Below are 72,089 nucleotides of genomic sequence, written 5' to 3' on the forward strand. Positions count from 1 at the left end.
CCTTGAAGTTCGTTACAAATTGGTCTGGGGGATCCATTGGGATATGGATTCTTCCTTTTGGTATTAAATATGGTTCTGATCTGGTGAAATGTGGAGGGGAGTTTCGGCAAAGGTTTGTCGGATCCTCAGGAAGTTCAAGTGAACATTGGAACCCTGTGGTTATGGTGCTCCCGAGCCAGTGGGGTAACGGCTGGGAGTAATTGTTGGTACATTTTATGTTCACTTTATGCTTGGTAATCTCCAGATCTTATGAGCTTCAAGGACTCCTCCCAGCTAGCTAAGGTTATTTATGCTTTGTTGGGTTATTGTATGTTTGTATTAATAAAGGTGTGTATTAAAAAAAAAAAAAAGCACTTATTTGTTTCTTTTTTAGTGGGTCCTTGAAGCTAATTATAATTTGGTCAGTAGGGGTAACCATCTCAGGTATGGACCCTCTGTTTAGGGGGGGGTGTTCATCATAGTATCACCCCTTGTGTGGAGGAGTAAACATCTCGGGTGTGGCCCCTGGATGGAGGGGTGTACATCATAGTATGACCCCGTGGAATGGAGATGTAACCATCTTTGGTATGGCCCCCTGGTGTGGAGGAGTGACCATCATGGTATGGCCCCCTGGTCTCCAGAAGCATTTATATCTTACAAGACCCTGTTAGGGTAAAGTCCCTGTGGTCATGGCAATCATATTCTACATGCATACAAATTGGGTTATATGCCTGGGGTGTTGGACGAGGTCCTGAATAGTACCTTGACAGGTCATATGCCTGGGGTGTTGGACTATGTTCTGAATAGGACCTGGACAGGTTATATGCCTGGGGTATTGGACTGACGTCCTGAATAGCACCTGGACAGGTCATATGCCTGGGATGTTGGACTGATGTCCTGAATAGCACCTGGACAGGTTATATGCCTGGGGTGTTGGACTGACGTCCTGAATAGCACCTGGACAGGTCATATGCCTGGTGTGTTGGACGAGGTCCTGAATAGTACCTGTGACTTGAGAATGCTGAGGCACTGATTTTGACTGTTTATATTGACCAACTCCTATTTCTTTCAAGGTTGTTGTCTGGAGAATGCAGTAATCTGGAGCATCAAACTGAAGAGCAATGTACCTAATATGGATGCCCTGGAGTCAGTGGGAGTGACTAAGAGAAAAGTAATAAAATGCATCCCGATGCCCTTTAGCCAGTGGGAGCGGCTAGGGGTGAAGACATCAAGTGCATTGACACGAAGGGCAATGTGCCTATTCCCAATGCCTTTGTCCCAGTTGGAGAAGGTTAATGGTATATGTTATCAAGTGCCTGTAAAGCAATTAACAATGGCGTGGCAAGGTTATTAATAATGTCTTTCTAGACTTTTCTGCAATAGGCTTATTTCATTTACCATGTCCAAATATTGCAGAAATTATTTAAATTATTTAATGATCGGTTATAATGTCGATTTTATATTGTGTATGGCTTTTAATTACTCCTTGTTTATAGTATCTTTCTCTTTATATACACTCATCACTTTTTGGGTAGTAATAGTAAGTGGGTTTAAGAATTGGTTACTGCACAGCCCAGCTACTGTATGTAATGGTGGTTTCTTGAACTGAAATCTGTGAATTAGTGAGTTATTAGAGCTGGCTACAATACATGCAGTATAATAGTTTTTGAGGCATCACAGATGTCATTATACAGGTAGTCAGACTGTGGCTACCCCTTTGTTATGGTTTAGTTTCTGCATTCCCTATTATAGGATCCACATTGCAGGGTGTTTAGCGGCTGTTATTTTGCTGTAGTTACCATATTATCGATCATAATTTGGTAGTGTTGCATTGTTAAAATTAATCTGTTGCAGTCCTGGAATTTTGTTCCTTATATGCACAGTCTTTCCATAGCATGCAGATCTGGTTGATGACTTTATTAGGCATGGGTGATGGGGGTCGAGTCCATTCAAGGTGTCAAATGGCCTCGCTGGTGGCGGTTTAGGAGTCAGGTGGAAGTTGCAGACAAGTTAAGGTGGACTCATTTTAACTAATAGAGGATGTAAAACCTCATGGTGGTGAGCAGGCTCGGCTTTGGTGGCCAGCCTCAAGGACGTTGTAATGGTAACATCAATCAGGGGCGGGCACAGTGGTTAAGCACAGGGTGAGGATAATAGGGTCATTGGTGCCCTGAAAGTTTACTGGCTCTGCTTGAATGGCAAGCCAGTGCGTGCCGCCCCTTTATGGCTGTCTGTCCTGGTGCTGTATGTCAGACAGCTGGGGATATCGCAGTACTTGTGAATCCCAATGTACTAGCACTCCACCTGACTCCTACTGTGATTATTTAATCCTGTGATTTGAATAAAAGCTGTGGCCATTTTGACAACCAAAATAATGTGTTTTGTGTATTTATTTTAGTACCTAGGTTTACAGTAGTTATGGTGGTTTTAAGGAGTGGGGTCCATCCCATATCCAAAAGTCAAGAAACCACCGGAGACTAGACGGAGGTGGACATGACTTGGGGATGGGTGGACTGAGAACTCCTGCAGCCTTTGTTTGTATTGCAGTGTAGATTTTAAACAGGAGTGATGTTGCTTTAAGAGGAAGGAGTTTAGATGTTTGTGCCTGGTGTATTACTGTGAGGAGGGTGGGGCTTATATAGGGGAGGCAACTCTGGCCCTCCCTCTTTCTCTCACACGATGGACAGGAGGAAACATTACCCGCCCTCCCGCCCTGTTTATAATCTCTGTCCTTACACTTTTTAATTATTGCTTGTATAATGATAAATGCTTTATTGTATTTTTGAATTTGTCATTGTATATCTTGTACCAGGTTCAATTGTATATTGGCTATAAAGAGTTATTATTTGTGGCAACCTTCTAAGCCCAAGGGAAGGGCAATCCTTCAGCCATGGTTCCCTGGAGGTTTCCTCCACAGGGGGTTTTTCCTCTCCTGAGCGCTGTAGGATGACTCTTTGTGAGTCGGGGGTTTGCCAAGTTTAGTCCCATTAATGCTTTTGCAGGGACACCTAATTTTTAAGTTTGCAAAAATGATTTAATTATAAAAAAAAAAAAAAAAAAAAAAGGTGTCAAATGAGACTTGGAATTTATAACCCGTCACGGCTTTGCGGTTCAGGAGTCAGGTGGAAGTTGCAGACAAGTTAAGGTGGACTCATTTTAACTAATAGAGGATGTAAAACCTCATGGTGGTGAGCAGGCTCGGCTTTGGTGGCCAGCCTCAAGGACGTTGTAATGGTAACATCAATCAGGGGCGGGCACAGTGGTTAAGCACAGGGTGAGTATAATAGGGTCATTGGTGCCCTGAAAGTTTACTGGCTCTGCTTGAATGGCAAGCCAGTGCGTGCCGCCCCTTTATGGCTGTCTGTCCTGGTGCTGTATGTCAGACAGCTGGGGATATCGCAGTACTTGTGAATCCCAATGTACTAGCACTCCACCTGACTCCTACTGTGATTATTTAATCCTGTGATTTGAATAAAAGCTGTGGCCATTTTGACAACCAAAATAATGTGTTTTGTGTATTTATTTTAGTACCTAGGTTTACAGTAGTTATGGTGGTTTTAAGAAGGAGTGGGGTCCATCCCATATCCAAAAGTCAAGAATTTTATGACATGCATCACCCAAAGTCTAGTTATTGTCTCTGGGGACATATGTCAGTGGCAGCTTGGACCATGATGGCATGACTCGCAGAAATGTCAGAGGTCTGGTTAAACTGAAATTCCAAAGCAGGGTGAAGAAGACAGAAGATGCTTCTGATGTTTCTGGTGAATGAGAACACCGCAGGATATATTGGCAGATCTGCAACTCGTTACTTCTCCTGGGGTCTTACAATGATATTTGGTAGATGAAATGTCATAGAATGGTCTACTGGACACCTCACTTCTCCCTCAGCTGAGATAAGAGAAGGACGGATGCGATTACACCTCAGTATTGTCCCTAATCTCTTCTCTGGGTCATATTATTCCACAAGAACCTCCTAGAGTAACAATATGGCCATCATCTTACCGAACACACTTCAAGCATTCTATACATAAATATGATATATCCATAATTGAGGGAGATATTGCATTCCTGTGGGTTTACAGCTACCAAAACTTGCGATTTTACTCCCAGATGCGAATATATTCCCTTATTGTGGATATATATAATATATCCAAGATATAATCATCAATATTAACAGAAATAAACACTTGAAATACATCACCCTGTTTGCAATGACTCTATATAATATATGAGTTTCACTTTTTGTATTGAAGAACTGAAACAAATTAACTTTTTGATGATATTCTAATTTAGTGAGAAGCACCTGTATAACTTTCTAATAATGACACAAGCTTCACTATATGATGTCTTGTTTTTTTACGTTGGTAAGGCCATGTTCACACATACTGTAAATACTGTGGGGGAGTTTCTGCATGTTTTCTATAGATGTCAGTATCAAACTACACAATAACAATCTCTGATTATTGCATTCATGTTTCAGTTTTTCATGCACCGTGTCCTTATTTAATGCTTTTTTTGTACCAATTTGAAGCAGCGTAAAAGCAACTGCATTTTTTTTCCATGCGGCTGTTTCAGACTTCTCATAAAAGTATAGAGGAAAAAAAATACAAATTCCACAGAATTGAAAAGTTTTCATGAAATCACATCACCTTTGCTTGGAATTCAGCCTCTGGCACCCAGGGCAATAATTCATTTTGGTCCCCCCCTCCATCAAAAGCACATATGTGATTTGCACATTTAGTCATGTGCCAACGAGCTGCACTTCCTAATTCTTTCAATGTTCAGTGAAAAACTGAGAAAAGCAGGAAGAGAAGCTCGTTGTCACGTGATCGTAAGTATAAAAATCACATATGAGTGAAGTATCCATGTGATGGCTGATGGAACCAGCAGAGCGGAATCCTGACAGTGAGTATATTACACACTGTTAGGATTGGCTACAGTACTTCATTTTATAATTAAAGGGCTTGTCCAGATTTGTGATGAAAGTCTGCAGTCACTCTATGAGATATGTATCTGAATTCTCACAGCGCATGCACTGTACACTTATCGAACAAGAAAAGTGTATGCACAAAGATTGGGATCACCACAACAATTCTAAGAATATATGAATAATCTTTATCTAGGAACAGTACATACAAAAAAAAAAATCTAAAAACACTTAAAAACCCATAGCATAGATTAGGGTGACGGGTCCACATCAATAACAGGTGAATACCAACAGAAAAATGTACATCACAAAACAGCCATATTACAATACAGTATAAATTAGCATAAATAGATCACATATGCCAGTCACTAACCAATAGGTACAATCCAATAACTATATATACCAATATCATTGGCAGGTGCGTGAGAGCCCCTATGTCCTATATTCCTACCAGTAGGTAATAGCGGGGGAGGGAAGGAAAAAATGAGTATCCATATAGTGGAGGTATACCCTCCACTATTTGTTCCACCGGTTCTTACTCCTCGGCAAAAAGTGCCTCTTACCTATCCTAACAGAGTGAGTGTACCCTGCGGTTAGAGAATGACAGGCTTATCCGATCAATAGGCTGTGTGAATGCAAAGACCCACGCGTATCGACGCTAAGAGCGTCTTCCTCAAGGTCAATATTGCAATAAAGATTATTCATATATTCTTAGAATTGTTGTGGTGATCCCAATCTTTGTGCATACACTTTTCTTGTTCGATATACTATTTTGGGTATGCAAATGGTGATCCCCTTTTCTTGACTACAAGTTGGATGGTGCCCGCTCAATCAAATGTTGTTGTTGTGCACTGTACACTTAGGATTCTCCCTTGCCCGTGGCAAGAGCAGACAGTCATGTGAGCCATTTGTATACTTGTGGTCACATTCCGACTTTCATCTTGTTCAGACACTTTTCACAGCCACAGGTCACCTCTGCAGATTTCCAACTTCTCTGGGTTTGTGAAACACATCCTCATATGATACCCTTAAAATAGCAGCGTCATTTTATTGCTCCTGAATAAAAATATCTGCCCTATGCTGTGCCCCTGAATAAATAATTGCCTTTTACTATATTTTCCTGCACTAAATATGATGCTCATTTTGTTCCTCTTATGGTATGTGCTTCCACAATGCCCTTTCCATACTGGGGCATTCCCCCTCTTCACACTGCCCTCTCACACTGGGTCTCCCCTATATGTCCCAGTCTCTGTATTGTGCCCCCTCATCATATTGCTCCTCCTTGGCTTAGTCCTCTCCTGGCTATGCACTTACACTGCCCCTCCATTCCACCCCCTTCCCCACCCACTACTCACTACCTCACACTATTCCCCTCAATAGTCTCCTTACATATTTCCCCTCCCTCCTCATACTGTCTCCTCTCACATCCTCCATGCTAACCATACTGTCTTCTCATATATGTACCCCCTGGCTCCCCATACTGGCTTCTCATATATTCCCCCAACTCCTCATACTGTGTCTGATCCTCCTCCCATTACCCTTGCTACTCATACTTTATCCGCATCTATTCCCCCACTCACCATATTGTGTCTGCACCCATTCCCTCCCTTGTTCCCAATTCTGTCTGCATCCATCCCCCTCATACTGTTTCCTCATATATTCCCCTCTCGCTCCTCATACTGTGCCCACACCCATCCCCCCCACTCACCACACTATGTCTTCACCCATCTTCCCATACTGTGTCTGCACCCATCCGTCCATCTCCCTGTTAAATGTCATATTGTGTCTTCAAATTTCTTCCGCCTCCCATAGTGTGTCTGCACCTGTCCTTTCCTTGCTCCCCAAACTGTGTCCTCAAATCTTCAAGCGCCCCTGTTATAATAAATCTTCGGTGTCTTCAGCTCTACTGAAGCACTAACCACCAATGTTCTCCGCGCCTCTGCATTGGGTGATGTCAGCGGCGGAATCACATGACTGACCCAGCGATCAGAGTTTCAATTGAACTCGCATCTGAAAGATGCAAGTACAATTTATCACTTCGAGTCAGCCCGCTGCACCTTCTCTGAGCCGGTTGCCTGTTTGACAGTCGGCTCAGAGAACGGCAGACTCCTTATCCGGGTGGCAGCAAAATGCGTCAGGCGGCCTGATGGCATTCCCCTGCCAGCTGTGCCCAGGGCAGATGCCCCCGACCAGGGCCGGACTGGGACCAAAAAGCAGCCCTGGCACAAATAAAAATTCACCACCCCACATACGAGTGTCATAGAATCAAATCGTAAAGCACTGACAGGTTGTGCCGACTTTTTTGCTTTATTTTTACACCAATCAAATGTGTTAAACCACTTTATATATGTAACCTGCAGTGGCTATAGGGGGAATATACATCAGTTCAACACAGATGGCCTGCAGACTATTATCACACTGCAGAATATGCTAAAAAATACAGCACTGATCACACACATGTAACACACACATACTACAGATACTTCACACACAAGTAACACACACTACAGATACCTCACACACATGTAACACACACATACTACAGATACTTCACACACAAGTAACACACACTACAGATACCTCACACACATGTAACACACACATACTGCAGATACTTCACACACAAGTAACACACACTACAGATACCTCACACACATGTAACACACACATACTACAGATACTTCACACACAAGTAACACACACTACCGATACTTCACACACATGTAACACACACATACTGCAGATACTTCACACACATGTAACACACAAACTACAGATACCACCCACCCACACTACAGATACCACCCACCCACACACACACTACAGATACCACCCACCCACACTACAGATACCACCCACACACTACAGATACCACCCACCCACACACACTACAGATACCACCCACCCACACTACAGATACCACCCACACACTACAGATACCACCCACCCACACACACTACAGATACCACCCACACACTACAGATACCACCCACCCACACACACACTACAGATACCACCCACCCACACTACAGATACCACCCACCCACACACTCTGTGCAGCAGGAGAGGCCACTATACATGTGCAGCTCCTACTGCTCACAGCAAGCACTTTCCCAGCACCTCCCCCGCTCTCTCCTTCTCTGTTGGGGCTGTGGACCAGAGCAGGAGATGTGACCATGGGGAATTGAGCTGCTTCTCTATCTGTCCCTGGGAGCACACACAGGTAGATATTCCTGACCTTGCAGCTTGATTGCAGGCTCTCTCCCTCAGAGGCGCCCAGTGCAGGAGGACAGGAGCACTGGCCAATCAGCTCTTCTATCAAGCTGATGCTCATTGGCCCGTGTTCTTCTCCAGCACGGCACGCCCCTTTTTTGAATGGCTGAACCCGGAGCAGAAAAAAAAAAAAAAATCAGTGTATAGAAAAATGCTTGCACCCCCACCCAACCAGTGGCACCGTGAGCAGGCGGCTACCTATCCTCCGTCACAAAATACACAGAAACTTACTGCTGCAGTCTCCCTATGTTCTGTCACTGCCATCAGGGACATCTTCAGTGGGTGTAAATACTTTCATGCCCTATCCCCGCACTAGACAGGAAGAAGTGGGCGGTCTGATCATAAGCTGCAGTAGGAGGCATGGCCGGAGCAGCACAGCGTGGCCCCCATCCTGTTCTGTTACCTCACTGCAGCGCTAGTGATCAGGTCTCAGGACATCAGACCGCCCACTTCCTCCTTTCTAGTGCGGCGCGATCAAGTGAGCAAGGCAAGCAAATGCCGCCTGACCTGCTGGCTGTTGAAGTGAACTTTGCAACTCCCACTGACAACGCGGTGGGGGCGATATGTCTAGCGGCCCATTACAAGGACCGGCCCTTCTGGCATTTGCCAGAAATGCCCGATGGCCAGTCCGGCCCTGCCCCCGACCCACCCCCAGATACGCCTCTGAGTTCAGTGCAGCAAAATTTCTGGGTAAAAAAACTGCAGCATTTACACTATGGGAGAATACAGCCTAACTATCAGAACAAAATGGATGTGATTTCCTAAAAACTCCATCTCACTGTGCACCTAAACACGCTGCTGCGGATTTTGTGTATTGTTTGTATATAAGCTTCTATGTGTAACCAGCAAAAAATGTATGCACAAATGTTCCATTTCATTTTTAAGTACAGACACGAAGCTTTTCTGTAGTATTAAAAAAGCATTAAAAACTCTGCTTCACGAGGGGCGTGGCCTAGCAGGAGATGTGAGAGGACGCTTGCCGGACCTCTCCCGCTGCCCGAACGGAGATTTAGATAAACTAGAGGCGCCGCCGAACGCCAAATACCGGTGGAGGAGCTCCTGAGTAACTGGGGAGTGGGGAGAATCAGCCGTAAAGTGCAGGAGCTGAAAGATGACGCGCAAGAGGCAGAAAGAAGTCGGGGTGGCGGGCTGCACGCGCTCCCAAGATGGCGCCGACAGCGCAGTGGAAGAGGCGGCAAAGGCAAGCGCTGCCTATCAGAAGCGGCTGGAGATAATAGCAAAGCTGGAGCAATTTGCCAGGACAGAGGACGCAGGACGGATGATGCAGGGATCCGGGGGAGAGGTGACAGGAGAAGCGGTGGACTCAGTGGAGCAGGTGGGTGAGCAGGCTGGGGCACAGATAGAGGTGATGGAGAGTGAATCCCTCATGGCACCCACTATAGTATCAGCCATAAGTAATGCTCCATTGGATAAAATGGCTGGGCTGGCCCCGGATTATGCGGCACAACTGGGAACTGTGTGTACTGATGAGGCTGCGGAGCCGACCCTGAGGGATATTTTTTCTGCTATACTGTCTTGCAAGACTGCATTAACAACCCTAACTGTTCAGGTGGATGGCCTGAAGGGTGAGGTTTCCTCGTTCTGCTCAGCTATGCATAAAATGGAGGGGAGAGTTGAACTGTTGGAGGAACGTGTAGGGGGTGCGGAAGACCAGATTGCCGAAATGGTTAAAAGGGAGAAAAAATATGTCCAACGCATTTCGGAGTTGGAGCTTAAAACTGACGATCTGGAAAACCGCTTACGTAGAAATAACTTGAGAATTATTGGTGTGCCTGAAAAGGCAGAAGGAAACAACCCCACTGATTTCATTGAGACTTGGCTGAAAACTAAGGTTGGAGGAGATAGTCTCACTAAACTATTCGCGGTGGAAAGAGCGCACCGGGTGCCGTCCAGACCTCTGCCCCCTGGATCCGCTCCAAGGACCTTTCTGGCCAAAATCCTGAATTACAAGGACCGAGATATTCTTTTAAGAAAGGCCAGGAATATGGAGGAATTAACCATCGATGGCAATCGAGTATCTATCTACCCTGATTATTCCACAATTGTGCAGAGGCTCAGGATGAAGTTTGGAGAGGCTAAAAGACGTCTGCGTGAACTGGGCCTGGCTTATTCTATGCTGTATCCGGCTAAACTACGTGTGGTGGCCATGGACAAGGTCCACTTTTTTCAAAGCCCTGAGGAAGTGTCACATTGGTTGGTCCTGAACGCGAAACGTATTGGAGCTGAAAAGAACCGCTGAGGAAGACCATGAGTGGTTCTCTGACTAAAGTGTTAATTTAGCAGAATTAACTGAGTTAATGGTTCATTGTGATAGAATATTGGAGAAATTTGTTATGAAGATCTTATGCGCTATGGTTGTGTTCGGCGGCGCAACTGTTTTTACATTATGTTTCTAATGGGCGGGGGGGAGGAACGACTGAAGGATAGCGGGGAATTTATTGGGGGTTAATGTCAGCTTTTGAGTCACTGTTAGGAGTGCGATAGTACTTTCCCCTTTCTCATACAGAGAGGGAGTAGGAGTTTTGCGGGGAAGGAAGTTATTGAGGGAAGGAGAGGTAAGGTTTGGGTTATTTTGCAATAATGAGGGATTGGGGGGAGGTTTGGGGTGGGCGGGTTCAGTTCAGGGGGGGAAAGGAGATCAAAGGATGGGAGAAGAGCATTTTCATTGTTTGGCAATATGATGGGAGGTAAAGTTAAAATTTTGAGCTGGAACATTAGGGGTCTATCGAACAATACAAAGCGTATGGCGATTTTGCAATATATTTTGAAACAGAGGCCCTCGCTGGTATGCCTTCAGGAAACCCATTTAGTTAAAGAAAAAGTGGATATACTGCATAAAAGATGGGTGAGGAAGGTGTATCATGCGACATTTTCGGCCTACGCTAGAGTGGTGTCAATTCTTGTGCACACGAGCGTACCGTTTGAAGAGGTAGAGGTGGTGATAGATAGTGATGGACAGTATGTATTCCTGGTGTGTAAAATATTTGCTAGATTGTTATGTGTCGTGTCGGTATATATTCCTCCACCGTACTCGGGGAAAAAATTGCAGGAAATCTACTATATAAAGCTGAATGTGTGTATGTGTGTGTGTGTGTATGTGTGTGTGTGTGTATGTGTGTGTGTGTATGTCCGGGATTGGCATCTGCACCGTCGCAGCTACAGCCACAAAATTTTGCACAGTCACACGTCTGGACCCCGAGAGCGTCATAGGCTATGTTGTGAGGCGACATTTTAACCCCGCGCGTTCCAATTCACCAAACAATTTTGCCCCTATCTACATAATGGGGAAAAAAGTGAAAGGAAAAGTGTTGGAAGCGTCGCAGCTACAGCAACAAAATTTTGCACAGTCACACGTCTGGACCCTGAGAGCGTCATAGGCTACGTTGTGAGGTGAAATTTTAACCCCGCGCGTTCCAATTCACCAAACTATTTTTCCCCTATCTACATAATGGGGAAAAGTGAAAGGAAAAGTGTTGGAGGCAAATTGACAGCTGCCAGATGTGAACAAGGGGGACTTAAAGAATGAGAGCGATGGCGCCAAAGAGTATATACCGTACAGTTGCTAAGGTGAGACCCCGACATGGGATACTCCCCACACATGGGGATATGAACACACACACAAAATGCGCCACACACTACCACGTGCTTGAACACATATACCACCCTCAGCACACATTTCACCACACATACACCAACCTTGCCACATAAAAGTCGAAACACAAAAGTCGCCGCTCAAAACTCGCCACGCGCAAAACTCGCCACATGCAAAAACTAGGCTCACGCAAAACTCGCCACAAGTGCAAAACTCACCTCATGGAAAACTCGCCACACGCAAAACTTGCACACGCGGAAAAATTGCCACATGCACAAAATTTGCAACACATGCAAAAGTTGCCTCACACAAAACTTGCACATACTCAAAAGGCACCAGACATAAAACTCACCATGCACAAAACTCGCCATGCGCAAAACTTGCTGCACACAACTTGCTACACTAACCTGTCACATGCAACTCGACACACAAAAAGTTGCTACACGCATGTTGCCACACAAAACTCATCTCACAAAAGTCGCTACATGCATGTCGCCACACACAACTCAACACACACAACTTGACAAACGAAACTCGCCCTAAAACACACACAAGTCTGGTATTAGCCTTCAAAAATAAAAATCTGATTAATAAGCAGACAAACTACAAGAGCAACAAATGTACCATATAGGAAATACGGCAGCTGTCAGTCACATGACCTGTCTATTATGTGTATGTGTGAGCTAATATATACTGCCAGGGGGGAGGGCTTCCTGTTGGCTGGGTATCAGGCTGCCAATTTATCTTACAAATACTGAGGTAAAAATACTGAGCAAATAACGTGTGAACGAGGTCTAATACAGGAGATCACACAGGTATATACTATATACAGGGGAGATGACACACAGATATATACTATATACAGGAGAGATGACACACAGGTATATACTATATAGAGGAGGAGATGACATACAGGTACATACTATATACAGGAGGAGATGACATACAGGTATATACTATATACAGGAGGAGATGACACACAGGTATATACTACAGTGGGGCAAAAAAGTATTTAGTCAGTCAGCAATAGTGCAAGTTCCACCACTTAAAAAGATGAGAGGTGTCTGTAATTTGCATCATAGGTAGACCTCAACTATGGGAGACAAACTGAGAAAAAAAAATCCAGAAAATCACATTGTCTGTTTTTTTAACAATTTATTTGCATATTATGGTGGAAAATAAGTATTTGGTCAGAAACAAACAATCAAGATTTCTGGCTCTCACAGACCTGTAACTTCTTCTTTAAGAGTCTCCTCTTTCCTCCACTCATTACCTGTAGTAATGGCACCTGTTTAAACTTGTTATCAGTATAAAAAGACACCTGTGCACACCCTCAAACAGTCTGACTCCAAACTCCACTATGGTGAAGACCAAAGAGCTGTCAAAGGACACCAGAAACAAAATTGTAGCCCTGCACCAGGCTGGGAAGACTGAATCTGCAATAGCCAACCAGCTTGGAGTGAAGAAATCAACAGTGGGAGCAATAATTAGAAAATGGAAGACATACAAGACCACTGATAATCTCCCTCGATCTGGGCTCCACGCAAAATCCCACCCCGTGGGGTCAGAATGATCACAAGAACGGTGAGCAAAACTCCCAGAACCACGTGGGGGACCTAGTGAATGAACTGCAGAGAGCTGGGACCAATGTAACAAGGCCTACCATAAGTAACACACTACGCCACCATGGACTCAGATCCTGCAGTGCCAGACGTGTCCCACTGCTTAAGCCAGTACAAGTCTGGGCCCGTCTGAAGTTTGCTAGAGAGCATTTGGATGATCCAGAGGAGTTTTGGGAGAATGTCCTATGGTCTGATGAAACCAAACTGGAACTGTTTGGTAGAAACACAACTTGTCGTGTTTGGAGGAAAAAGAATACTGTGTTGCATCCATCAAACACCATACCTACTGTAAAGCATGGTGGTGGAAACATCATGCTTTGGGGCTGTTTCTCTGCAAAGGGGCCAGGACGACTGATCCGGGTACATGAAAGAATGAATGGGGCCATGTATCGTGAGATTTTGAGTGCAAACCTCCTTCCATCAGCAAGGGCATTGAAGATGAAACGTGGCTGGGTCTTTCAACATGACAATGATCCAAAGCACACCGCCAGGGCAACGAAGGAGTGGCTTCGTAAGAAGCATTTCAAGGTCCTGGAGTGGCCTAGCCAGTCTCCAGATCTCAACCCTATAGAAAACCTTTGGAGGGAGTTGAAAGTCCGTGTTGCCAAGCGAAAAGCCAAAAACATCACTGCTCTAGAGGAGATCTGCATGGAGGAATGGGCCAACATGCCAACAACAGTGTGTGGCAACCTTGTGAAGACTTACAGAAAACGTTTGACCTCTGTCATTGCCAACAAAGGATATATTACAAAGTATTGAGATGAAATTTTGTTTCTGACCAAATACTTATTTTCCACCATAATATGCAAATAAATTGTTAAAAAAAAGACAATGTGATTTTCTGGATTTTTTTTCTCAGTTTGTCTCCCATAGTAGAGGTCTACCTATGATGTAAATTACAGACGCCTCTCATCTTTTTAAGTGGTGGAACTTGCACTATTGCTGACTGACTAAATACTTTTTTGCCCCACTGTATATACAGGAGCAGATTACCTACAGGTATATACTATATACAGGAGGAGATGACATACAGGTATATGCTATATATAGAAGATGACATACAGGTATATACTATATACAGGAGGAGATGACACACAGATATATACTATATACAGGGGAGATGACACACAGGTATATACTATATACAGGAGGAGATGACATACAGGTATATACTATATATAGAAGGAGATGACATACAGGTATATACTATATATAGGAGGAGATGACATACAGGTATATACTATATATAGGAGGAGATGACACACAGCAGGTATATACTATATACAGGGGAGATGACATACAGGTATATACTATATATAGGAGATGACATACAGGTGTATACTATATATAAGGGAGATGACAAACATGTATATACTGAGGTGAAAATGAGAGGTGTGAGGTGAAAATGAAAAGTTGTGAGTGCAAAATGAGAGGAGTGAGGGAAAATAGTGTAGTGATCGGAAAATGACAGATGTGAGGTCGAAATGACAAGTGTTAGGCGGGAATGAGAGGAGTGAGGGGGAAAATGAGAGATGTGATTGGGAAAATGAAAGATGTGATTGGGAAAATGAGAGAAGTGAGGTGCTATAACTAACCACAGATATTTACTATGCCCAGGCAACGCCGGGCTCTTCAGCTAGTCCTAAATATATCTGGTAGATGGGGAGGAGTTCCTTTGCTCATAATAGGGGACGTCAACAATATTATTAATGATCACTGGGATAAGGGACAACACGCCTCGTTGAGGGCGGAAGGGAATGAGACAGCGTTTGGTAGTTATTTGAAAGAAGTGGCATGGAAAGATCTGTGGAGAGTCCGTAACATTGACACATACTGTTTTTCCTGTTATTCGGCGACATATGGCTCTTTATCTCGTATTGATTTGGCTCTGGGTAATGAAGGAATGGATGGGATGTTGTTGGAGGTGGAATATATGACTAGAGTAGTTTCGGACCATAGTCCGTTGGTAGTAACACTGCAAATTGAAAGCCCGGGGGAGATAGCTAAGCGGGGGTGGAAAATTAACCCCTTCTGGTTGCAAATTCTTGATATGGGAAAGATAGGGGAAGAGCTAAAGGAATTCTTCAAAATTAACAACGGTAGTGCAGCGAAACATGTGGTGTGGGATACCATGAAGGCATATTTGAGGGGGATATTATTTAAAGAGGTATCTAGGCACAAGACACAAACAAGGGAATCTGATAAAGCGATAATGGAAGAATTGAGGGTAGCGGAGACTGCATTGAGTGATTTGCGCTTACAAGACACGATAAAGCGTATGAAGATGGCTCAGGAGGAGGTAAATAAGTTACACTTACGCAGAGCAGAGAGGACAAGAAATTTTCAAAGAGAAGCATTTTACACGGAAGGAGAGAAGGTGGGTCACCTGATATGTGTGGTGGCATCTGCGCAGAGGGACTCGGCATATGTACATGCCTTAGAATTGGAGAATGGTAGTATTGTCACACAGGGGGCCCAAATTTTGGAAGGATTTAAGGGATTTTATAGCAAACTATATTCATCACGAATGGCACAGGGAGAAAAAGATATTGACAAATTTCTAGAAGAGGCAAACTTGCCTAGAATAGAGGCAGAGGATAGAGACTGGTTGGTTAGGCCGCTTACAGTGGAGGAATTGGAGGGTGCCTTGAGGTCCATGGCGGGGGGGAAGGCTCCGGGGGCGGACGGCATTCCTGTTGAACTTTATGGTATCCTTACTGAAGAGTTGCTAACTCAGTTATTGGGGGTCTTTGAGGAGTCGCTGGAGAGGGGTATATTGCCTAATTCCATGAGGGAGGCCATTATTGTGGTCATCCCCAAACCAGACAAAAATCCACGGCTGCCGGAGTCATATAGACCAATATCACTCCTAACAACAGATGTCAAGATTCTGGCTAAGGCCCTGGCGAACAGGCTGACCCGGGTGATAGAAAAAGTGGTTCATTCGGACCAATCAGGCTTTATGCCTAATAAATCAACTGCCATCAACTTGAGAAGGCTATCTCTCAATATGCAAATACCGGCTGATAATGCTGGTAGGAGAGTGGTGGTTTCCCTCGATGCACATAAGGCCTTCGATAGTATAGAATGGCAATACCGGTGGTCGGTGCTGAGTCGCTGTGGGTTTGGGCCAGTCTTTGTGTCATGGGTGAGACTCCTATACTCCTCTCCGGTGGCCAAAATCAAAGTGAATAATGCGATGTCGGACAGCTTTCAGCTCTTTAGAGGTACAAGGCAGGGGTGCCCGTTGTCCCCGCTGCTGTTTGCCTTAGCGGTGGAACCACTGGCAGCGGCTATTAGAAGGTCTCAGATAGTGAAGGGGTTTTTGTATGGGAAAATGGAGGAAAAAATTGCTCTGTATGCAGATGACATATTGCTTTTTCTTGAGAGTCCTGGGGAACCTTTAGGGAATGTAATATCATTAATTGAGAGATTCGGGCAAATTTCAGGGTTAGTTATCAATTGGGATAAATCGAGTGTTTTGCAGGTGGATAGAGAAATGGATTGTACGAGGGAGGTGGAAGAAGGCACAAAATTAAGGGTGGTCACACAATTTAAATATTTGGGGATTCAGGTAGCTCTCCCCTTAACCAGATTTGAGGAACTCAATCTTGAGCCATTAATAACTAAATTACGCACCAAGATCTCAGCTTGGAGTAAGCTGAATTTGTCGGTAGTGGGTAGAGTGAATCTCCTCAAGATGGTAGTGATGCCTCAGATTTTGTATATTTTGCATAATTCTCCGGTATGGATCCCACTGAGTAGATTTCGTAGATTAAGATCGTTATTCGAAGAGTTGGTGTGGGGAAGGAAGAGCCCAAGGATTAGGCAGGAGACACTGCAGAGACCCAAAGACGAGGGGGGGCTTGCATTGCCTAACCCCTGGTTATACTTTTTGTCTGCACAGAGCCAGCATCTTAAGGGATGGGGGAAAGGGCTAGAGAAGGAACAGGGTCATAGTAGTCTGGTGCATATCAGCGGAATATGGCCCTTGAGTGAGGGTCTGGAAGCAGGACTCTTTAAGAAATTGGGGACTTGTTTTCACACCATGAATTTAATTCATAGGGTATGGCAGATGCTTAAACGAATTAGGGGAGTTGGGGGATTCACGGAGTTTTCACCTATCTGGGATAACTCCTCTTTTCAAGAATTTAACCATATGGAAGGAATGGGAGAATGGAGGGAAAAAGGCATTGGGTTGATAGGTCAATTGATTCACAATGGGAGTCTTAAATCTTATGATACGCTACAGCAGGAATTCCAGTTCCCGGGGTTAAAATGGTATCAATATAGACGGGTTCAACACGCTTTTCAGGCACAAAAGAGGAGAGGGCCCATAGTGATTCAGAAAGATCTCATGTTAGACTTTATACTAAATAATAATGGAACAAAGGGGGAAATATCGGAAGTATATGGGGATTTACTGCACACATTTTTAGCAGATCACCCTATTAAGGCTAGAGAGAAGTGGGAGGTTGAACTGGGGGAAATAGACGATGACAAATGGGAATCTATTCTAGAATACGTACCCAAATTGTCGATGAGTGAACCTGGGAGACTGTCGCAACTGTATGTGGTAAATAGGGCCTATAGGACACCTGATATGTTGTTTAGAGCTGAATTGAGATCTGATTCTGGGTGCCCTAGGTGCTCTCAGTCTCGGGCGGGTATACTGCACATGTTGTGGCTCTGTCCCAGACTCCTTTCGTATTGGGTTGTAGTGTTGAACCAAATTGGGGTGCTTTATGGGTGTGCGATTCCCAGGGATCCAGTGGTTTGTGTACTTGGGTATGTGGAGGAAATCTCGGCCGACGAAACTGCAAAAATGGCAATAGCTAGATTACTCTTCATTGCAAGGAAAGTAATTGCAAGATACTGGATTAGGGAGGAACCTCCAACCAAACGAGAGTTTGTTGCGCAAGCGAATCATATTGTCCAGCTCGAAAAAAGCATTTATACCAAGAGGAATAGAATGGGGTTTTTTCAAAAGCTATGGCAGCCATGGCTAGATGGGAATAATTGAGGGGTTGTGGTAAACAATGTTAATGATATAACATGTCTGTAATAGGGAAGATCTTCTCTTTGAGAGTTTGGTATGGTTGGGGTTGGTTCTCTGAGGGGGGGGGAGGGGTATATTTTCTTGTTAATCAAAAAACACGAATGTAATTTGTTATATAAGTGGATATCATTTATTATGCTCAATAAAAATCTATCTGATTTAAAAAAAAAAAAAACTCTGCTTCACATCTGCACTGAAAATGCATCAAATAAGGGGGAAAGGCATAAAAAAGCAACAAAAACCCAATAACCCTTGAAAATTGTTGCAGCGTAGTGTGGTGCAGACACCTGCAGAAAACATGCCGAATAAAAGCAACATTTACTAACGCAGAATTTACACTGTCTGAAAACAGCATCAGTGATGCAATCAACATGGTGGATCAGTGATTAGCACTATTGCCTTCCAGAACTGGGATTCTGAGGTTAAGGCCGGGGACACAACAACGTGTAAATAAATGTTCTGTTTTTGACGGACGAGAATCGCACCAATGTTACCAAAACAGTGATCCGTGTGCAGTGCGAGGATGCGATTTTCTCGCATCAAATGATCCGTTTGACATCCGTGTGACATCCGTATGGCATCCGTATGGCGAGATTTTCTCGCAGGCTTGCAAAATGGACATATAACGGTTTTTCCACCTGAAATAATTTAAATCATCACCAAGAACATTATTTAATGGCCCTAAACACAGGTGCCACCCACCAATCTATGCAGTAGAGTCCCTGCTTGTGTTCGTGCACTTCGGATTGATGAGCAACATGTCTGATCGACCGACTTTCAACACCACAGAGCGTGTGATTTTCAACTGGGTACTTTCCCAACGTTTTGGCCAGCCATACCCAGTTATTGTAGATCCAAGGAGGTGGAGACGGATGTGGGTACATCCACTTATCAAGCAACGTATCACTAAAGGCCATTTCAGCCGTCTGTATGCTGCTCTGAGGACTAATCCGGACAAGTTCTTCAACTATTGTCGTATGAGGATTCAAACCTTTGACATTTTGTTGGAGATTTTGCGTCCAGGGATCACGAAGAAGGACACCAGGATGCGCAAATCTATTTCAGCTGAGGAGCGCCTTATCCTTACCTTGCGGTATGCCTTAATACTAATTGTTCCAATTTGTTACACATTTTTTGGTTGATCACCCTTATTCAAATTAGAGACTTAAATGTTTAATTAACTTCAACATCATTTGTCCTTCTTTTATTACATTAAATTTTTGCAAAGATCAAAGCCATAGCATGTCCTTAAGGTTTTTTTTTTGTTTTTGTTTTTATTGCCCCATATAACCCTGTATTGTGTTAATTTAATATTTGAAAACAATATTCTTTTGTCTTTTAGCTTCCTTGCCACTGGCCTATCATATGCGGCCCTGCATTTAGAGTTTTTATTGGGCAAATCTACAATTTCTGGGATAGTGAGGGATACATGCAATGAAATCTGGGGAAGACTCCATCAAGAGGTGATGCTTGAACCCAAAATTGCAGACTGGTTATGTATTGCTCAAGGATTTCAGGACACATGCCAGTTTCCGCACTGTATTGGGGCTCTTGACGGAAAGCACATCCGTGTGCGTAAGCCGCCAGGTTCAGGGACCCAATTCTATAATTATAAACAGTTTTTCTCTGTAGTGCTGTTGGCCCTAGTCGACAGCAACTACAGGTTTATAATTGTAGATATTGGGGCCTATGGGAGAACTGGAGACTCTAGAGTCTTCAGTTCTTCCATTATGGGTCGGCGGCTGCGCAACAATGAATTGGATCTCCCACCCCCAAGTCACATACCAGGGGCTAATTTGGATGCGGTCCCTTACATGATGGTAGCAGATGAGGCCTTTCAATTATCAAGGAACGTCATGAGACCCTATCCACGGAGAGGCCTGGACTACCGGCGCAGAGTCTTTAATTTGCGTCTTTCCCGTGCCCGCTGTCTGGCTGAGTGTTCATTCGGCATTCTCAGTGCAAAATGGCGTGTCCTTCAGTCTGCAATCCAACTGAGTGAAGGCAATGTAAATGGCGTGATTAAAGCATGTGTGGTTCTTCACAACTTTACAAGAGACCACTATTGCCCATCATCTGCTGCAGATGACATTGATTATGCAAATACTGTCTTAACAACTACACGTGTTCGTCCTTCACGTCGTCAGCCCTCTGGGCTAAAAGTTCGTGATGTTTTAACCAATTTTTTTGTGTCACCAGAGGGATCTACGGTTTGGCAAGACAATGCTGTTTTGCCTTAATTTTGATTTAGATTCTAAGTTAATAAATCACATAATTTACTTCATAATTTGGTGTAAAATGTATCTGATGATGAAAAGATGTAAGTGTGTAAAGTTGACAAATCATGTATGTAGCTGGACCAATACATAACACTCTGTTTTCAGAACAAATTTTTACTGCTCAGCGCAAATATATATGTAGTCAAAAAACATATTTCCATTCTCATATGTAATTTGAACAAAAAACCAAAAAAAAAGTTTACATGCCAAGGTGACAAAAAACTTAGGCCAACAAAAAGCCCAAATGACAGCCAAAAAATAACATAAAAAACATTACAGGTTATGGTAGGTTGGGGGTGGTGATGGTGATGGCGGGTGTCCCGCATGTGCGGAACTTGGCCTGGGTGGTTGACCAACCACACTGTCTACCTGTGTTAGTGCAGACATAAATTGAGAGTGTTGCTGCAAGTTGCGAGCATGTGTATGAGCTAACACTTGATGTGGAGGGTAGAAGGGCATCAAGTCCTGGGTACTGGATTGACCCATTTGATCTGCACCCCCAATATGGCCATGTCGAGCAGACACATGTTGGGACCAGCCTCCAAACATGTGTCTGTTCAAGTGGTCAGATTGGGGATGTGCTGCAAAATCATAAATACCCCTGTTTTGTGCTTGTTGTGTGCTTTGTGCAGGCTGTTGTTGGGGAGCTATAGGTTGCGGGGGTGGTGCTGACACAGTTTGTGATTGGTCCTGTGGAAGGTCTTGCACCGCCAGAAGGTTAGTAGATGACATTTGCCACCGTTCAAGATAGTTAAAAATATTAGTGGGGTTGTTTGGGGGTGTTGCCGCATCTAGCACAATTTGGATGCAACCTCTGGTCTGCAGCCTGAGCGAGCGTGGAATTGGCCTTAAATAGCGGGCAAGACTGCGGAAGTAAGCTTCCTCCCCATCGTCATGGGCAGCTCGGAACAAATAGTCCAACACCCCGGTATCAACTTGCCTCCTGGTGCCAATGTTCAAAGCCACCCTTCTGCGACGACCACGGTTTGGTCTGGTAGTAGGCTGTGGTGATGTATCCAGAGCCAAGGTTGGACTGCTGCTCTGGGCTCCTTCATCAACCTCAGGATTTTCCTCCTGTGGAGCAGAAGACGCTGCTGCTGGTTGTGGTGGTGGTGGTGGGTGGTTGCTGCCTGTTGCTTGCCCAGATGGTCCAGCCATTTCTGCATCTTCAGCAACAGGGTCAATCAGCAACTCTGAGTCAGATCCAGTCTCTCTTTCAGTCAGATTTGACTCTGTTCTGTATTTCACAAAAGATTATTGATATTAAAAAAAACATACATATTCACATAATAAGATGTGTACAATATTTGGAGACATGCATGCACTTACGGTCGTAGCTCCATCACCGGGGCAAGAAAATTTAGCCGATCATAATAAAGGTATTTCCTTTTTTTGGGGGCTGCATCACCACTCCACCCATGAACTTGACGCTCACGCCGGTATTGGTCCCGGCAACTCCGCCAGTGTCTATTGACATCATTGACTGCAAATATACAAAATATTCGATCTAAATATCACACACATAAATCAAACCGTTACAGGGTTTGCAAGAACACATGGGCCCAGGAGGCTAGGGGGACCTAAAATTCCTTTGGCCCTATATTAAACGACTATAGCTCAAATACATTTCATCCATATTTGTGTCTCTTGGTAATGTTTTTGCATCTTCAACCAAGAGCATGGATGATTTACTCCCATCATAAACAAAACACATATGATGGTTTCAGGCTTATTTTTTATTCATGAAAACAATATTATTAAACAACATTTTTTGGGGAAGAATGTTACTTACATATTTCTTGCTGAACCTCTTGAGGTCGCTCATCAAAATCGGGGAACATGTGGCGACATATTGACCTCCATGCTGCGTCTTTACGTGCACGGTCCGCATAATGTGCATCGCGTTGGTCCCATAATTCGGGCCTATCATGGACCAGAGCAATGAGCATCTCCACATTAATATGCCTGGCCATGCTGCTACAACAGAACACTCCGTGGAGGCGTGCTTCCTGGTTAGCAATCCAGCGTGGGCCAGAAATTAGCATGCCAAAGCTTCCTGATAATGGATGATTCAATTTCCTGTCACCTGGAGAAGTCTTCCGTATTTCTCGCAATGCACACGCATGGTCCGTATGTAATCCGATTTTTTCTCGCACCCATAGACTTTCATTGGCGATTCTCGGCCGAGATACGCTGACAATCGCAGCATGCTGCGATTTCACTCGGATCCGGAATACGGCCGAGAAAATATTGGATGATGGGAGCTGACCCATAGATTAACATTGGGACGAGTGCTATGCGATTTTTTAGCGCACTGCACTCGTCCGTAATACGGTCTAGTGTGACCCCGGCCTAACTCAGGCTGTTGCTTACTTTGGGCCCTCCAGTTTCCTCCCAAGCTCCAAAAGACGTACCAATAGGACAATTAAATGATGGTCCCCGATGGGAACTATGAGTGATATCAATGTGTGTTAAAAGGTGGAATATATTGGTGTTACATGAAAAGCATGACAAAAATAAATAACTTACATATGAGAGTATATCTAGACATTAGCACAGTCAACAACTAGGAACATGGGTTCACGTAGTAACAGTGTGCAATATTTGTAATAGGGTGGTGCACCCATTTTCAACCTGCGGTTTTCCTGTTGTCCACACAGCTTTATAATATCGTCACTTCTTTCATATATCACCTCTATGTACGGAGACACTCTGGATATACTGTGCATATTGTGACATCTTAATCATGTAAGTGGCTGCAACATTTCGTATGTAGCAAAACATTTTATTTATATCCAGCATGAAAGTGTTAATTACCTGGGCATTTTTCTTCAAAGATAATGCAAACCTGTCTACATGTAACCCAAAAAGCTGGTTTAAACAATAGGTAATTTTATGTCTGTCCTGAATGGAGCAGAACTACGCGATCTTGACCTCCGCCCCATTTGTTTGTCTCTGGGACTGCTGGAGAAAGCGGAGTGCTGTACGCGGTTATTTCGGGTGGACCCTCAGACGATGAATGGAGCGGAGGCTGAGCATACGTAGTGCTGCTCAATTCAATACAGGACTGCAAAGCCCCATTCTCAGGGTTCCAAACCCCAATCCCTGCATCCTCTTGGATCTCACTGTCACCAAGTTATCAGCAAGGTATCCTAGGCAATAAATTGTTTTTTTGGGTGGAATAACCCTTTATTTATATTTAATTATACTGTTGTTTTAGTTTCCTGTCAATGGGTGGAAATGGAATCACAATGATACACAAAGGACACATGAATTTAATTTAGTATAAAGGTCTGCACCAATAAATGTTTTTATTTGGGATTTTTTTCCCCTTGTAGAACAAAGAGCTGGATGTGATTAGACTGGTGTGGTCAGTAGAGAACCTAACGTCACTGCAAAGATGGAGTGCAAATTCTCCAACACGGCCTCCAACTCTCATCTTTAATGGCATTGGTCTTCTCATATGGGCCCAAGACCTTTTGGGCCCCCTTAGGCTCCAAGGCCTGGGTGCAACTGGAACTTGGCAACCAATATAGTTACACCCCAGGTTGGCAGCATAAAGTAGGGAAGAATTAGGCAGCTGGATTGGATGTGAGCCTTAGATATTTGGTGAGGTATCTTCATACGGCGCTGTATTCTCTCCAACAAGCAATGCTTCTAGATGGCAATACTTGTCAATAACAATGATTAATTTTCTTACCAGTTCCAGGTATATTCATATATTACTTTCATACGGTGTACACTATGGGCTCACAACTGGAGATGATTGCCATATTATGAACTTTTTTACTGAGCTCTTCACCAGATTTTGCATTTCGGTCAATGCTGATGACACTTTGATGCAGAAAAAAAAACATAGTTAATGTGATTCCAGAAGGTTATTTCTAAATTAGCTTATTACAAAACTGAGGTTTTATCTGACAGCGAATGGCCTTTTAGGCTTCTTCCGTTTCTTCAGGTGCACCCCAAGCATGACAAATGCTGTCAGTACAATGGCTGCCCCAGTCACAGTATATGCGATTCCTAGAAACATGTTATTTCCTCCGCACCATGAGAGAGTTGACAGGATCACGTGCTTTTTTCCGCCGAACCTGGATACAGGAAAATCTGAATGTTTAAGTTAAGATTTTAATGAACTGAGTTTGTAGATGTAACAATAAAAGATCGTCCATTTATAACATAAACTTTGTTCTGGGTTTAGCATTGTATGATTAGGTACTGTCAGTCGTTTCAAAGCTCCTTCAGGAGCAGAGGGACGAGCTCCTCTCATTCCATCCGAATCCTCTGGCCCAGAAAAGGGGCAGATTGGACAGAACAGAGCAAGAAGTAGTGATGTCAACAAAGGTTCACGTGACTCACATCAAGATGCGCTCATAGGAGAAGAGCAGGTAATGAAAGTATATTCAGTAAGCTATTGTTATGAGGAGAAAGGCATACGGAAGGGGGTGAAAGATTAGTGAAAAGCTGCTTTAAATTATAAGATTCTGTCACCACAAGAGGGAGCTCAGGAGCCGAATGCATACAGTGTTCAGCAGGTATGGACTGGGGCTGAAATTCAGCCCTGGCATTTAAAGTCACAGAGGCCCATGCTGTCCCCGTCCCCAAGCACCAGATGAGGAAATATTACTAATATTACCCTGGATGGAGGAAAGGAAGATTTACTACAAGATCAATATTTCTAATGATACCTCCGTCACAACTCTTAACAGTATGGGTGTCTTGAGAACACCAATTCTGTTATCAACGTAGCAGACAAGGTGGCCCACAACCAGACAGGCCCTTCTAGGATTTGCCAGAATTGCCAGATGGCCAGTCCGGCCCTGGTGTGCAGTGTATATAGCATTATTTATTTCAGAAGGCAGTGTGTGTAGTCAGGGATGTAACAATAGCAACAACTGCTGTCACAGAGGGTGTAACTATGACTTGGTCTGTAGAGGAAGATGGCCAGCACTGTTTTCAGCTGGATATATCCTCGGACGCACATTCAACTAAAATGTATAGCGGGACAGAGAACGACTAGCTCCCTGCACTGTAACAGCTGTACAGGCCGCTGACATTTGCGTGCCCATTGCAGGCAGAGCGTGACGTCACTGCCGTGCATCATCTCCCCCTTGCGCTGGCTTTGGACGATGAGTAGGACACTGCATGTCAAGGGACAGGTGAGAAGAATTTAAAAAAAAGAAGCACTCCCATGAATATGTTGTTGTGTACATGTGTATGGTGTGTATCCAGTGTCATTCTGTTCCTGTTCTCAGTGAGGTCACAGCAGACAGACCGGCTCACTCTATGCTCTATGTGTGAGCCAGAAGTCTCTTTAAAGGGAACCTGTCACCTCCATAATCGAAGGTGAGCTAAGCCCACCGGCATCAGGGGCTTATCTACAGCATTCTGTAATGCTGTAGATAAGCTCCTGATGTATCCTGAAAGATGAGAAAAAGAGGTTAGATTATACTCACCTGGGGGGGCGGTCCGATCCGATGGGTGTTGCGGTCCGGTCTGGGTCCTCCCATCTTCTTACGATGACGTCCTCTTCTTGTCTTCAAGCTGCGGCTCCGGCGCAGGTGTACTTTGTCTGTCCTGTTGAGGGGAGGGCAAAGTACTGCAGAGTGCAGGTGCCGGGCCTCTCTAACCTTTCCCGGCACCTGCGCACTGCAGTACTTTGCACATAAAGTACGCCTGCGCCGGAGCCGCAGCGTGAAGACAAGAAGAGGACGTCATCGTAAGAATATGGGAGGCCCTGGACCGGACCGCGATGCCCATTGGACCGGACCGCAGCGGGACCACCCCTGGGTGAGTATAATCTAACCTCTTTTTCTCATCTTTCAAGATACATCGGGGGCTTATCTACAGAATTACAGAATGCTGTAGATAAGCCCCTGATGCCGGCGGGCTTAGCTCACCTTTGATTTTGGGGGTGACAGGTTCCCTTTAAGGGTTTGCTCACACTGCCATGTAAAGGCCTAGTGCTATGCAATGTATTATCGGATAGCACTCAGCCCAGTGTTATACTATGGGGCAGTGCAGATCTGCAATTATTTTCTCATGCTGAATCGGCATAAGAAAACAGTCACAGCATGCTATGAGTGGCTCCGATATTTGGATCATGCGCACCCATACAAGTATTGCCGGTGTACGCTCACAGAGACAATGGAGAAGGTGGAGAAATGAGAGAATCCGATCACACTCAGATGATACTCGGATCTAATACTGACAGAGTTAGCATAATCGGCCCAATTTTCTCAGATCAGGTAATATATGCCAGTGTGAGCAAGCAATTACAATGTAAGCCTATGGAGCCTTGTTCTAACGCTTCATAGACTTAGGCTATGTGCGCACGTTGCGTATTTGATGCATTTTACTGCGTTTTTTTACGCATGTAAATGGTCCAAAACGCTATGGAATCATGCAAGGTAATTCAATGACAATCCTGAAATGTTGTGCACATTATTAGTAAATTTCAGTCCGTATTTGCAGCGTTTTATTTTCTGCAGCATGTCAATTCTTTATGTATTTTTGCCTGCGCTTTTGACCCATTGAAAGGACAGGGAAAAAACGCATAAAAAACGGGCATATTTTCTGCTGCGTTTTTTTTTTGCCAAGAGATGCAGAAACCTTGCAGAAATTTCTGGAAGCAAATACGCAATGTGCGCACATAGCCTTACACTGTAAAAGCCACCTTGGTCAATATATTAATACACTCATGCTACACACCATACACATATACACACATTTCATGAAAACAATATTCATGGGAGGGCTTCTTTAAATGTGTTGGAGAAGAGCACCAGGACGGGGGACATTATTACAAGATGGAGCCAGAATGGGCGATATTATTACAGCAATGGGCCAGGATGATGGAAATAATTACAGGATGGGGGACATTTTTACTGCAAGGGGCCAGTATCGGGACATTATTACAGAATGGCCAGGGTGTAAGCCTTTATTACATGATTGGCTCCATTTTTACAGTATGGGGACATTATTACAGGATGGGAACAAGGATGTGGACCATTATTACAGGCTGAGGGTCAGGATGGGAAAGATTATTACAGGATGGGCCTACAACAAATTTGATGACCACAGAATAACACCTGATCTTTGTAAATTTTGGTTGTGTTGAAATCAAATATCACATCGATTTATTCCAGTCAGATCTTGAATAAAATGCTGGACTTCCTTCACAGCCATCTGAACTACTTTCCCTCATATTTTGGAGCTATGTGTGAAGAGCAAGTAGAACATTTCAACCAGAACCTTAACACCATGCAATCCAGTTATCAAGGTAGATGGAACTTCTGTGTGTAGTAGATGTAGAAAAACAATTCCGGCATTGCCTTTTAAAATTTTTTACGTCATTTATTGCTAGGTAAAATTGACCTGGCAACACGAGCATCCAGGTCAGCACAATTATTGCCGCATCATGTTATAATTGATACCGTTTTGGGGTACGTAAGATATTTTGATTGCATTTGTTAAGGGAAGTGTGGTGACTGAAATTCTGCCGTTTTTAATATTTTTTTCTTTTTTGAGCCCTGTAGATCTCTGCTTTACTGCTGCTACTTTACAGAATTAAGTTATTTAAGAAAATAAATAAATTTGCTTAAAGGATACTGTAATCAATGACGAAGCTGTAATTTCCAGCCGGGAGCCCATCAGTGAATGCTTCTACTCTTGAGAGACGTCTATAAAGTTTCCTGAAGAATGGAAATGCTGCCACCCTCATCCAATTGATAAAGTCATCATTTTTGTAACCATTGTTATTAGGGTCCGCATCAAGAGCATAAGCCGGTTTCTGCCAATATGGTGGCCTGGCACTTCCTGCAAAAACAAAGATGAAATGGTTAAAATATTGAGTTAAATGGTATAATTCTAAGTTACTTCCACATAAATGTCAGGACCCAAGGTATCTTGACAGAACATTGTCCAGAGAATCACACGGCCTCTACCAGCTTTACCTATAGCCCTTTCTGATGCCAAGTCATTTCTGTATTAGTGGTGCACACAATCCCAGCTCCCCACATGAAAAAATGAATCAACAGACCAAGCCATCCTCTTTGCTCGATGGTCTTGTTCCGATTCTCACACACCCACTGTTGACACATTCATTGATGGACAGGGGTCAGCATGGGCAATCTGATCACTCACTGACTAGGCTGCCCCAGACGCAGCAATCTCTTATGAATTGTGTGTCCCAATACCTTTTTATTTTAACGAGCATCATATTTGTGGGTTTTGGGCATACCAAGAACTTCCTACAAAAACATATGTTTTGAAGATGTTTTGAGCTAGTTTTCTAGCCATCCAAATATGACACTTGTCAGCAAGGCTGGAATGGCCATCTGGCAATTCTGGCAAATGCCAGAAGGGCCTGTCTGGTCGTGGGCCGCCTTGTCTGCTGCGTTGTTAACAGAATCGGTGTACTCAAGATACCCATACTGTTAAGAGTTGTGACTGAACACAAAGTCGCTGACTCCGTCACTTACTCCAGCAGGCCACGGGTATCATTAGAAATATTGGTCTTGTTGAAAATCTTCCTTTCCTCCATCCAGGGTAATATTAGTAATATATCCCATCTGATTCATGGGGACGGGAACAGCATGGTCCTGTGTGATTTCAAAGGCCAGGACTAAATTTCAGCCCCAGTCTGTACCTGCTTGTCAGAGTGACTTAAATCCTTGTGCTTGCTCATTTTTTCTGTTACCTACATATCAATACAACAACTTCAAGACCAGACAAGGGGCATTGTAATAAGATGATGTTACAAATAGAATAATTTTATTCACTTCACTTGTCAATTATTTTAATGTTATGGTGATCTCCATGTACTGTATATAGTTCATAAGGATGTTAAGTTTGCTAAAAGCAAGATAAATAATGTGTGTCCCTTCTCTCGCTTACATGACACTAAGTCCTTTTCTCTTTTCCTGTCTTTTCTGTACGGCCAAGTTTCTAATTTTTATCCCATACAGAAGACTAGTATATAGTCAACAAGAAAAAACTCCTAAATCTTGGAACACTTATTAGTAAAGTTTGTCTTAGCCCTCGTTTCGTTATCCCTAATTCCCAAAAAGTTGGGATGCTGTGTAAAATTTAAATAAAACAAGAATACAATGATTTGAAAATCTCTTTTGGCCATGCAACACGTAGAACCCAGATCAGAAGTTGAAAGTTGGATTTACTGCTTTTTCTAACATAAATGTATTTCCATAAACATGAACACCCATAAACTAATATTTTGTTAAATTACTCTTTGAATTTTTAAAGCAATCAGTGTCTTTGGGTAGGACGCTATCAACATGACTTATCCAGAACTGGAAATCTTTGCCCTCCCCAGTACAGGGGTTAATCGGCCATGTTGAGGTCTCTCAGCTGAGCCCGCTTAGCCACTCCTATCCCCTAAATAATCTGGGTCCTGACTGACACAAATCATCAGATATAGCTTTTGCTGCATGACTGGGAGGATAGAAGTTGGTGGTTATATGAGAAGGCATTTGGTGGATTTATCTGTGTGATTGCTTTAATAAGTGTGATAATTCCCTTTCCTTCTCCTACTTTGGTTTTACCTCATCCTCCACTCCCAGATGCATTCCTTTGTTATATGTGAGTGAATATTTGTATGCCTGGTATTTCCTATTTCCTCTGTTCCTATTACCTTGTTCATCAGGTTGGTGTACTACAGTGCACAACTACTCCCCTCTTCCCTGAGTGGGGGTAAGGTACAGACGTAGGGTGGATTCAGGAAATAAGACAAAGGTCGCGGCCCCGGCATCTTCACCTTCAGAAGTAACCCGGGGAACAGGGCGAGCTAGGGTGCCCCCTAGTTTTAGAGACAGGGAAGGAGCCCCTGGTCTCAGGTCACCCGACAACAGAGTCATGGCAGGCACCTTGTCGGGAAGTGCTACAGGAGAATGGAGAAGTCTAGAGAGATGACCTCTAGGCTTGAAAATCTCATCATGGTGGTATGTACTATATGGAGATAAAAGGGAAGGGAAAGTTGGTGAGTTTCTGCTCAATTTTAAAAACTCAGTGTAAGCTAGGGTGTGTTTACTGAGTTTTTGAAGCAGAAACTCTCCAAATCCTCAAATAGTCAAAACTTGGTTCTGGCGATTAGTCATAGTCATGAGCGAGTATACTCGATGCTCGAGATTTCCCGAGCACGCTCGGGTGTCATCCAAGTATTTGTAAGTACTCAGAGATTTAGTTTTCATTGCCACAGCTGAATGACTTACATCTGTTTGCCAGCTTGATTACATGTGGAGATTTCCTAGCAACCAGGCAACCCCCACATGTACTTATGTAAATCATTCAGCTGCGGTGAGGAAAACTAAATCTCCGAGTACTTTCAAATACTCGGAGGACACCCGAGCGTGCTCGGGAAATCTCGAGTACCGAGTATACTAGCTCATCACTAGTGATTAATTAATGCACTAACAGTTATGTGGTAATGTGTTCATATATGTATAAATTAAAAATTTTTTACAGCCCTTGGGATTGGTTCAGTGTGAAAATGTGGCCCTTGGAACGAAAACTGTTGTGCACCCCTGCTCTAAAACCTCTATATAATGCTCAGCATTGATAGCTGTCCTTGCAATAGGCTCTAATGAAATCCCATACTATAAGAGATGCAGACCTTTGAACTATGCTCCGATAACAAGTTGGTCGGATCAAGCTGCTCTTGAGTCTGCAGGACTCGGAATCTGTTATATCTGTAAATAATTTCAAATTTTGGTTTATCTGACCACAGAACAGTTTTCCATTTGACTCAGTCTATTTTAAATGAGCTTTGGCCCAGAGAAGATGGCAGCGTTTTGGCATTGTGTTGACATATGGCTTTTTGTTTGCATGAAAGAGCTTTCACTTGAATTTTTGGATTGTATGGCAAACTGTGTTCACATAAAATGATGTCTGTAAGTATTCCTAAACCCATGCAGTGATTTACATGACTGAATCTAGCTTGTTTTTAATTTCCTGCCACCTGAGGGCCCTTAGATCACAAGTATTCAATATTGACCGTCGACATTGTCCTTTGGGCACAAGGATTTCTCCAAAATCACTGTATCTTTTCATGTTATTATGTACTGTAGATAGTGGGATATTCAATGTCTTTGCAATTTTATGTTAAGGAATATTTCTCTGTAGTTGTTCCATAATTTTAGACGCTGTTGTTCACAGATTGGTGAACCTCTGACCATCTTTGCTTCTGCGAGACTCTGCCTCTCTAAACTGTTCTTTTTATACAGTCATGTGACTTAGTTGAATAATGACCCTCCAACCCTGTCCCAACATTTTTGAAAAGTGTTGCAGCCATCAATTTCTAAATGATTTCATTTTTTTCAAATGAAATGGAAAAATGCTAAACATTCAGCTTCTCATCTGTATTCTAGGATCTGTTGTGAACAAACTCTGGCTTTGAGAAATTTTCATATCATGGTATTCTTATTTTCTTTACATTTTAGATACCGTCTTACCTTTTTTGAGGGTTGTATTTATTCCTTCTTTTTCCTCCAGTATGCCACAAAAAAACTGGAGAGAAAGCGATTTGGGAACTGATATCATATTTCCAATTCATCTGGCGCATTTGTTGTGCCAGACCTTTCAAAAACTCATGTTACAAAATGCTACACGTTACATTTTTGATAGCCAGATCTCCAGTTTTGCAGTAGAAACATGCAAAAAAGCCAAAAGTGAACTTGTGCCGTTTTGAGTTGTGATCGGTTGAGGCCCAAGATAATTGATCTTGATGCCAAATATCAATTTAAAACCTAGGTTTACAAAACTAGATAGATGGTCAAAGACCGGGAAAAGCTGGTAGCTGAGCAATTACGGTATTTGACCATTTATGTTGCAAAATGTATAATACTTCAATAAAGCATGGAGCAGATGTAGGTAGTAATGGGGAAACACAAGGAGAAGCCTTTACTAGCAGCCCATAGAGGAGGGTTGGCACCAGAGCTGTGAAAGAAGAGATCACCTGATGAAGGCGGCATTTAGCCACCGAAACGTGTTGTGTGTTCAACATTTTATTAAAGGTTTGAACATTTTATAACCTTATGTCCTTATCTATATGCCCAGCGCTCCGCTTGACCGCACATTCTTTCCTTCAATCAAAGAAGCAAAGGGCAGAGATAAATGCAAATCCAATAGGTGAGAAGGGGCATTGAACTGTTTGGCTACGCCAAGGGTGCACCGAGCCAGTGTACTTGGTATAAACAGTCATTCCGTGCTGACAGACTCCTTTTTTAATTTTTAAACTTTGAATGTTGATACCATTATTACAGGTAATCACTCCACACAAAATGTTTCATAAATAGCATTTACTTTATATGTCTTACATCAGCACCATTTGTCAAATATCCTTTTATTTTATTAAGGTGTTAGAAGGTTTAAAACTTTTGCAACAATTTTTCATTTTTTTCAGGACCTATCAGGACCTATTAAGTAATGAAGTAACTTTGGGGTCTTATAAATTGGAAAACCTGTAATAGCGATACCAGTTTAAAAACAAGAACCCTCAATATATGCAAAACTGCTCTTGGGTAGTTTATTAACCCTTCAGGGATTTTTCAGGAATTAAAGCAAAATAGTATGTCAGGAATAAAATAATATATTTCTTATCACTAAAATGTTGCTAACATCTGAATAGGCATGTCGCTTTAGCCTGCAGTCTCTAAGGCCATTACTTGGCCCTGAATTGGCATGGCAAGTATCAGGACCACACAATAACGATCTCAGGGTGCTGATGGGGTTAAAGAGGGAGCCCCGACACTCTATTAACCATCTAGATGCTGCTGTTATTATTGACAGGAGCATCTGGAAGGTGAAATGGCAATATTTGGGGCCAACACCGATCGTGGCTGATGCAGCAGGGTGCCAGCTGGTGTAAAGATGACAGCTGCTGCACTTTCACCAATCGGGGATGATATTTTCTTACGTCTCAGGTCAGTAAAAACAGTAAAAAGTCTTATTGGACTTTAGCCAAGATTCCTAGGACATCATTTGAAAAATTGACATCATGCTCCAAATATTCCATGGGGAATGTACTTTACCTGCAAAGGCCTGTACGAGATTGTCCTTAGGTTTTGGGTTACTGAACTTCACATTCTTATCTGACCACCAGGTGTTCCCAGTTTTCAACATTGGAACGTGAATTATGCTACTTGAGTCCGGGTGATAAACTAATATTATTGTATCTAAGGCAAAAAAAATGATATTTAGGTTAAAGGTTTCTTCTACATCTGAGTGAGCATTTCATATCCTTTCTGTAAAGTGATAAAGGCTTTAATTCAGTAACGTTAAGGTTTAAGCACCACCGTGACACCAGGTGAGGCGGCCAGAGATCTTTGTATGGTGCTATATCACAGCACAATGCTAGTAAATGAGGTCACATTGTGACCTGCAAGGTACCGTGATTAGTGATGAGTGAGTATACTTTTTACTCGGGTTTTCCCGAGCATGCTCGGGTGGTCTCCGAGTATTTTGGCATTCTCGGGGATTTAGTTTATGTTGACACAGCTGCATAATTTGCGGCTGCTGGACAGCCTTAATACATGTGGGGGTTGCCTGGTTGATAGGGAATCCCCACATGTATTCAGCCTGTCTAGCAGCCATAAATCATGCAGCTGCAGTCGACATAAACTAAATCCCCGAGCACGCCAAAATACTCGGAGACCACTCGAGCATGCTCGGGAAAACCTGAGTAACGAGCATACTCGCTCATCACTAACTGTGACTAGTCTCGAAAAATCTAAACCAGCAGGACCAGGTGGGGCCGAAGTCATTTCACAGCCTCAGCCTAAGCTACAGCTCAAGTACCAAATATACATAATAGATTAGTAAATTGCCCTAGAACACCAAGACTCTGCTGTCTTTGTATGGTGCTACATCACAGCATAATGCTAGTTAGGTATTGAATATTGTTAATATTTGGACTATATATGGAAGTTTTATGTCTTCACTGAACTTAAATAAAACGATGAACTGAGAGTATTTTGTGGGAAATATATGTTGATGTTATGTGGGCACTATATGGCAGTATTATATGGATACTCTATGGAGGTAGCATATATCCACTGCATGGTGGTATTATTTATGTACTGAATGGCAGCATTATTGGGCAGTAATATGGTTCAAACATCTTAGTAAATGGTGCAAATGTACAATATATGCCCACAATGTTAAATCTATTACATTTTTTAGCATATTGGAGCATTTTGTACAGACCACCTCCTTCTTTGCTGTCCTGTGTATACTTTTACTTACCATTAAACATGCTGTTGGCAATTGCACCACAGGGAGCCATTGGGGTGCCATTTTCATATACAGAAAACGGAGCACAGTAACCACCACCTTGTATCTTCTGCAGACAGATAATAATTAAATGCATTAAATCTTATTAATTCAATTAATGCAGTTGGGTCCAGAAATATTTGGACAGTGTCACAAGTTTTTTCATTTTAGCTGTTTACCAAAACATATTCAAGATACAGTTATATCATCAATATGGGCCTAAAGTGCAGAATATCATAATTAATTTGAGGGTATTCACATTCTAATTGGAATAAGGGCAGAGGCGTAGCTAGGGTTTTTGTTCGGGGGGGAAAACTCGGTGACGCTCCCTAATAGTGGAGGAGAACCTCAGCAGAAGACCGCGCTGTTACTGAAGATAATCTCTATATAAAGACCAATATGGATATTACCGCCATATGGTCAGTGGTAGATACCATCCCTACAGAACATATAACAGATCACTGCACAGTTACAGATAATGTCTTACCGCTGACGTTCTTTCTGATGGAATCGTTCATATTTCCCGTCTTTTCCATCTGGCCCAGACTGACATGACAACTTCTTCCAGCCAGGACTCGTCTGCAGAGAATACAACAAAGACCCATTTCACTTCTCATATTCCAGCCCCATCACCATCTATTCCCAACCTGCACAAACTCCTCATCCTGCTGATACCCCAATACTGAGCCGCTGCTGCCGTATGTGTCCCTATTATTGCCCCTGATACCACAGTACTGAGCCGCTGCTGCCGTATGTGTCCCTATTACTCCACCTGATACCCCAATACTGAGCCGCTGCTGCCGTATGTGTCCCTATTACTACCCGATACCCCAATACTGAGCCGCTGCTGTCGTATGTGTCCCTATTACTGCCCAATACCCCAATACTGAGCCGCTGCTGCCATATGTGTCCCTATTACTCCACCTGATCCGCCAATACTGAGCCGCTGCAGCCATATGTGACCCTATTACTGCACCTGCTTTGTGGTTTTTTGTACGCTCTAAATTCTAACCCACCCCTCTATAATATAGTAATTCCCGGTGCAAGTGCCCTAGAAAAGTGCCCATATGTTGCCCCCTAGAAAGTAATATTGCCGTGTGTGACCCTTTGACAGCCACAGTAACCTGAGTTCCCCTATAACAATAAGTGCCCACTTTACATTTAATAATGTTCTGAGTCTCCCCCCTGTACAGCTCCCCTATACACAGTATGATGCTCTTATACACAGTATAATGCCCCCTCACTGTATAGTACCACCCACACAGTATACTGACTCCTTAGTAGCCCCCAAATTGTTTGATGGCTCCAACAATGTATAATGACCCCCACACTGTAATCTCCATACTGTATAACAGCCCCCTAGATAGCCTCCATATACAGTAACATAATGCACCAAATAGTCCACAATATAGTATAATGCACTCCCCATAGGAAGACTCTATAGCATAAGGCAGCCCCCATAGGCAGGCACTGTAATAAGGCAGCACCCCCATAGGCAGACACTAGTATAAGGCAGCATCACCATAGGCAGACCCTGTAATAAGGCAGCACCCCAATAAGCAGACCCTGTAATAAGGCAGCACCTCTATAGGCAGATCTTGTAATAAGGCAGCCCCCACAGTCAGACCCTGTAATAAGGCAGCCTCCCCATAGGCAGACCCTGTAATGAGGCAACACCCCTATAGTCAGACCCTGTAATGAGGCAGCACCCCCATAGTCAGACCCTGTAATAAGGCAGCCCCCATAGTCAGACCCTGTAATAAGGCAGCCCCCATAGTCAGACCATGTAATAAGGCAGCCCTCATAGTCAGACCCTGTAATAAGGCAGCCCCCATAGTCAGACCCTGTAATAAGGCAGCCCCACCATAGGCAGACCCTGTAATGAGGCAGCACCCCCATAGTCAGACCCTGTAATAGGGTGGCAGATCCCCATAGTCAGACCCTGTAATAAGGCAGCCCCCATAGGCAGACCCTGTAATAAGGCGGCAGATCCCCATAGGCAGACCCTGTAATAAGGCAGCATCCCCCATAAAAAAAAAAACAACTCACTTCTCTTCTTCCTGGTCCTACGCTGCTCCCGCTGATCTCCTGACAGGGGGCGCCGGGCAGTGACGTCATCGCGCCCGCTGTCAGTGTCGGCGAAGTCAGACGCCGACACTGACAGGGGGATGATGGGAGAAGGAGCGCAGCGCTCCTTCTCCCATCAATGCGATCAGCTATATTGGCTAAATGCCGATACAGCTGATCTTCCGATGACGGCGAGGGGCCCACTGCTGGCGTGCTCAGGGGCCCCATAGCGGCCAGGCGGTAGAGCAGGGAGATCGATTCTCCCTGCTCTTCCACACAGTGTAACTGTATCGGCGTGCTGCGCGCGCCGATACAGTTACAGTAGCATAGCTCCGGGTGGGCCCCCTCAGAGCATCGGGCCCGGGGCACCTGCACCCTCTGCCCCCCTGGTAGTTACGCTACTGAATAAAGGTTTAGGAATTACAGCTATTTAATATGTAGTTGCCAGTCAGTCTGATTTAACCGTAAATGAACTTGCTGGCTGCTCGCCCAGCAGAGAAGAGAGTAAACCCGTGGTGGTTTAGAGTAGACCTGTATTGGTTACTATTGTTTTTATGGCCGTATGTTACGTAACTTCCACCATGAGCTGAACTAGTGTCTCACTAGTTCAAAATACTTAGCAAGGGAAGTATCGATGAAATATGAATAAAGAAAAATAAATAAACAGATCAGTGAGACCACAATCGTTCTGGTAAAAGAGGATACCTGCTGTCCGGTGATGCCTTTCAGAATGCTGGTGTCTGTGGTGCCCACACAGAGTCCTTTAGCAGTATGGAATCGATGAAGTCTATGCGGAGACCGAAAATCCCAGGGCGTTGTCCCGGCCGGTGACAAGCGTCCCTCAGGAACCTAAACCCGTGTAAAGCGGGAGCCGAATACCGCAATGAAAGTCAGTAGGTGCTCTGTGAGAACAGGACCTTGCGTGAAGTCACGGATGATCCCTGAGGAAGGAATCCATGAATTCTTAAACGCGTAGGAAGATTGGTCCATTAAGCTCTCCGTAGCCAGTCACGTGAGCCATCACGTGACCGTGACGTCACGCAAGGTCCTGTTCTCAGCTATTAAGTCTCCTCTTTGCCTTATTTCTTGCAAGCTAGCTAAATATTACCAGATCCTTTTAAGTTGAAGTCCGCCCACCATCATGGTAGCTCTTCTCTGAACTTGCTCCGGTTTTTCTATGTCTTTTTTAAAATGTGGTGCCCAGAACTGGACACAGTATTCTAGATGAGACCTGACCAAGGAGGAATAGAGGGGGATAATTACTTCACAATCTAGACTCTCTTATCTAGATCATTTATATAAATGTTGAACAATACTGGGGCCAGGACAGAGGCTTGTGGTACCGCACTAGAAACACTCTTCCAATTGGATGTGAAACATTTATTACCACTCTTTGAGTACGATCACTGAGCCAGTTATGAATCCACCTAACTGAAGCCTTGCCAATACCATTCTTGGTCATTTTTTAAATAAGGATAGTATGAAATACATTATCAAATGCTTTGCTAATGTTGAGACATACAATATCTACCGCATTTACCTGATCCACACAGTCAGTGATTCCATAATAGAAGGAAATTAGATTAGTCTGGCATGACTTGTTTGCTACAAAACCTTGCTAGCTCAGGTAAATTACTGTATTCTTATCCAAGTACTTACATACAGGCTGTTTAATAAATTGTTCAAAGATCTGTTTTTTTTTACTTCTACTGTAATTACTTTGGAATCCCTGACATGAGGAGGCTTTGCAGAAAAATGGTTGCAATTTCTAAACATTTCACAGCATATTTTTTTTTCAACCCTTTAAGTAAACCTGAAAGTTTACACTTCAGTTGCATTTCAGTTATTTCCTCTTAAATGCAAAATAGCGGCATGCAGAGGACAAATCATGGAGATTCGGTCACTGTTTAAATATTTCTGTATCTACTGTAACTGAATTACATGTGTTAGAAATAGAGATGAACCAATTTGTTAAAATTTGATTTGGTTTCGTTCATTCGATTTTGCTGAAAAATTAAATTCTGACCAAATTGATTCATCCTGGGGAGATGTTTATATAAAACAATATATTGAATTGTCCTAGGCCTACCCCTCACCAGTCCTGCCATTGCAGCTCCCCACCCTCTTCTCCCATTTTTGATGTGGATATTCTTCTGGTCTCCAGCCTTTACTTTGAGTCTTCCTTTGCTGTATAGGCCTCATGTGGTCACTTGTGTGTCACGCTCAAAATGAATGGGTGAGGTCTAGTCAGCACAGGAAGACTGGAAAAATGGAGGCTGGATGAAGATATGGAGGCCAAAAGAATTAAAGACCGGTAGACAGGGTGCGGAGCTGCGGCAGTAAGGTAGGTGAGGGGTAGGCCTCGGACAGGTGTTTTATTATTTTGTAACGTCTTCTGACTCTAAACATAGTTTATGGAGTACAGTATTTTTTGCAGGTAAAATTACAACAAAATCTTATTAATATCCTGGATTTCAACTGAATATTCCTTTCACATTCACATATCATGGTGTCGAGGATTATTGTTATATTCGTTGATTTCACATATCCTTAGGTGCAGTAATAAGTGAATAACATTGCAAGCTAGACCCGTAAGAGGGAAGTGGTGTGTAGGAGGATCACGTTATCGCTCTGCTTTAATCTTACTACAATGTTGTATGTAAATATAGAGAATAAAGTTTCGCTCACAAGAGCGTATAAATCAGACAAGTGCAATCAGATAAAAAAAAAGGGGTGCACTTGGACCAATGTTATTCAATAAGGCAATGCTGATCTACGGTTCTTTTCTCTGCAGTATTCGGCGTGAGGGAAAATTTGCATGCTGCAATTTGACTCCAAAATCCGGCGGGTCCAAAAAAAAAATGTGATTTCAAAATTGAATATGGATGATAAGGTGAAAAATAAATTGTCCCACTCTCCTTCTCTCCTTGAAATGTGTGATACTGTTTGGTTTTGTTAATGCTATTTCACCCCTAGAGTACTTGCACCCCAGGAGCTGATGGTGGAATAGGAATGGCATTATTAATGACCCAGGAAAAGTGGCTTGTTCCCACGCCCTGGCGCTCTCCCCTATCTTAACTCCTTCTTTGGCAACCCTGGCTCTGATGTTCTTCTGGATGGAGCAAAATGAGCAGATATGAAGCATGTGTGTGAAACCAAGTGCCTGTGGCTTAGCGGATCGCCCCCTGCTGATACTGGGTATTAGTGATGTAGTTGTGAAAAATAAATAATATAGCCATATCGTGCTCTGGAACGACAGCCTACAAAGAAATAGAATGGCGAGAATCATCTTCAGTGGATAAGATGCTTGGCTTATAACTCTGGTGAAACAGTAAGTTACAGGTATACGTATTTGATACCAAAACATTTAAGTAATTGTATCTTAGTATGAATTGTATCTCACTATAGCCTTTGCTGTATTAATATATGGATGCAAAACCTGGACTATAAAGAAACAATACAGAAGAATCGACGCCTTGAAATATGGAGCTGGAGAAGGATGTTATCAATAACATGGTTGGCAAGAAGAACAAACAAATCAATCTTGGAACCAATCAAGCCTGACATGTCACTCCTAGCAAGGATCACCAAGCTACGACTTTTCCAGTTTCAACACATCATACAAAGAGAACAATCACTGGAGAAGGACATCATGGTGGAAAGAATAGAAGGAACAATGCGAAGAGGAAGACCAGCAACACGAAGGTTTGATACTATCAAGATCACAGTGGAGAAGACCCCGGTGGACCTATCTAGGATTGCACAAGGTCGATCTTCCTACAGATCATTCACCATCAAGTCGCCACGGCTCAAGAACAAGCCGAAGGCCGTTAAATAAAATAAATACAATCATTTTAATATGAAAATATATTACAAGTGCTTAGTAAAGTTATCCGCTCTGTGTGAGCTGTCTGTTACCTTGTTTCCTGAGTGGAATGCCATAGCCGTGAGGCGAGCTACCATTCATACTGGGCATCACAAGGGCATGAAGATTAATGTATACAGATATGTGTGTTATACTATTTAGGGTAAAGTTACTCAATTTATACAATATTATAAAAAAGCTAAAATATAGCAAAATGGATGAATAACATCACTGGGATGATATATTTTATTGGAATTTTGGATTTTTATAGAAATCAAGCTAAAGGAAGGCTGGGTTATCATGAGAGGCAAACTAGATAAAGAATCACCTAGTAGTGGGGAATTAGAAAAAGTGGGTTTGAGGCTGTGTCACATTGTGGTGACCAGTCATCTAGTTTTCAGTTCCTGATCAGATTTTTAAATTATTTCTTCATTATTTTATATAGTATTTTACTTTAGCAATTCTAGAACACATACATACACTATTGATTTGTATCAGGTAATATTAGATAGTAATTATTAGCTTTGGCACAGTTTTTCTAAAATTTTCTGTTATTGTTATAACATTAAACGGAACCTGTCAGCTTAGATTGGAAATGGTGTCAATATTAGGCAGGAAACAGGAGGAACCAGACACATTAACTGAAAAGATTCAGTATAACTTGTATTTTATGCATTGAAATCAGTGTTCATTGTGGGCACAGAAGTCCATTAGGTGGTCCCACTTAGTGACTGACAGCCTTCCTTCTATAACTGTGCATAGAGAGATAGCTGTCAATAAGTTATGCTGAATCTTTTCCCACACGTCTTTATATCAATCTGTTCAGCTTCTCCAGCTCTATAACATGCTACCTAAAGATTGAAAAGTTTTCCCAAGCTGATCAATTCCATTGAAAAGGACGAGCCACTTTTATTTCTTTTCATCCTATTTATAAAGATTGAATTGGTGAGATTATTGATTTTCCCTTTTTGTTGTTGATGGAATTCTACTAACGTTAACATGTGGATTTTATCTCTGCTCACGGACACTAAAATGAAGATCCCATCATCTCTGACCTTGACTATGAAGAGGTCAGACTTCACGTGATTGCGCTGACGCCCATGTTTTGAAATATTCTCATTATAAAGGTGGCTTTATGGCTCCACCGTTAGATCTTTCACCCATGTAAACTGTTTCCAGCACAAACTTTTAAGGAACCTTCATGCAGATCTATCCTTTACTTGAACACATTGGAGATCACACTGGAACCTGATGGTACCGTCGGTATTTCAGTGGTGTTCATAAGGCACCTGGGTGTTTGTTTCTGTGGGGTGGAATCCATTGTGCATCAGATTCAGCAATGAGTCAAGCTTTCTATCATAAATGGAAACTGAGACAGAATTGTGAACAGACCCTTGTTTCTTCCACACTTCACTCTGGCACCATTTGTTATCATTTTTCTGCCTTTTTAGGGTGACAACTTAGATAGCACATTGGTCGTGAGCTGTAATACACAACCGAAACTTCCACACCCTGGACTTCTCTTGGGAACACCAGCAGTACCCAGAGCTGACTTTAGCAAATAGAAGACATTTTCAATATTAGTGATTTTATCTTCATAATGAAATGGTCAATTCATGGATTAAACACATAGCTTTTATGATATACTGCTCTGGCAAAAATTAAGAGACCACTGCAAAATGTTCAGTTTGACTGATTTTCCTCTTTATAGGTATATTTTTGAGTAAAATGTAAATTGTTCTTTTATTCTATAAACTACTGACAACAAAGTTCCAAGCAATACATTTTGTATTCTGGGACAATATCCTCAGAAATAAGAATACAGATAATAAATTGGAAATGTTTAAGAACATCCTAAATAGGCAGTGTAAGCGGTTTATACCTTGTGGGAATAAAAGGACTAGAAATAGGAAAAACCCAATGTGGCTAAACAAAGAAGTAAGACAGGCAATTAACAGTAAAAAGAAAGCATTTGCACTACTAAAGCAGGATGGCACCATTGAAGCTCTAAAAAACTATAGGGAGAAAAATACTTTATCTAAAAAACTAATTAAAGCTGCCAAAAAGGAAACAGAGAAGCACATTGCTAAGGAGAGTAAAACTAATCCCAAACTGTTCTTCAACTATATCAATAGTAAAAGAATAAAAACTGAAAATGTAGGCCCCTTAAAAAATAGTGAGGAAAGAATGGTTGTAGATGACGAGGAAAAAGCTAACATATTAAACACCTTCTTCTCCACGGTATTCACGGTGGAAAATGAAATGCTAGGTGAAATCCCAAGAAACAATGAAAACCCTATATTAAGGGTCACCAATCTAACCCAAGAAGAGGTGCGAAACCGGCTAAATAAGATTAAAATAGATAAATCTCCGGGTCCGGATGGCATACACCCACGAGTACTAAGGGAACTAAGTAATGTAATAGATAAACCATTATTTCTTATTTTTAGGGACTCTATAGCGACAGGGTCTGTTCCGCAGGACTGGCGCATAGCAAATGTGGTGCCAATATTCAAAAAGGGCTCTAAAAGTGAACCTGGACATTATAGGCCAGTAAGTCTAACCTCTATTGTTGGTAAAATATTTGAAGGGTTTCTGAGGGATGTTATTCTGGATTATCTCAATGAGAATAACTGTTTAACTCCATATCAGCATGGGTTTATGAGAAATCGCTCCTGTCAAACCAATCTAATCAATTTTTATGAAGAGGTAAGCTATAGGCTGGACCACGGTGAGTCATTGGACGTGGTATATCTCGATTTTTCCAAAGCGTTTGATACCGTGCCGCACAAGAGGTTGGTACACAAAATCAGAATGCTTGGTCTGGGGGAAAATGTGTGTAAATGGGTTAGTAACTGGCTTAGTGATAGAAAGCAGAGGGTGGTTATAAATGGTATAGTCTCTAACTGGGTCGCTGTGACCAGTGGGGTACCGCAGGGGTCAGTATTGGGACCTGTTCTCTTCAACATATTCATTAATGATCTGGTAGAAGGTTTACACAGTAAAATATCGATATTTGCAGATGATACAAAACTATGTAAAGCAGTTAATACAAGAGAAGATAGTATTCTGCTACAGATGGATCTGGATAAGTTGGAAACTTGGGCTGAAAGGTGGCAGATGAGGTTTAACAATGATAAATGTAAGGTTATACACATGGGAAGAAGGAATCAATATCACCATTACACACTGAACGGGAAACCACTGGGTAAATCTGACAGGGAGAAGGACTTGGGGATCCTAGTTAATGATAAACTTACCTGGAGCAGCCAGTGCCAGGCAGCAGCTGCCAAGGCAAACAGGATCATGGGGTGCATTAAAAGAGGTCTGGATACACATGATGAGAGCATTATACTGCCTCTGTACAAATCCCTAGTTAGACCGCACATGGAGTACTGTGTCCAGTTTTGGGCACCGGTGCTCAGGAAGGATATAATGGAACTAGAGAGAGTACAAAGGAGGGCAACAAAATTAATAAAGGGGATGAGAGAACTACAATACCCAGATAGATTAGTGAAATTAGGATTATTTAGTCTAGAAAAAAGACGACTGAGGGGCGATCTAATAACCATGTATAAGTATATAAGGGGACAATACAAATATCTCGCTGAGGATCTGTTTATACCAAGGAAGGTGACGGGCACAAGGGGGCATTCTTTGCGTCTGGAGGAGAGAAGGTTTTTCCACCAACATAGAAGAGGATTCTTTACTGTTAGGGCAGTGAGAATCTGGAATTGCTTGCCTGAGGAGGTGGTGATGGCGAACTCAGTCGAGGGGTTCAAGAGAGGCCTGGATGTCTTCCTGGAGCAGAACAATATTGTATCATACAATTATTAGGTTCTGTAAAAGGACGTAGATCTGGGGATTTATTATGACGGAATATAGGCTGAACTGGATGGACAAATGTCTTTTTTCGGCCTTACTAACTATGTTACTATGTTACTATGTTACTATGTATTTATTTTCTGAAAATGATAAATGGTCAAAATAACAAAAAAAATGCATTGCATGCAGACCTCAAATAATGAAAAAAAAAAACAAGTTCATAATCATTTAGAAACAACAATACTATAGGAAAATAGTACAATAATAATAATATAATAATAATTCTAATAATAATATAATAACAATACTATATGCTATATGAAAAAAATAAATGGATTAAAACTAAAACAACATTATAGGAAACACATTTTTACATGACGGGTAAAGTTATACCAACCTCTTTAGTTGTTACATTTCTTCCAAGCAACTGGGTATCAAACCTGGATATCACATATCTCCGATGGTTCTGAAAAAAGTTGCTGAGCCCATAATACATGAAGACGTCCCCCTGTATGGAACGTTACATGACAATAAGGCAGTAAGTATTCAGATACATTGTTTCCAACTTTAGTTTTTTTATCTGAAGATGTGGTCTTGAGTCTTCTACTTTATTTTCTCATGTTTACATACACAAAGGTGCCAGTGTACGTACCCTTTAATACCAAATGTAATAATAAAAAAAAGTCATAAAAAAGTGTCAGGTGGCATTCAGGAAAGGCTCAAGAAATTACCCCAATTCCGATTTTCCAAATATATTAAAGCTTTCTCTTAGAATTGCTTCTGACCCAAATTACAGAACTAAAACGGGCCTGGAATCCCAGAATGACAATCTATTCAGGATACTTCTTGCTCTCTTGGATTGCCCAATCTATTCTAGGATAACCTCACACATTTTTTAGTGGATGGACCTTGTCTTGCAATTTCAAGCATACTTGACAATGTTCAATTTTTCCATCCCCGTGCTTTGAGTATGCCCATCAAGGTTACCCTCCTCAAGGAATTTTCACTTATAGGTAATGGTCGGTTTCCCAACTCTCTCCCACTGACTTTCCTCTTTCTATTCTTCACCACTTTATTCTTGTTTCATTTGCTTCAACCTGCCCTCCAAACCCCGCCACATATACACTCTTCTATCCTAAACCAAGCTCACTTTAAAGGAATTGTACAAAACTGAGTTTCATGCTATAAATCTATTTAATTTAATAACCTAACCACTTTAATAATATACGTCAATTCAAAATTCCCTACTAGTGATGAGCGAACAGGTCCGGATAAGGTGTTATCTGAGCATGCTCTGGTACTAACCAAGTGACTTCAGTATGCTCGAAAGATATGTTCGAGTCCCCGCAGCTGCATGTCTCATGCCTGTCCGACACCCGCCACACATGCAGGGATTGTGTAACAAACTTGCATGTGTTGCAGCTGACGAACAGCCACGAGACATGCAGCTGTGGGGACTCGAACATATTTTTCGAGCATACTGAAGTCACTTGGTTAGTACCAGAGCATGCTCAGATAACACCTTATCCGGACCTGTTCGCTCATCACTATTCCCTACCTTTTCCTCTCTGCTTTTCTTGAACGCGGATCTGTTTGAGAACCCCCAGTGTATGCTAGAAGACTCAAACTAAGGCCACATTCACACATTCAGTATTTGGTCAGTATTTTACCTCAGTATCCATAAGCCAAAACCAGGAGAGAAACAATTAGAGGGAAAGTATAATAGAAACATATGCACCACTTCTGTATTTATCACCCACTCCTGGTTTTTGCTTACAAATACTGAGGTAAAATACTGACCAAATACTGAACGTGTGAACCTGGCCTAATAGTCATCGAAAATAAGAAAAGAAACCCCAGAAAATTAGAGAGGGAAGAGTAGGAAATTTTGAATTGAAGAGTCATTAGATTATTACATTAAATACGTAGGCACATACTATGAAATTCACTTACCGTAGTTTCAGAAAACCCCTTGAGGGTATGTGCACACGATGCGGATTTTGCAGCAGTTTCCCATGAGTTTACAGTTCAATGTAAATCTATGGGAAACCAAAAACGCTGTGCACATGCTGCGGAAAAAAACGCATGGAAACGCAGTGGTTTACATTCCGCAGCATGTCACTTCTTTCTGCGGATTCCGCAGCGGTTTTACAACTGCCCCTATGGAAAACCGCAGTTGTAAAACCGCAGAAAAACCGTGGTAAATCCACAACAAATCTGCAGCAAAAACGCAGCGTTTTTGCCCTGCAGATTTATCAAATCTGCTGCGGAAAAATCCGCAGTGGCCAAGAATACGTGTGCACTTACCCTTAATGTTCCCGTCATAGACAAGTTATCATTTTCCACAGATAAAGGGGTGTGTCTGCCTGCGCTCATAATGGCCATTATATGAAACAAGAGCTTCTACTAAACCAATGACTTCTGTAAAACTATTAATGTTAATATTTTAGCTGATCGTTATACTTGCCTGAATATTCTCTTTCACATAGAAATTGACAAAGCAGCTGCATGGCGTTTCTGAATTTGAAGAATTTTCTCGTTCTTTCGTACATCGCGAACAATCAGAATGGTCAGAATAGGTTATCTGTTAACAATACACAATATACTGCATCACAACAAGCACGATGTAGGAAAATATACAACTCCTGAACCTGAGAGTAACATAATGTAGAGGCAGAGATTCTGATTCCAGCAATGTGTCACTTACTGGGCTTCTTGCTGTAATTTTGATAACATCACTGTTTTATCAGCAGGAGACTATCACTAGAGGACTAGTAAACCTGCTGCCATGTACCATAGTCCTCCATATTCTTGAGCTCTGTATAACCCCACCCCATCACTGGCAGCTTTCTGTGTATACTGTACATGGGCAGTATGTTATCCAAGAACCACCTCACCAGAAAGATAATATACAACAATAAGATAATAGAGTAAAAAATAGATGTAAATACAAGCCCCAGGGTACACCTGCCTAAAGCAATTCTACACTATAACAGCTAAATGGCTAAAAATAAAGTAGTGTGTGTAAACTGGAGTAAAAAAAAAAGAAATATTAAAAATAATAAAAATAAAAAAATCATCAAAAGGAGAAAACCTCAAAGAAGTGGGATAATAAAAGGTGCAAGGTGCTAAAGCAAATTGCTGAAATAAAAATATTTATGTGAATAGCTTGATATAAAAGTTTGATCACATGAATACCATAAAAAATTCACAAGTAGAATCTGGCGTACTGACTGCATCTGCTACCTTATGTCATGTAGGTGGGTGAACCTTCAGGGCCTGGATTGGACTCATCAGCCACCTCCAGACCCATAACTACTAATTCTCTTCTAACCCTGAAGTCATGGTCATCTTCGACTATGAAGGACGAACATCACATCATACAACAGGTGTTTAACACGTTTGGTGTATATAATTACCACACCCTTTTTTTGTGAACTTGTGGTAAACATCTATTGTTGTGTTCAATACGTGTGTTCAGTCGCTCACTGTTATGAAAAGAAGAGATGCCAGGAAGAAAAAAAGCATCCAATGAACAAGAAAAAGGTCTCACTCAGCATGGCGAGTTCTGCAACGCCACTACTCCTCCAGACAGCCACACTGCAGATAATACTTAATAAAGGCCCTAAATAGGTCTCAACTTCAGCTTTTTTACAGATGGTTTTATATTTGCATCAATAATTAATTTGTTGAAATTTCATTTAATCCATTCTTCCCTCTACCCGTGAAATTTTCCCCGTACCATTGGCTGCAACACAAATCGAAAGCATGATCCACGTCCATGCGGAACTTTCCTCCCGCCTCTCATCTAACTTGCTCTTTGACAATCTACAATCTGGTTTCTGCCCCCATCACTCAACTGAGACAGCCCTGACCAAAATCACTAACGACCTACTTACAGCCAAAGCTAACGGACAATACTCTATATTCTTCCTTCTAGACCTGTCCTATGCTTTCGACACAGTTGACCACTGCCTCCTACTATAGATTCTCTCCTCCTTTGGCATCAAAGACCTCGCCCTATCCTGGGCGTCTCCCACTCTCACACTACCTCCTCATCCCACCCTCTCTCTATTGGAGTCCCCCAAGGCTCTGTTCTAGGACCCTTACTCTTCTCAATCCATACACTTGGCCTGGGACAACTCATAAAGTCCCATGGATTCCAGTACCACCTTTATGCTGATGACACTCAGATCTACCTCTCTGGCCCAGACGTCACCTCACTGCTGTCCAGAATCCCAGAGTGTCTATCAGCCATATCCTCCTTCTTCTCCACTCGCTTCCTCAAACTCAATGAGGACAAATCTGAACTCCTCATCTTTCCTCCATCTCATAGATCTTCCTTACCTGACCTATCTATCGCAATTAACGACATTACGCTTTTCCCCGTACCGGAAGTCCGCTGCCTCGGAGTAAACCTTGACTCTGCCGTGTCCTTCAAACCGCACATCCAAGCTCTTTATATCTCCTGTCGCCTCCAGCTCAAAAATATCTCCAGAATCCGTCCTTTCCTCAACTGTCAATCTACTAAAATGCTTGTGCATGCCCTCATCATCTCCTGCCTCGACTACTGCAACATCCTTTTCTGCGGCCTCCCTGCTAACACCCTTGCACCTCTTCAATCCATCCTTAACTCTGCTGCCCGACTAATTAATCTCTCTCCTCGTTACTCCTCTGCTCTCCCCTCTGCAAATCTCTTCACTGGCTCCTATTCCCTCAGCGTATCCAGTTCAAATTACTAATACTGACCTACAAAGCCATACATAACCTGTCTCCTCCATATATCTCTGAACTAACCTACCGATATCTTCCCTCACGTAATCTCCAGTCCTCCCAAGACCTCCTTCTCTCCTCCACACTTATTCGCTCCTCATCCAACCGCCTCCAAGACTTCTCCTGAATATCCCCATCCTCTGGAATTCTTTGCCCCAACACGTCCAACCATCAAATATATTCGGATATTTCAGGTGAAACATGAAAACTCACCTCTTCAGGAAAGCCTGCACTGACCCCACTGCTTCCTCACCACTACCGCTGCAACCGCCTCATCAACACAAGAGCTCCTGCAATCCTCAACCCATTGTCTCCTTCCCCACCATCCTGTAGAATGTAAGTTCACAAGGGCAGGGTCCTCTCCCCTCTGTATCAGTCTGTGATTGTTAGTTTGCTTACTGTAAGTGATATCTGTAATTTGTATGTAACCCTTCTCATGTACAGCACCATGGAATCAATGGTGCTATATAAATAAATAATAATAATAGATAATAATAATCCACCCCCATGAATTCATGGTCAGTGAGAAGTTCTTTTCCAGAATTTTTGTGGCCTTTTTTCTCCACAAATACCTTTGATTTTTGGGGCAAAAATAGTTCTATTTTAATCTGATTGGTCCACAGGATTTGTTTCCAAAAAGCATCAGGCGTCTTTAGATGTTGTTTTGCATACTTCTGACGCTGAATGTTATGGCGAGGACGCAGAAGATTTGACATATATCCCATATTTGTGCAGGTGTCTCTGAACAGTAGAACAAAGTACCACAACTCCAAAGTCTGCAAAATCTTTTTGAAGGTCTTTTGCAGTCACTCAGGGGTTCTGATTTGCCTCTCTAACAATCCTACGAGCAGTTATCACTAACATTTTGCTTGGTCTTCCAGATCTTGATCTCCACTGATTTTGATCTCCACTGTTCCTGTTAACTGCCATTACTTAATTACATTTCGAACTAAAGGTACCGTCACATTTAGCGACGCTGAAGCGATATAGACAACGATGCCGATCACTGCAGCGTCGCTGTTTAGGTTGTTGTGTGGTCGCTGGAGAGCTGTCACACAGACAGCTCTCCAGCGACCAACGATGCCGAAGTCCCCGCGTAATCAGGGTAAACATCGGGTTACTAAGCGCAGGGCCGCGCTTAGTAACCCGATGTTTACCCTGGTTACCATTGTAAAAGTTAAAAAAAAAAAAACAGTACATACTTACATTCCGGTGTCTGTCCCTCGCCGTCAGCCGCAAAAAAAAAAAAAAAAAGTAAAGTGTAATTCTCTGTCCTCTGATGTGATCGCACATCAGAGGACAGAGAAATAGGGGGATTCGGGGACCCTAGCATACTCACCTAGGTCCCTGGATCCTCTTGCTGCTCCTCCTGGCCGCCGGCAGCAGAACATGGCGGACGCATGCCCAGTGCGCCCGCCATCTGTCTCCATCTGCCGGCCGGCAGGAGAACAGCAGTTGGGGCTAAAATTAGGGGTAGGGTTAGGGGTAGGGTTAGGGGTAGGGTTAGGTTAGGGGTAGGGTTAGGGTTAGGTTAGGGTTAGGGGTAGGGTTAGGGGTAGGGTTAGGTTAGGGGTAGGGTTAGGGGTAGGGTTAGGGTTAGGGGTAGGGTTAGGGCTAGGGGTAGGGTTAGGTTAGGTTAGGGGTAGGGTTAGGGGTAGGGTTAGGGTTAGGTTAGGGGTAGGGTTAGGGTTATGTTAGGGGTAGGGTTAGGGGTAGGGTTAGGTTAGGGTTAGGGGTAGGGTTAGGGGTAGGGTTAGGTTAGGGTTAGGTTAGGGGTCGGGTTAGGGGTAGGGTTAGGTTAGGGGTAGGGTTAGGTTAGGGGTAGGGTTAGGGTTAGGGGTAGGGTTAGGTTAGGGTTAGGTTAGGGGTAGGGTTAGGTTAGGGGTAGGGGTAGGGTTAGGTTAGGGGTAGGGCTAGGGTTGGGGCTAAATTTAGGGTTAGGGTTGGGGCTAAATTTAAGGTTAGGGTTGGGGCTAAACTTAGGGTTAGGCTTCTTTCACACTTACGTCGGTACGGGGCCGTCGCAATGCGTCGGCCCGACATACCGACGCACGTTGTGAAAATTGTGCACAACGTGGGCAGCAGCTGTAGTTTTTCAACACATCCGCTGCCCAATCTATGTCCTGGGGAGGAGGGGGCGGAGTTACGGCCACGCATGCGCGGTCAGAAATGGCGGATGCGACGTACAAAAAAACGTTTCATTGAACGTTTTTTTGTGCCGACGCTCCGCCAAAACACAACTGATCCAGTGCACGACAGACGCGACGTGTGGCCATCCGTCACGATCCGTCGGCAATACAAGTCTATGGGCAAAAAACGCATCCTGCGGGCACATTTGCAGGATCCGTTTCTTGTCCAAAACGACGGATTGCGACGGAATGCCAAACGACGCAAGTGTGAAAGTAGCCCTAGGGCTAGGGTTAGGGTTGGGGCTAAAGTTAGGGCTAGGGTTGGGGCTAAAGTTAGGGTTAGAGCTGGGATTAGGGTTAGGGTTTGGATTAGGGTTCGGGTTGGCATTAGGGTTACGCTTGGGATTAGGGTTAGGTTTGGGATTAGGGTTAAGGTTAGGGTTGTGATTAGGGGTGTATTGGGATTAGGGTTAGGTTTGAGGTTAGGGTTGAGATTAGGATTAGGGGTGTGTTGGATTTAGGGTTTTGATTAGGGTTATGGTTAGGGTTGACATTAGGGTTGTTTTGGGGTAAGGGTTGTGATTATGGTTAGGGTTAGTGATTAGGATTATGGATGAGGTTGGGATTAGGGTTAGGGGTGTGTTGGGGTTAGGGTTGGAGCTAGAATTGGGGGGTTTCCACTGTTTAGGTACATCAGGGGGTCTCCAAACACGACAGCCAATTTTGCGCTCAAAAAGTCAAATGGTGCTCCCTCCCTTCTGAGCTCTGCCGTGCGCCCAAACAGTGGGTTACCCCCACATATGGGGCATCAGCGTACTCGGGATAAATTGGACAACAACTTCTGGGGTCCAATTTCTCTTGTTACCCTTGTGAAAATAAAAACTTGGGGGCTACAAAATCTTTTTTGTGAAAAAAAAAATATTTTTTATTTTCACGACTCTGCATTCTAAACTTCTGTGAAGCACTTGGGCATTCAAAGTTCTCACCACACATCTAGATAAGTTCCTTGGGGGGTCTAGTTTCCAAAATGGGGTCACTTGTGGGGGGTTACTACAGTTTAGGTACATCAGGGGCTCTGCAATCGCAACATAATGCCCACAGACCATTCTATCAAAGTCTGCATTCCAAAAAGGCGCTCCTTCCCTTCCGAGCTCTGCCGTGCGCCCAAACAGTGGTTTACCGCCACATATGGCGCATCAGCGTACTCGGGATAAATTGGACAACAACTATTGCAGTCCAATTTCTCCTGTTACCCTTGTGAAAATAAAAACTTGGGGGCTACAATATCTTTTTTGTGGAAAAAAAAATATTTTTTATTTTCACGACTCTGCATTCTAAACTTCTGTGAAGCACTTGGGCATTCAAAGTTCTCACCACACATCTAGATAAGTTCCTTGGGGGGTCTAGTTTCCAAAATGGGGTCACTTGTGGAGGGTTTCTACTGGTTAGGTACATCAGGGGCTCTGCAAACGCAACATAATACCCGCAGACCATTCTATCAAAGTCTGCATTCCAAAACGGCGCTCCTTCCTTCCGAGCTCTGCCGTGCGCCCAAACAGTGGTTTACCCCCACATATGGGGTACCAGCATACTCAGGACAAATTGGACAACAACTTTTGGGGTCCAGTTTCTCTTGTTACCCTTGTGAAAATAAAAATTTGGTGGCTAAAAAATCTTTTTTGTGGAAAAAAAAAATATTTTTTATTTTCACGGCTCTGCATTATAAACTTCTGTGAAGCACTTGGGCATTCAAGGTTCTCACCACACATCTAGATAAGTTCCATGGGGGGTCTAGTTTCCAAAATGGGGTCACTTGTGGGGGATTTCTACTGTTTAGGCACATCAGGGGCTCTCCAAACGCGACATGGCGTCCGATCTCAATTCCAGCCAATTCTACATTGAAAAAGTAAAACGGCACTCTTTCTCTTCCAAGCTCTGCGGTGCGCCCAAACAGTGGTTTACCCCCACATATTGGGTATCGACGTACTCAGGAGAAATTGCACAACAACTTTTGTGGTCTAATTTCTCCTGTTACCCTTGTGAAAATAAAAATTTGTGGGCAAAAAGATCATTTTTGTAGAAAAAATGCAATTTTTTTTTTCACGGCTCTACGTTATAAACTTCTGTGAAGCACATGGGGGTTCAAAGTGCTCGCCACACATCTAGATAAGTTCCTTAAGGGGTCTAGTTTCCAAAATGGTGTCACTTGTGGGGGGTTTCCACTGTTTAGGCACATCAGGGGCTCTCCAAACGCGACATGGCGTCCAATCTCAATTCCAGCCAATTCTACATTGAAAAAGTAAAACGGCACTCCTTCTCTTCCAAGCTCTGCGGTGCGCCCTAACAGTTGTTTACCCCCACATATTGGGTATCAGCGTACTCAGGAGAAATTGCACAACAACTTTTGTGGTCTAATTTCTCCTGTTACCCTTGTGAAAATAAGAATTTGTGGGCAAAAAGATCATTTTTGTGTAAACAAAAGCGATTTTTTTATTTTCACGGCTCTACGTTATAAACTTCTGTGAAGCACTTGGGGGTTCAAAGTGCTCACCACACATCTAGATAAGTTCCTTAAGGGGTCTAGTTTCCAAAATGGTGTCACTTGTGGGGAGTTTCCACTGTTTAGGTACATCAGGGGCTCTCTAAATGTGACATGGTGTCCGATCTCAATTCCAGCCAATTCTGCATTGAAAAAGTCAAACGGCGCTCCTTCACTTCTAAGTTCTGCGGTGCGCCCTAACAGTGGTTTACCCCCACATATGGGGTATTGGCGTATTCAGGAGAAATTGCGTAACAAAATTTATGGTTACATTTCTGTTTTTACACTTGTGAAAATAAAAAAAATGGTTCTGAATTAAGATGTTTGCAAAAAAAAGTTAAATGTTCATTTTTTCCTTCCACATTGTTTCAGTTCCTGTGAAGCACGTAAAGGGTTAATAAACTTCTTGAATGTGGTTTTGAGAACCTTGAGGGGTGTAGTTTTTAGAATGGTGTCACACTTCATTATTTCCTATCATATAGACCCCTCAAAATGACTTCAAATGTGATGTGGTCCCTAAAAAAAATGGTGTTGTAAAAATGAGAAATTGCTGGTCAACTTTTAACCCTTATAACTCCCTAACAAAAAAAAATGTTGTTTCCAAAATTGTGCTGATGTAAAGTAGACATGTGGGAAATGTTATTTATTAACTATTTTTTATGACATATCTCTCTGATTTAAGGGCATAAAAATACAAAGTTTGAAAACTGCAAAATTTTAAAAATTTTCGCCATATTTCCGTTTTTTTCATAAATAATCGCAAGTAATATCGAAGAAATGTTACCACTAACATGAAGTACAATATGTCACGAAAAAACAATCTCAGAATCAGCAGGATCCGTTGAAGCGTTCCAGAGTTATAACCTCATAAAGTGACAGTGGTCAGAATTGCAAAAATTGGCCTGGTCATTAAGTACCAAATTGGCTCTGTCACTAAGGGGTTAAAATACAAAGGAAATGTGTAATCTTTAACTTTAGCCCTTTTAGAGATCAATTCATCTTCAACTTGCTTAAATGTTCACAATATCAGTAATTATGACCAGAGGGTTCCAAACTTTTATATGTCAATGTATGTTTTTCATATCTACATATGACCTTATCATTAGGCATCATTCTCCTCTTTATTAGTTATTACTACAGGAAACATACAAATTCTACACTTTTATTTCTGCTCATTCCTTCCATCTTAATTATTTATCACAAAGAAGCTAATTATTTAAGTGCGCAAAATTTCTCGAATACAAATTGTACTTCACATAATATATTTTGCTGTATACTCATAGTAGTAGTCTGATAACTAAAAAGTTATTGGGTCAAAGGTTCAGAATAATCATCAGACCAGTTAATTAGCTAGAGATAATGGGGACATGATCCACATTTACCGTAAGTACAAATACATTTTTGAACTTTTGAAAAGATTTTTATGTTTTTGGATGTTTTTGTTGTGATGCAACAAATGCTATAGGAAAAGGTGAACTCAAGAAATAGCGTATAAGAACCACCAATAATGGTTTTTGAGGTTTCCTGTTTTGTCTTCTATTGGACACAACCTTTCAACTAGCACGTTTCCTACAAAATAAGAAAAATGAAGCAAAAAGAGAATGTTCTAGAACTTCCTCACTTACCCATATTTCTTTCACATTTATGGTTGCTACAATCCAACTGATTCCTACAGCAAGGCAAAAAAGGCCGATGATAAAGAATGAGCTGAGCACGGATTCGGGGGTTAAGGTTGGCTGCCATGCTGGGATTCTCTGCTGCTTGAATGCGGTGTTATCAGGACATTTCGAAGTTGGAATATTCTCATTTTCTTCCTTTTTCTTTTTTCCCATGTTACTCCTGTGTCAGGTCTCGGGATTGTGTCTTATTTAATGGAAGCTTCCAGGTACTTCCTAATTGTCATTGTCCATTGCAAGGTGGTGGAACTTATCTTCTAGTGAACTTCCTGAAATTACTGATTAACTCCAGTCTCGGTGCTCTCTGGTCACTCCTGCCTTCTGTCAGCCTGTGTCAGTCTTGCTCAGTGTACTTTGCTCATGCAAAATGCAGTCAATGAGCTCTGTATATCAGAGCATGTTTGTTTTATAAGGCTATTTATGATCCATACCTTCCACGCCTTAAAACACTGCTGCTATTAAAGAACAATGCACTTACTCTAAACTAGATCAGATATCATGTGAACTTTATAAAACTTTTCTCAAGACATTAAATCGGTCAAACAACTTTTACTTCCAACACTATCAGAAAGAATCTATTTACACAACACCTTTTACTATAACTTCACCTCACGAGAGAAACAGTTTAAAAATATTCCTTAAAATGATGATTCCTTGGACTAATATATTATAATATAATTGTGGATATAATCTATATATATAATATAATATTATGGATTAATAATTTATGTTTTAATATTTTTATTTTTTGATGCTGTATCTTCATTTTGTTATGTGTATTCTAACCAAACGTGATCCAATTTATGTATAACTGCTTCCTTTACTTATCCCATCCCCCTTTTTCCTATTCTTTCCCATGTTTCGCCATTCTTTCCTTACATCTCCCTTACACCATCATAGTTATTATTATAAAAACCAATAATGATATTTAAACAAGACATAAGATCAGTATTTCCCATCTGGGGTGCCACTGAACCCCCACTGTTGTGCCATGGCACTCTGGTTACAAATGGCAGCGGGAGTGCCGCACATTATGGCGCAGTGCCGCTGATTTACTCAATTACCCGCGTGCAGATACAATTGAATAAGATGGTGTCACAACCCCACTAGTGCCATTCAGCAGGAGAGTGGGCAGAGCAGATAGCGGGATAGATCCAGTGTGAGTTGAGTGGGATCCTTGTTTTCTTCCAGAGGGCACAGTGTTAATTTATTCATATATTCAGACAGATGTCTGACACTTTTTTTTTCTTTAAATTTAGTGGGCACAGTGTAAATTTTTACATATATGTTCAGGGGCACAGCGTTCATTTTTGCATATATTTAGGGGCACAGTGTATATTTATATTCAATGGTCACAGTTTTTTTAAAATATTCAGGGGGCAAGGTGTATTAAAAATTATTTGGTACAGGTGCACTGAGGTTACAAATTTTTTAGGGGTGCCCCTAGGATTTAAATATTGAAAAATACTGTATTTATTATAAACATTTATTTCAATTATCATTTAATTTTAGAGCTCATGCATACAGCAGAGCAATGTACATAACATGTATAGCGGCACACAGAATGCCTGCACCTCCATCTAGAGAACAGATGCCTCCATACGGTAAGCACATTATTATGAGGGGTGTTAGGGGTCGAGTTCCCGCCTCTGCACAGGGGGAATCTCGGGCCATCTCCGCTGTGATCTCCCATTCTTCTCCTGCCGTAGTGGAGCCTGCTCAGCGGAGACGTCTGTCCCAGCGTCTCGCTCAGTCTGACTCTGTACAAAGAGTTACTGCTGCTTTTCCTGCTTCTGCCATTTGAGCCAGTGCTGGGCAGCGTCGGGCAGACGCTTCTGGGACTAAGTCCTGCTTTTCTCGTTCTGAGCATGCCCAGGGTAAGATCTCTTAGTGGAGTTCAAGGGTCACATGATCAGATACTGCAGCTAAGGCCCTTGGTCCTTCAGGAAGGTCCTGTAGGTGCTCACGCTCTGTGGCAGCCTCTCATTGGTCCTTCTAGGAAGGACCTGTACGTGCTGCAACTATTTAAGGCTCGCATGGCTGCACAGCCATGTGCTAGTATTGTTCTATGTTATGTGCTTTGCGCCAGTGTGGTCACGTAAGACTGTGTTCAGGGACCCGGCTGAAATAAGCCCATAGAATGTTGGCACCTCCAGCAAGGAATTTTGTGTGCATGCGTGACCACTGACTGCTCTCTGTTTGGGCAGTTAGCCTGTGCCTCTGTGAAGTCTAACAGGGCACAGTGCTTTGCTTTCACGGCTACTCGGTGAATTAACTGAGTTAGTCCATACCGCCATATAGTGCTGCCGTTTGCTAGCAGCAGGTTCTCCTGCACGGTGCACCCCGGGCTGCGAATGCACCAATAATAATAAAAACATCCATATTTACTCGGTGCGTTCCGCTAGCCCTAACAAGGGGTTCCCCTATTTTTGCTCTCAGCTCATAGTCTGAGACCATATAGAAGGTGAGACTTTTAGCTCCTTTCACTTGGTGTTGGTGCTGTGTGGTGGCCATTGTTGCTGTGGTTTTGTGCCTATGGGGTGGAGTGACCTAGATTCATCGGGGCTCAGCCTTGAAGCGTGGGTGCTGTGGGGCACTGGGTCACTCACCATGCTGGTGCGGAAACACTGCAGTGTTGACCGGCGCCTGGCGGGGCAGCATTGAGAGTAGGGACCCATTAAGAGGTTCACCATGACGAGGCAGTCTACTTCTTACAGTCTGATCAGAATGATAAACTAAGGGCTTCATGTTCTTTTTTGTAAATTTTTGCTTAGCCGCAATAGATCAATGTGTACGTTTTGGATGTGCAGTCCATGCTTTTTTTCCAGCTCTGGTGTGGCCCATCTACCAAATAGATGCCTCCATATGTTAACCATAGTATTATTTTTTGTATTTTATAGTGTCCTTAATTCTAGGGATCTGAACATACAAATGCAGCAATTCCCTTGAATTAATGTTTCTAGGGCATAAAGTGTTGCTAACACTGTTCATCGTTTTCTATATGTTTACATATTAAATTGGAGGCATGCAGAGTTGTAAAATGCAGTCTTACAGATTTATGTAGGCCTTGTACAACTTATTTGCATGTAAAAGCTGTAATACAGCACACACACTGTAGAGGTAGACTATGTCTGCCATAAGGCGATGTCCTGGTTGCTCTTGTCTTCCTGGATAGCCAGAATTTACAAAGAACTCCTCTCCAAAAGGACTGAAATGTTAAGAAGCAAGGGGATGGAAAATTGGCCCAGGAGCCATGGAAAGGGTGTAAAGGAAAGCAGGCACCACGTGTTCGATTGCTATGCACCTACGTTTCCACCAGTTTTTCATTTGCACCTTATTCTTCTTTCAATTTTCTTTTTCTCTATTTAATATGTGTTCGACTGTTTGCTTTTTTTTTATGGTCATCATTCTGTGGACGAGAGTTGTGGTTTCTAGATATTTTTGGCTGATTCATACAATGCGACTTTGTTACCTGAGGAACCGGCTGTAAATTAAAGTTGGTCTCCGAAGTTGATTGCGTAGGAACAGCTTCTAAGCATGGGCAATCACTGTGATGTTCAGATTTGTCATGGTGCCTTAAAGGGGTTGTCCGGTCAAAACCGATAAGTTTGAAGTCACTTTATAGTTTACAGTAAATGTTCTTATTAGTATTATCAGCTATACAGTGGACAGATACCACTAACAATCTTTAACCTCTTTAAGCGGTTGTCTGGTCGAAACCGACAAGTCTGCAGTCCCTCTGTGTAACTGCAGACTTATGAATCCCCCAGCGCATGCACTGTGCGCTGCGGGGATTTGCCGGTTTGAGACAATGGACATGAATGTATGTATGAGTTGTACATACCCCTGGCCGGTGGGTGTGGACTCCCTCCATTCACTTGTATTGAGTCCAGGCCGCTCCCACTGGCCGGGAGCATGTATAACTCATACATACCCTCCATTCCCTGCTCTGAAACTGGCAAATCCCTGCAGAGCACAGTGAGCGCACTGGGAAGATTCATAAGTGTGCAGTCACACAGAGAACAACAGACCTGACAGTTTCCCTTTATACAATTATGGCTGTTACACTAAAGTACGGTTTAGGCTACGTTCACATTCGCGTTACGCTAATGTGCGTCGCTGTTGCGTCGGCGACGCAGCGGCGACGCAGCGGCGACGCGCCCCTATGTTTAACATAGGGGACGCGTGCGTTTTTTTGTTAGCGTTTTTCGACATGTGCGTCGTTTTCGACGCTAGCGTCGGACGCACGAAAATGCAACAAGTTGCATTTTTCGTGCGTCCGATTTCCATCAAAAAACGACGCACGCGTCGCAAAACGCAGCGTTTTTGGTGCGTCGCGCGTTGCGTCGCCGACGCACCAGCGCGCAACGCTAATGTGAACGTAGCCTAAGTGATTTATTCCATCCAAATCCTTGATATGTACAACAGTGTAGAGAGAAGCAGAAAGGCGTCAGTTTTGTTGGGATTAGCTAGTCATCAGTAGAGAGGCCTCGCTCATACTTTCGCCGCAGTTTCAGTTAATAAAAGTGACATAAAAGCTTCGAAGTGACCAGTTTTCAGCATTTTTGAGGATGAGTGCCGAGTATTATCAGTGCCAAACAAGGGAAGAAAAAGGTTCAGATAGACAAAATATTGCCAGTATGTAACACAAAGCAAATTGGGGTCTTGCAAAAACTAATTGGGGACGATTTATCAACTGTCTGACAGAAACACTTTATTGCCGATAGCAACCAATTACATCACAGCTTTCATTTTATCAAAGCTGTTTAAAAAATAAAAACTAAGCTCTGATTGGTTGCTATGGGCAACAAAGACAGTTTTGTTAAATGAGGCCCTGTATCTTATAGTCGTCACCTGGAGTCAACACCACAGAATAGTTCTTTTACACGTTCGTCATAAATATGATAAATAATCAATTTCACTGGATGAACTGGTAGAACATTGCTATTAATCTGCCGGAATGTGTGGACCGAGCATCGTCTACCACCACATCTCTATCAGTGTTCTTCCTGCTCACATTTATGGTCCTGTGAAAGCTCTGATATACAGTAATAAATGTGCCAGTAAAACCTTTATAACCAGGCAAATAAGGGAGGACGTACTGGGCCACAGGCCTTTAAAGGGAGGACGACATGACAGGGTTGAGGGGACATACAGGGAGTGGAACAGGGAAAAGGGGGGGCGGTTTATTAGAGGCTAGGGGGATTTGAATAGCAGGATAGGGTTTGGGCTGGGGGGTAGGAGGAGCAAGGGGTGGAGTTGAGGGGACCATTATAAAAGAGAGCTGCCATCTTAGTGGGGCAACCATTTTTGTGCCCCTATCATAGTTTAAACAAGCTATAGGGAACATATGCGATGGAGGTTGAGGTGATCTTACAACAGCTGAGGGATGCCACTCATTCGAGGGGCGCAGGTTGGCTGCAGGCATCGATACAAGGCCTGCTGCAAGGAGGGGGGCCGGGCACCCTCATGCCCAGCAGGAGGGGAGATGGCCTCGGAAAGCAAGGCCTCCGGAGCACCTGAGCCCTGAGGTTACCCCCCGGGCCCGGCGCCACGTAAGGAGCCCCTCACGGGACCCTCCGACTGAGGTCACAGGCCGCAAGGACCCGGAGTCGGAGGAATCCTGAGAATTGGCAGGGCCTACAATGGGGGAGGTGTCTGCCTCCCCCTTCGACCAGTGCAGCGACGACGGAGAGGGATCCGGGACCAGGTGCGGTTGGTGCCCAGCCAGGAAAGGGCCCAGCTCAGCAGCGGCGGGAAGCGCAGGTATGCGCCTTCATCTGGGACGCGGCGTGGTGGATCCGCACACTCACTGGTGGTGAAGAAGACAGGTTCGGGCACAGGGTTAGTGGGAGCCTCTCGGCATCGCGAAGGGACCTGTCGGGAGACATCGGTGCAGGTCGCACAGCGCAGAGCGGCTGGTGAGTGACGGTGTGGTAGCTCTGCCCACTCGTTAGCTGCTGCTGGAGAGAATGACAACGGGCGGTTTAATGCTGCCTATTTAGTGCAGGAGCAAACGGAGAGGAACGAGACAGGCGCACAGGGGACTCACTTAACCCCTGATGGGAGGGATAGTTTAGTAGTGTGTGTGTGTGTGGGGGGGGGGTAATATGGGACAATGGCCTGCATCACCTGAGAGGTCGGTTACACAGAATGCTGCCCAACGTAGCACTACACTGGCACATCACACAGCGGTTAGTCGAGATCAGCTGTTTGGGGCTTCAGGAACTGTGAGTCAACAGGACACAGATGGATCGCTCTCAGATCGGACGCTTCTGGATTCGGGACTGGTGGCTGCTGGGAACACAGCACCCAGGCAGCTAGGTGAGAGGGGATCATTAACTTCTTTTCAACCGTTACTAGCTTCTAATGTAAATTTGAGGGAAGGTTCGTTTGCAGGGGGGCTAGTGACGGAATGGGTATTGTATTACAGGGCTTGAAGGATTTGGTTAGACTGTGGGAGTCGGGGAGTGGTCAGGGTGGGGCATCGCCGTTGTCAGCATGGTTGGGTAAAGTAAGTGAAAGGGGAATTGTGGATACGAATAGGGTAATGGGTTCATCTAGTTCAGCACCATGTACAGTAACGAGAGGTTCTGTAGCTGTTGGGGAGGTGGTGGCAGCTGGCGGCGAGGTAACAGGTCAGGGATCTTCGATAGGAGACAGTGGGGAGAAGGAAAAAGATGAGTCAGTACGGTTGGATAATGCAGCTAAAGGGGAAGTTTATGTATGCTTTGAGGGGCCGTTGGGGGCTCATTTGAAGCAGGAAGTGAGGGAAAGAATTTTGAAGGGGGAATATGTAGAAATCTTTTCCTTACGCCCGCTAGAACGTTTTAATTTGGATAGGGCAAGACGGGACGAGTCTAGGAAGGAGGACGAAGATAAGAGGAGGATTCGACTAATTCCCCGCACCTTCTCTAATTGGCTGCAAGCATTTGCAATACTAGCTAGTGTCATTGGGGAGAAGTCACCACAGAATTGTTCTCCCATTTTGCTATATGGATGCGATCGGTGAGGCATATAGAGTTTATGGGGGACAAGGTTGGCTTAGATACGATGAACAATTCCGCCAACGGAAAGTGGTTCGACCTGGCATTATGGATGAGAGTAACGGCTCCGGTCAAAATATGGCAAGGGTCACAGTCTTTTCACGGGAGCACCGGGGGTTCAGGACAGTCAGGGCACTCGCTGGCAGTACAAAAGGGACTGTGTTTTTCCTTCAACGAAGGGCCATGCAGATTTGGTGCTAAATGTAAATTTAAACATGAATGTTCTTCCTGCGGAGGTAGTCATAGGGCATCCAAATGTTCTAGGGCCGGAAAGCAAAAAGGGTCAGAGGAATTTGAAAAAAGGGGTGACACCAGGGTGCCTGGCAGAGATGGAACGGTTTCTTAGTAGGTATCCAGATAGGCAGGCGGCGGTACTACTTCGTGACGCTTTTCGGGACGGGTTTAAAATTCCATTTGTGGATGTTGAGGTGCGGTTATCAAACAAAAATTTTAAATCAGCTAGGGAGCTTCCAGAAGTGGTCACAGAATAATTGAATAGAGAAGTAGCATTGGGGAGAATGGCTGGACCGTTTGATTCAGCTCCCATCACTGACTTGAGGGTTTCTCCATTGGGTGTCGTTCCAAAAAAGGAGCCCAATAAATTCAGGTTGATTCTTCTCCTCTCATTTCCAAAGGGTTCCTCGGTAAATGACGGGATTGACCCGCAGATATGTTCAGTTTTATACACGTTTTTTGATATGGCCATGGTTTGGCTTAGGGAACGCAGACAAGGGGGTATTTTGGCAAAGACGGACATGGATGCGGCTTTTTGCTTGCTACCATTTCACCCGGATAGCATGCATTTGTTGGGGTGTTTTTGGGTGGGGGATTTTTTGTGGATCGCTGTTTGCCAATGGGGTGTTCGCTGTCCTGCGCGTATTTTGAAACATTTAGCACATTTTTGGAATGGACGGTTAAAGAAGTGTCTGGGCTTAGCTCATGTATTCACTACTTGGATGACTTCTTGTTTGTTGGTTCAGCTAAGTCTTCAAATTGTTCTGTTTTACTGCGCATAAATGGAAAGTTTAGCGAAGAAATTCGGGGTCCCTTTAGTGGCTGAAAAAACAGTAGGTCCAGTGACGGCATTGAGTTTCTTGGGTATCGAAATTGATACGGTCGCAATGGAGTGCAGATTGCCAAAAGATACATTGGTAGATTTGAGAGTTGAGGTTAGAAGGGTTTGTGGTCTGAAGAAGGCAACGTTGTGTGAAGTCCAATCGCTGCTAGGCAAATTGAACTTTGCATGTCGGATCATGCCCATGGGTAGAGTATTTTGTCGTAGACTTTCTTTGGCTACGGTAGGGATTCAGGTTCCGTCGCATTTCATTAGGATTAAGAAGGAGTTTAAGGATAATTTAAAGGTTTGGGCTCTTTTCCTTGATTCCTATAATGGGAGATCGATTTGGATTGCGCCTATGGTGGCGGCTGAGGATTTAGGCATTTTGATAGGTTCAACTACAACTAGTGAGCAGGGTTTCTGTCTGTTTTTTCAAGGCAAGTGGTTGGTGGAACGGTGGTCTCAAATCTGGGAAAAACAGGGCCTGTTAGCCAATCAGGTGCTGTGTGAGCTGTTTCCCATTGTCGTGGTGCTATCATTGTGGGTAACATAGTAACATAGTAACATAGTTAGTAAGGCCGAAAAAAGACATTTGTCCATCCAGTTCAGCCTATATTCTATCATAATAAATACCCAGATCTACGTCCTTCTACAGAACCTAATAATTGTATGATACAATATTGTTCTGCTCCAGGAAGACATCCAGGCCTCTCTTGAACCCCTCGACTGAGTTCGCCATCACCACCTCCTCAGGCAAGCAATTCCAGATTCTCACTGCCCTAACAGTAAAGAATCCTCTTCTATGTTGGTGGAAAAACCTTCTCTCCTCCAGACGCAAAGAATGCCCCCTTGTGCCCGTCACCTTCCTTGGTATAAACAGATCCTCAGCGAGATATTTGTATTGTCCCCTTATATACTTATACATGGTTATTAGATCGCCCCTCAGTCGTCTTTTTTCTAGACTAAATAATCCTAATTTCGCTAATCTATCTGGGTATTGTAGTTCTCCCATCCCCTTTATTAATTTTGTTGCCCTCCTTTGTACTCTCTCTAGTTCCATTATATCCTTCCTGAGCACCGGTGCCCAAAACTGGACACAGTACTCCATGTGCGGTCTAACTAGGGATTTGTACAGAGGCAGTATAATGCTCTCATCATGTGTATCCAGACCTCTTTTAATGCACCCCATGATCCTGTTTGCCTTGGCAGCTGCTGCCTGGCACTGGCTGCTCCAGGTAAGTTTATCATTAACTAGGATCCCCAAGTCCTTCTCCCTGTCAGATTTACCCAGTGGTTTCCCGTTCAGTGTGTAATGGTGATATTGATTCCCTCTTCCCATGTGTATAACCTTACATTTATCATTGTTAAACCTAGGGAGTGTTTGAAACAAAAAGATTTGTTTTGGTTGCGAATCATTAATGTCTATGAGAGCCATAAATTCATTATCTTCACCCGATCACGCTGTGGTGAGAGTTCTACAGCGTATGGTGTGGGCAGGCTTGCACTTTAACTTGTGGGTTACGGCGGAGGTCAAACCTATGAAAAATTACCCTATTCTTGAAGCTCTTTCTTATTCACAGTGATCTTGTTTCCAGGAGTTGGCACCTCAAGCGGAACAAGAAGGCCTGGAGTGTCCAGAGGATTTGTGGAACCTTCCGTTGAGGCAGTAAGAGATCTGTTGTCCAGGTTCTTTGGCAGCTGGAACATGGTCATATTATGCAAAGGCATGGAATATATGGGAAGATTGGAAAACTAAGTTGAGTGTGGGTTTAGAGGATGAGCACAAGTTGCTATTGTTATAGGACACAATTGGGAATTGGGCTGGTCACTTCCGAAACTCAGTAATTTTTTATTGGGTTTAGCCTTTGGCTTTAAGTTTAGGGGTTTGCCGGATTTAACAAAGTCATTTTTGGATCTTCAGATGGTTAACGGGTGGCGTAAAGGTTGGAAGGTGGTGGATGGCAGATGTCCGGTATTGTACGAGGTGCTATTGATCTTGGGTGAACAATTAAGCGTCATTTGTTCCTCCCAATGGGAAGTAATTTTGTTCAAATTGGCTTTTTCATTGGTGTTTTTTGGGGCATTTCGTTTGGGGGAGTTGGTCAGCCCTTCTAGATTCAAAAAAGGGGGATTGCTGAGGCAAGATGTGTACTTGTATGGGGAAAGGTTGGTCATAATCCTGAAGTGTTCTAAGACGGATACTGAGGGAAGGGGTTGTAGGGTGGTGCTTTTTGAGGTGAAGGGTTCCCCTTTATGCCCTTTGCATTGTATAAGGCATTTTTTGATGGGAAAAGGGGTCGGAGATAATCCGTTGTTGGTACATGATTTTATTATTATTATTTATTTATATAGCACCATTGATTCCATGGTGCTGTACATGAGAAGGGGTTACATACAAGTTACAGATATCACATACAGTAAACAAACTAACTTTGACGGACTGATACAGAGGGGCGAGGACCCTGCCCTTGCGGGCTTACATTCTACAGGATTATGGGGGAGGAGACAGTAGGTTGAGGGTTGAGGACGGTTCCCTTTTTGTCACGACTTCAGTTTTTAACTGTGTTTAAGCGTTGTTTAGAAAAAGGGTGTATTCCGGCAAAGAACTTTAGCGGGCATTCGTTCCGTATTGGAGCATCTACGGAAGCTGCCAGGAGGGGTGTGGGGGAAGAAATAGTAAAGAGGATCGGTCACTAGGAGTCAGCGAGATTTCGTTCATATGTTCACCCATCTTTGGTATGAATAGCATGTGAAACATACAGTGGGGCAAAAAAGTATTTAGTCAGTCAGCAATAGTGCTAGTTCCACCACTTAAAAAGATGAGAGGCGTCTGTAATTTACATCATAGGTAGACCTCAACTATGGGAGACAAACTGAGAAAAAAAAATCCAGAAAATCACATTGTCTGTTTTTTTAACATTTTATTTGCATATTATGGTGGAAAATAAGTATTTGGTCAGAAACAAAATTTCATCTCAATACTTTGTAATATATCCTTTGTTGGCAATGACAGAGGTCAAACGTTTTCTGTAAGTCTTCACAAGGTTGCCACACACTGTTGTTGGTATGTTGGCCCATTCCTCCATGCAGATCTCCTCTAGAGCAGTGATGTTTTTGGCTTTTTGCTTGGCAACACGGACTTTCAACTCCCTCCAAAGGTTTTCTATAGGGTTGAGATCTGGAGACTGGCTAGGCCACTCCAGGACCTTGAAATGCTTCTTACGAAGCCACTCCTTCGTTGCCCTGGCGGTGTGCTTTGGATCATTGTCATGTTGAAAGACCCAGCCATGTTTCATCTTCAATGCCCTTGCTGATGGAAGGAGGTTTGCACTCAAAATCTCACGATACATGGCCCCATTCATTCTTTCATGTACCCGGATCAGTCGTCCTGGCCCCTTTGCAGAGAAACAGCCCCAAAGCATGATGTTTCCACCACCATGCTTTACAGTAGGTATGGTGTTTGATGGATGCAACTCAGTATTCTTTTTCCTCCAAACACGACAAGTTGTGTTTCTACCAAACAGTTCCAGTTTGGTTTCATCAGACCATAGGACATTCTCCCAAAACTCCTCTGGATCATCCAAATGCTCTCTAGCAAACTTCAGACGGGCCCGGACATGTACTAGCTTAAGCAGTGGGACACGTCTGGCACTGCAGGATCTGAGTCCATGGTGGCGTAGTGTGTTACTTATGGTAGGCCTTTTTACATTGGTCCCAGCTCTCTGCAGTTCATTCACTAGGTCCCCCCGTGTGGTTCTGGGATTTTTGCTCACCGTTCTTGTGATCATTCTGACCCCACGGGGTGGGATTTTGCGTGGAGCCCCAGATCGAGGGAGATTATCAGTGGTCTTGTATGTCTTCTATTTTCTAATTATTGCTCCCACTGTTGATTTTTTCACTCCAAGCTGGTTGGCTATTGCAGATTCAGTCTTCCCAGCCTGGTGCAGTGCTACAATTTTGTTTCTGGTGTCCTTTGACAGCTCTTTGGTCTTCACCATAGTGGAGTTTGGAGTCAGACTGTTTGAGGGTGTGCACAGGTGTCTTTTTATACTGATAACAAGTTTAAACAGGTGCCATTACTACAGGTAATGAGTGGAGGAAAGAGGGGACTCTTAAAGAAGAAGTTACAGGTCTGTGAGAGCCTGAAATCTTGATTGTTTGTTTCTGACCAAATACTTATTTTCCACCATAATATGCAAATAAAATGTTAAGAAAACAGACAATGTGATTTTCTGGATTTTTTTTTCTCAGTTTGTCTCCCATAGTTGAGGTCTACCTATGATGTAAATTACAGACGCCTCTCATCTTTTTAAGTGGTGGAACTTGCACTATTGCTGACTGACTAAATACTTTTTTGCCCCACTGTATGCTTAAATTTATTTGGTTGCGCTGTTTTGTTCTTTGCTTCAGAGCCAAGACAACTGCTCATGTGGATTATGGGTCATTCCTTTGTCTTTAGAGCAGCAATGAGGGCAGAAATTTGTCGGGATGGGAGACAGCTAGGTGTGTCAAGAACATTAGCAATACTGAGGTGGATTGGTAAAAGGGGGATGGTGTGGAAACAATTGCTTCCTGAATTTCACAGATTCGTTCATTTGGATCGAGCACCTGATGTGCTGGTGATACATTTAAGTGGAAATGACCTGGGTAAATGACCATGCAGGGACTTAATCAAGGATATTAAGTTTGATATGTTGAGGTTGTGGGCTATGTTTCCCAGGTTGTTGGTGGTATGGTCAGACAGCATTCCTAGGAAGGTATGGTATGGGGCAAGGTCAATGCAAGGCATAAATAGGGCCAGGATAAAACTAAATAGGACAGTCTCCCGCTTCATGGTGAGAAACGGGGCAGTTGTGGTGAGGCATATTGATTTGGAATCGAGCGAAGGGGAATTTTGGAGGAAGGACGGTATTCATCTGAATGCGATCGGATATGTGGTGATTGGCAATACAAGAAGGCATTGAAAAAGGTTTGTTGGTGTGGCGTGACATAAATGTTTAAGGGGTCAGAACATTTATGTTGGTGGCGTAGGGGGGAGGTCCTCGAGGTTGGTGGTGCTAGTAAATGGCGGCTCGGAAGGGAGGGGATCATCAATGATCCTGGACTCCCCCTTGGGTGGTTTAAGTGCAATGGAACTTATTGGTCACACAGAGGAGAGAACTGGGATCCGTGGGTAATTATGGCAAAAACTGACCGGTCGAGTCTATTAGGGTCTCTGAGCTGGTGCCTAACTGCTAGAGGCATGACTAGACCTGGGAAGGCCAAGTTTCTGAATTTTGAACTGAGTCTGTTACAGTTTTGGGGCCTTGAGGACCGCCCTACCTGTGGTTGATGTTAAATGAAAATAAATTATGTTAAATTTTAATAAAGGCTGCTGTGGCCAATTTATCCAAAATTGAAAGTATGTTGAGTCATTATTGGGTCAAGGACGGGTATTTAGTTGGATAGGCTGGAGAGGGTCGGGCTATTTTATTTGGAATCAGTTGGGTGAAAATCACAGGTATCACGAATACCCAATTGTCAAGTTAAAGACACATGTCTGGGAAGTGAACGTTTCATAATGGGCCCTACTAATATATATAATACGACATAAGGCTCAGCTCATTCCCAATAACCAACCAGACAAAACTTATTAATACGCATGTGACAAAGAATAAATTATAAGTATATTACAAAATGTGTGTTGGACTCTACAGCTCATATAATTTAGATTTACGGTACATTCACAGAAATGTTTTTGTGGTCCGTGTATTCAACAGACCACACATAAACCAATGTTAGCCTGTATGCTGCTCAAATGGGCAATTTTCCAGACGGACCTTAGGTCTGCGGGGGAAAAATAGATTGCAGCATGTACTAGTCTGGCTTGATTTACAGATCAGTCTAGTACTTGTTAGGCCTCATCCAGAAGTCCATATTTTTTCTTGTACACAACAACAATCCGAGTTTCATTTGTGTTTTTGATCCTATTTTCATCAGTGTTTGGTCAGGTATCAGTTTTTATCATAAGTATTTGATGTTCACACGTTCAGTTTTTGGTCAGTATTTTACCTCAGTATTTGTAAGCCATATACAGGAATGAGTGAAGAATTCATAAGTGGTGATTAGGGATGAGTGAATAACTTCGGATAACTCCTTATCCGAATAGCTATAGCGCTTACCAAATAGCTGCATCGAGAACCCGGATACCTGGAGCGCTCCCGATGAAGTTCGGCACCGCAGCTGTGTGTGTCCCGGCTGTGTGACAGTCACAATGCCTGCATGCAGAGCCTGTTTGTTGGGCCGCAACACATTCAGCTGCGGCGCCGAACAGCTGATTATCGGGAGCGCTCCAGGTATCCGGGTTCCCGATGCAGCTATTCGCTAAGCGGTATAGCTATTCGGATAAGGAATTATCCGAAGCTATTCACTCATCCCTAGCGGTGACGCGTTTCTATTAAGCCACGTTCACATGATCAGTATTTGGTCAGTATTTTACATCATCAGTATTTGTGAGTCAAAACCAGGAGTGGAACAATCAGAGGAAAAGTATAATAGAAACACGTCACCACTTCTGTTTTTATCACCCACTCCTGGTTTTGGCTTACTAATACTGATGTAAGATACTGACCAAATACTGAACGTGTGGACATGGCCTAATAGACACCCGTCACCACTTCTGTATTTGTCACCCACTCCTGGTTTTGGCTTACAGATACTGATGTAAGATACTTACCAAATAGTGAATGTGGGAATGTGGCCTTCTACTTTTCCTCTTCTTGTTCCACTCCTGATTTTGTCTCACAAATACTAAATACTGACCAAATACTGAACATGTGAATGCAGCGCCCCAGAGTCCTGGTCGTTGCAGTAATGCCACTAAGGAGAGCAGGGGCTGGCTGGCACTTTTCAGCCTGGGGGGCAATCACAAGGCAGTGGCCCTTCAGTTGCGGTGGCCCTCCTTTTCCCTGCTTACCTCTGGCCATTGCATTAAAGCAGCAGACATAACAGGCTTTAAAAACAGGCTGGTAGGGTACCGTCACACAGTGGCATTTTGATCGCTACGACGGCACGATCCGTGACGCTCCAGCATCGTAACAATATCGCTCCAGCGTCGTAGACTGCTGTCACACTTTGCAATGTACGACGCTGGAGCGATAATTTCATGACGTATGTGCGATGTAGAAGCCGTTGGTTACTATGCGCACATCGTATACAATATCGTGCACACCTTTGTTACACCATGCGATCATGCCGCCACAGCGGGACACTAGACGACGAAAGAAAGTTTCAAACGATCTGCTATGACTTACGATTCTCAGCGGGGTCCCTGATCGCAGGAGCGTGTCAGACACTGCGAGATCGTAACTATATCGCTCGAACGTCACGAATCGTGCCGTCGTAGCGATCAAAATTGCACTGTGTAACGGTACCCGTACAGAGATATGGAAACAGAACTGAACTTGCTGCATAGATATGGGAGCAGAACCGAGCTTACGACAGAGATATGGGAGCAGAACTGAGCTTTCTCCAGAGATAAGGGAGCAGAACAGAGCTTACTACAGAGATATGGGAGCAGAACGGAGCTTACTACAGACATATGGGAGCAGAACAGAGCTTACTACAGAGATATGGGAGCAGAACGGAGCTTACTACAGACATATGGGAGCAGAACGAAGCTTACTACAGACATATGGGAGTAGAACAGAGCTTACTACAGAGATATGGGAGCAGAACGGAGCTTACTACAGACATATGGGAGCAGAACGGAGCTTACTAGACATATGGGAGCAGAACAGAGCTTACTACAGAGATATGGGAGCAGAACGGAGCTTACTACAGAGATATGGGAGCAGAACGGAGCTTACTATGAGATATGGGAGCAGAACTGATCTTACTCCAGAGATAAGTGAGCAGAACAGAGCTTACTACAGAGATATGGGAGCAGAACGGAGCTTACTACAGACATATGGGAGCAGAACTGAGCTTACTACAGAGATATGGGAGCAGAACGGAGCTTACTCCAGAGATATGGGAGCAGAACAGAGCTTACTACAGACATATGGGAGCAGAACGGAGCTTACTACAGACATAT

General features: G+C 43.3%; 2 protein-coding genes across 2 annotated transcripts; both read right to left on the reverse strand.

Moving 5' to 3' along the window:
* Positions 1-20,963: 20,963 nt before the first annotated feature.
* Positions 20,964-22,264, reverse strand: LOC138672726 (uncharacterized). Its single transcript, XM_069761018.1, has 2 exons — positions 22,082-22,264; positions 20,964-21,989 (listed from the first exon to the last, which is right to left on the reverse strand). Exons 1-2 carry the CDS (start codon positions 22,093-22,095, stop codon positions 21,026-21,028), a joined length of 978 nt encoding a protein of 325 aa, XP_069617119.1. The 5' UTR covers positions 22,096-22,264; the 3' UTR covers positions 20,964-21,025.
* A 1,762-nt stretch (positions 22,265-24,026) lies between these two features.
* On the reverse strand, positions 24,027-56,290 carry LOC138672725 (cell cycle control protein 50C-like). The gene is made up of 7 exons (XM_069761017.1): positions 55,862-56,290; positions 47,263-47,379; positions 45,193-45,303; positions 35,012-35,108; positions 33,799-33,942; positions 28,364-28,570; positions 24,027-24,859 (listed from the first exon to the last, which is right to left on the reverse strand). Exons 1-7 carry the CDS (start codon positions 56,066-56,068, stop codon positions 24,666-24,668), a joined length of 1,077 nt encoding a protein of 358 aa, XP_069617118.1. The 5' UTR covers positions 56,069-56,290; the 3' UTR covers positions 24,027-24,665.
* Between the last annotated feature and the right edge of the window lie 15,799 nt (positions 56,291-72,089).

This window comes from Ranitomeya imitator, chromosome 3, assembly GCF_032444005.1.
Source record: "Ranitomeya imitator isolate aRanImi1 chromosome 3, aRanImi1.pri, whole genome shotgun sequence".
NCBI classification, from domain to species: Eukaryota; Metazoa; Chordata; class Amphibia; order Anura; family Dendrobatidae; genus Ranitomeya; species Ranitomeya imitator.

Excerpts from the sequence above, each read along its gene's own strand:
- LOC138672725 (XM_069761017.1), bottom strand. The coding sequence starts at position 56,068 with ATGGGAAAAAAGAAAAAGGAAGAAAATGAGAATATTCCAACTTCGAAA. Across the intron at positions 33,943-35,011 it reads TGCCAACAGCATGTTTAATG|ATACAATAATATTAGTTTAT; the intron begins GTAAGTAAAAGT and ends TTTTTGCCTTAG. Across the intron at positions 24,860-28,363 it reads CAGCTTCGTCATTGATTACA|ATTTTCCTGTATCCAGGTTC; the intron begins GTATCCTTTAAG and ends TTAAACATTCAG.